Genomic DNA, 60,948 nt, shown 5'->3' with positions numbered 1-60,948 from the left:
GAATTTAGGCTTGAAATTAACGCTACAGTTTAATGATATTTTTTTATTGTGTGAGACTAAACCCAATCCCTACTCTTTCTCTGCAATCTCACAACGACATAGTTTCCAATCCACCTTAATCTTTTAAAATATTAATTAAATACTCTGAATTTGTTAAAAAAAAAAAAATACTAAAAATCCCTCTAAGATGACAAAAATACCAATTTTGAAGCTCTTGAATTTGCAAAAAGAAGCTAAAACCTCGTAAGATAACAGAAATACCGATTTTGATCGGCAATGGGTTTGGTCGAGAAGGACAATATTGTAAAAGAGCAGAAGCAAAATTAGCGCATTGGATTGCTCGTTGATGAGGTCCGTGATATTTTCTTCCCTTCTCTGACTTTTTTCTCTGACTACAAATGATGAATCCCATATTCTACGAACCCTAGCTGCCAGTGCCAATTTCCTTCTCGCCCACACAGTCACATTTCTTCGTCGGCAGCACATTCGGGTCAATTCCGCCATGAAATGGAGCTCCTGAGATGGTGATATTTGCTGAGGATTAGGGCGGGAAGCTGGAGCTGAAATCGGAAGTGTTTGTGGACTAGGGATGCAAATTTTGGGGAGTGGTGTTACGCATGTTTCGGCATTTGGGGTGGCTTGTGGGTCTGAACAATAAATCACCATCGTCATCAGCAAAGAGGTTGCCAGATGCCAAGCCTCCCCCGGCTGAGATTAAGCCGGTGGCTATGTTGGACGCCGTTCAAGAGATTGCTGTTTACATTCACAGATTTCACAATCTCGACCTTTTCCAGCAAGGGTATGTTTGTTTCTATCTGTATTTTGTGAATTCAGGGTGCGTTTTGAACCCGGGACGCAATGGGTTTTGGAGGAAAGCGGTATCCCATTGGGTGCAATCCACCATTTGATGTTAATTGGTGTATTTTGACCTTGCTTGTGTTTGTTTTTGTTTAGTTGAATTTATGGGAATTTGTTAACTTTTCTGTATTTTGCTTGTTTAGATGGTACCAAATTAAGATTACAATGAGATGGGAGGACAGTGAATATACTTCTGTGGGGACTCCAGCAAGAGTTGTGCAATATGAAGGTAACTTACTTGATGGTATGAGAGCTTTTGCGAAGTTATTTATGGGTTAAGCCAAAATGTTGTAATGCAGCATGAAATTTACAAGTTTTACCTTGTTATATGTTGCAATGATGGTTTTAAGTAAAATTTGAAACCTGGTTCTTGAAATATCTTAAACTGCCCTAGAATTTTGATAATTCCCTTTTACATTGAAAGTGTATATTCAATGGTCAATGGATTTTCTCCTTTTCAATTTTCTCAATTTATCACAAGTTGGTTGCTGCTGTTTAAGAGCTAGGTTTTCATTGTTTGCTTTGTGTTGTTATGCTTTCTTTGGTTTATATTTCAAATGATAGATAGTGTAGAGTCAAAACATTACATGACCTACTCAGGTCCATCTATTTTTGCCAACATATCATTGGATATCCTCATGGTTTACATTTAACCCTTGAACAAAGTTAAAACGGTTAATAGAAAAGTAAAGAAGAATCCACCCACAGTTTCCTTCTTTGTTCCCTATATTGACCATTGGGTGTTGTTGTGGGAGAGCCTTCTAGTTTGCTCTCTTTGTTTTGGTTTCTCTGTTTTTGTAGTGGTCCCCTCGACTCTTGCATCTGTTGTGTAGTTTTATTCCATCTGTTTGCGAGCAAATGTCTCTTTCTGACAAATTACAAAAAATAAATAGTGGCCACTGGGTGGACCACTTTTTTAATATTTGCATGATTAAATATTTTTATACCATGTTATTAGGCACATAGATATGTTTTGCTTCATTAAATAAAAATTTCAATAAGCTTGTGGCATTTAAGTAATGCTCTGTTCATAAACTAAAGAGGCTAGAGCTTAGAGATAATTATTTTATTTTACTGGCAGCTCCTGATCTGGGTTCTGATGATGTATATGGAGTATGGAGGATTGATGATACAGACAACAGCTTCTCAACTCAGCCGTTTCGTATCAAATATGCCAGGCAGGACGTTTTTTTATCAATCATGATATCTTTCAATCTATCTCTTGCTGGACATGAGGTAGTATAATCTCTCTCCCACTCCCTCTCTGTGTGCATCTATGTGTGTTTGCATGCATTTGTGACATATAAGGATTTTATTGAAGATAGTAGCCCTCATAACATGTTTGGTATCTGGGTTGGCTACCTACATTCATTACAACATTGAAAACTAGCCTTAGCTTTTATTTGGCCTTATCTTATTTCCTCTGAATGCTGAAAGGTCCCATTTGCATTCTTACTATCTTAAAGGCAAGCAGGTCAAATTCTTAAAAATAACAAAAAAAAAAAAAATACTGTTTTGTGAAAGAATTAGGTTACTTTTCAAGAATCTTTGTTGGGAAAACATGTGTTGTAACTTGAGGATTATATATTTTATTTTGGCCAGTAGAATGTAGAAATGTTTATATAAAGTATTCATTTATAGTGTATACTTTTCAGGGTATATCATCATCTCCTATTATTTTGAAGTTTGAGCTTCTGCATGCCCCCATATTGGGAAATAGGTGAGTTGACATGGTTCATATTTTTTCTTTTCTTTTTCTTTTCTTACATGATTAAGTTTGCGATGGAAATTGGAGTTCGTGATTGTATTGTATAATTGCAGGTCTGACTTGCAGGCTTCTCTAGATGCTAGCCCTGCCGCTGTCCATGAATTTCGAATTCCTTCTAAAGCTCTTCTGGGTTTGCATTCATATTGTCCTGTTCATTTTGATGCATTCCATGCGGTGCTTGTTGATGTTAGTGTACACATCAGTCTACTGAAAGCTGTCTCTTATACACACCCATCGAAGGTACCCAGGTTTGTCACATATTCTAGTCTATCAAGTAGCTTGGCATTCATTTTGGGGATTAGTACTCTTGCGATATTGGAAACTAATTCTTGTGCACAATTTATTTGTAGCATTAACTCGATATTTGAATTATTTCAGTTATTCTTCCACTACTGAAGATGTTGGTGGAGAAGGTCTTTCTGGGTTAAATCAAGTACGTTGTCACCCATTAAATTCTACTAGATCCTTTTTCTGACCCTTGGGAAGCTTGGCAGTATTCACTCTTGAATTTTTTTTCTCTTTTAGAAGTGTGTTCTTATAGGCTGTTTGTCATCTTTCCTTCTCTCTTTCACGTACTTTGTATTGACAATATCAACAACATGTGCATACATATGCACTTCCCAAGGGCCTTCACACAATACCAGAACACAAACATCGTACGATTGGGCACATGTATGCACACGAAATTCTGCATGGTTGTGGGACCTATGGATATGCTTTTCTATACACATTGCAGTTTTTAGGAATTGACTTTATATTAGCATTAATTTTATATTTTCATATTAGAGAACTTTATGAGTCATTTCCTTAGTTACAACAATTTGAATTATTTTCACTGTTCATAATTTATTCAATATCCTTGGAGCTTTTTTCTTACAGATATCCTTAGCGTTTGCTTATTATATAAATTGTCATAAACATTCATTTGAAATAGCTTCGTTCTAGATCAGGATACCATTCAGTGGAAGTCCTTCACATTATATTAAGATCTACATCATATAATATGAATGTCAATTAATGACCTTTTGTTTGATGCAAAAAGACTAAACAAATTCACCGAGCAGACTTGACTAATGTACAGGCTATATCTACTTTTTTGGGATTGCATGATCTGAGAAGCACTAGTACATAATTACAAAATGGTTATGATATGGATTTATAAATAACCTGTCTTGGAAAGTAGAAAAGTGCACATCTATTGTCTGCAAAGTGATATTAATGTAGAAAATTAAAATCTAAACTTTGTTCAAGGTTGAGTAAAAGTTCTTGGCCTGCTGTTCTCACCAAATAGGTACTAAACAAGCCATGCATTTAGGAAAAGGGTGAATGAATAACAAAAACCTTCTGTGATACGCAAGATTTAGTAGTGCTTTCAAGGTTTTAAAGTTACGTGGAGAAGTACATTGAAAATAAATGGTGCTGCACACAATATAAATTATAGATGGGTGTTTGAAACAAAGTGCTTATGTACTTAACATGGGATATGAAAGGTTTTGAGTATTCCCAATCTGTTTTTTACTTTTTATTTGCTCTTTTCTTCAGAGGCTGTTTGATTATATACTTACAGTTTAAAATTTGTGACTGACTAGGCATCAACACAGGCGGCTGCTGCAGTTGTGAACGACGTTATTCGCGCTAAATCATTGTTAAATGCTCGTGACATACTGCTTGAAGAGCTCCAGAAACTTAGCAAGGCTATTGACCAAGCAATTGATTTGACTGATTTTATATCTAAAATTGATGACACAAAGTTTGATTTCCTGCAAGAAAATTTGGTTGCAGCAGATGACAAAGTTTCAGGACAAGGCAAGCCACAAAATGGTCTTCAGGTCCTTATTTATTTCATACAGCACAATGTTCTTATCCTTTTTTTGAGGAATTTCTATGCTTTAAGGTTTGTATTTTTCCTTACTTTTATCTGTTTTTGACAGAAAGTAAATGGCACATCAAAGTTTGGAAGTGGTGAATTGGTACACCCCTTATCGAGGGATGCCCTTCAGAATTCTTTTCATTCGTTGGGTGATCAAGTTTTATATTTATGGAACACTTTTTTGAAGTTCCACAGGTTCGCTTACTTTGACAATGTTATTATGGTTTTATGGGTTTTTTTTATTGTTTTTTAAGTTGAAACAATGCAATACTGGTTGACGGTCCCAATCATAGACGTGTACACTTGAATGTTTTTTTGTATAGATTTTCATATGTACATGATACACGTGTGTGTGTCTGTCCAAAATTTATAAATGGACCTGTGATTTGCTATAATTGCTAAATTAGTAATGTGGTTTCCATTTTGTAAATATGGCCTTTGTGGTTAATGTTTGTTGTCTTTAGTCAAAGTAAGGGTATTTAGTCTTTTCAATCCACCTGGAACACCAGCCCAGAACCCCCCATCCCATTTCCCCTGATCTATCTCGCCTGACCACACCCCAGCCACCACTCCTCCCACACACCTCCCAAATCAGTCTCACCCCAGCTCACGTTCCAGGTGTAAGGGTTTATGTGTTTATGTGAATTTGTTAGATTAGATGTTAGACTAGCCACCAATGGAGTTTGAACCCACGCCGCCATGTAAGGGCTCAACACCTTATGGCCTATTTTTATATTTAAATTTAAATTGTGTTGAAAATAAAATATTTAAATTTAGTTAAAGTAATTAGTGTTGTTGGAAATGATATGTTTAATACGTAGGACAGGAGAGATGGATGGAGTGATGTGCGCATTGATTTGTCGTAGTGTTTTAAAAAACTCGCCTTGGGGTGCGCCTAGGCGCCCTTGGAGGCGGGGCTTCACCATTTTCGCCTCTGTTTTGTGGGAGTGGGCGAAATACTCGCCTAGGCTCGTTGGGGTGCGTCTAGGCGCCTGAGGCGTCAACTGGGCGCCCCTTTTTCTTTTTTAGGTTGCAGAAATCTGGATTTCTTTTAGTTGTAGGGCTGTTTTTGAGTTGCAGACCAAGAAACTAGCGAAGGAGATGGAGATGGAGATGAAGACAGCGGCTAGGGTTTTTTAGGCTGAGTTTGTTTTTTAATTTTTGTCTTTAAATACCCTATAAATACTCCACTCAACTCTTTATTTTCGTCATTTATTTCATTTTAAATACCTTATAAATACTCCAGCCCATTTATTTCATTTTAAATACCCTATAAATACTCCACTCAACCCTTTATTTTCCTCAAATTCCCATAATTATTGCTTTATATCATTTTAAATACCCTGTAACTACTTCACTCAGCCTTTATTTCCTTTTAAATTACTTATAATTGCAACATTAAGCCTTTATTTTGCTTGAAATTTTCCTATAATTGTGACCGTTCATCCTTATTTTCCTTGAAGTTCTCTGTAATTGCTTACAATAAAATAAATAATTATAACATTTTGAGACTATATGACATAGTTTCCAAGTACAACTAGACTTAGTAATAAAGAAGATGGTATTTATCTTTGATTTAGTTATAGTTATATTTGTTTTTACAAAGTATTATATTGTTATAAATATACTTACATGTAATATATATTTAAATTTTAGGTTCCATGAGGCTTCGCCTCACGCCTCACGCCTAGGCCGGGCTTCCCCTCGGACGCCTCACCCACGCCTCACGCTTTTAATACATTGATTTGTCTGCACTATAATTCAAATCATAAATCCGTTAGGTGATATTGGCTTTTGTTTGAGTTTTAAATATGGCGTTATTTATTACTTTTCATTTATTTAATAAAGACTTAAAGTGCATTAGTTAGGATTTTAGTAGGGTTTTAATTAGATTTTTAGGAGGTTTGATTTTCTGGCCGTGGTTTTAGCTTTCATATAAGGAGAAATTTGAATTTGACTTTGACATATGTAGCAAACCACAGGGTACCATATGTATATATGTCATCTATGTATACCGAAACAGGCATACTCTCTAAGAGAAAGGGCCCCCATATGAGGGTCTAGAGTGTATGCCCCTTTATTTAATTGATGGACATGCAATACCAATAAGGTGTTATAGTCAATATAGCCTTGATTAATCTCCTATTCGTACCCACAATAAATAAAAGGAAGACTAGCTCCTCTTGATCTGATTTCCAGATCTTCTGTACTTGTTTGTATGGTGATATTTATTCATTGCAGGTTTAACAAAACAAAGATATTGGAATACTTGCGTGACACATGGGCTAAGGATAGAAAAGCTGAATGGTCAATATGGATGGTTTACTCTAAGGTTGAGATGCCTCATCATTTTCTAAATAGTAGTGGGGGTGAAGAGTCTTCCCACAATGGTGGCCATAAAAGGGTTTTAACTACGTGGAAATTAACTGATGATGTAAGTATTCCACATGATTTGTTAGTGATGAGTAAAAATTGTCCAACATGTTTTAAGAAATGTCAAGGGGGTGTTCAATCTTCCTTGTGCAGAGTTTAGTTATGAGCCAAATTTAGATTCCAATGCATCTTTTAGGGATCTAACTTTTGTTCTGTACAGCCTGCACAGACTGCTGCTACCCGTGCTGAGCTTCATCGGCGAAGTATTGCGCAAATGAAGGTGAGTCATTGCTTTCAGATGAAGTGACGTATTGTCTGTCCTCTTCGATTTTTTCTCTAAATCGGATTTTTCAATGCAGATTAACAATCGGTCAATTCAAGACATGCATATATTTGGAGATACATCACGCATTCCTATTGTTATTGTGGAGCGTGTGTTGAATGCACCTTGGCGTACAACTAGTGATAATTCGTACTTGAGAAACTTGGACGTGGTTAACTCTGCTGGCTTACTCAGTGGATCTGGATCTGACTCCATAAACAAGAAATCTGACCATATCTCACCAAAGAAAGGCCGTGTTTTAAAACTTGTCGTCTTTGTGCATGGGTTTCAGGCTAGTTTTTTTCTCTTATAGCTTCCTTTTTTTTTTCTTTTTTATATTTCATTGTTTTCTCTGTTCTTTTCTTGCTCCCCTCCAGTATTTTCATCGTGTGACAGACTTTTTTAGGTTTTTTTTTGAAGTAGAAATATTAACAATTTTGAACTAGTCAAGGTATCAATTTGAATTTAGGTTAAAACTTGCTAGCTATTTGTAATAACTTATGCTTATGGAGGTTCAAAATACTTTGTATACGTAGTGATCATAAAAGTTTTTGGTTGTGTTAGTCGGTGTATGTTTGGTTTTTAAAGGGAGTTAAACGTTAGTGATTTATGGGTTAAAATATTCATTTGTTGGTCATTCATGTTTTATGCTGCAAGTTTACAACTTCATAACAGTTTAGTTGATGGAACAGCTACATACTTATTTGTACTTTGTACTGCATTTTTATTAAAGATAGATAAGTGGATGCTTATTACAGTTCTCACACTACAGGGTCATCACCTGGATTTACGGCTTATTCGAAATCAATGGCTATTGATAGATCCCAAGGTAGAGTTTCTAATGTCACAGGCAAATGAAGACAAAACATCTGGTGACTTCAGAGAAATGGGACAAAGGTTGGCTCAGGAAGTAGTTTCTTTCCTCAAGAAGAAAATGGATAAAGTTTCGAGATCTGGAAACATAGCTGATATTAAGCTTAGCTTTGTGGGACATTCTATTGGGAATGTTATCATAAGAACGGCACTAACAGGTATCAAACTACTGACGTCATGTTTTCCCATTATATGCAGTCAGTGTAAGATATTGGCCATCATTTTTGCAGATAGCATTATGGAGCCATTCCTAAGATACCTGTACATATATCTTTCTATATCGGGCCCACACTTGGGGTATCTTTACAGTTCAAACTCTTTATTCAACTCCGGGCTGTGGCTCTTGAAGAAGCTCAAGAACACACAGTGCATTCATCAGCTTACCTTCACCGATGATCCAGATCTTCAAAATACGTTCTTTTACAAGCTGTGTAAGGTACTGAATTCCTGTATTTAATGCATTTAGCTCAGCCATCAGGTGTTTGCCTGATAGCTGCTCATCATCTTGGGAAATGTAATCAAGTCATGATATTAATAATGGCCTTTTGTTTCCTTTTAAAGTTTAATAATAGTATTGCATACTCAATACATTTTTCTGTAATTCAAAGTCAAGGCAAACATGACTTTTTTTGAATTTTTGAATTTTTATAATTATAAACTGGTTTTAAAAAAACGGTGACAAATGTGATGTGTTTGTTTGCTGATGTTCTAAAGGAATTCTTTTTGCAGAAGAAGACACTTGAGAATTTCAAGCACATAGTTCTGTTATCTTCACCACAGGTATCTTGATCTCTTCCCTGGGGCTTTCGTAACCTAGTTTACTTAATTGAAACACATTGTTTTGGTTGCTTCTCTCTGCTGTTTTCCATCAAGTTGACATGCAATTGGTCTATCCACGGACCATAAATTCTCTTGTGAGCTACTATGTTTGACAGTTTGAGCTCCGACGATCTCATGTGAGCTACTATGTTTGACAGTTTGAGCACCTGCGATCACTTGAGAATCAATTGCCATATGACTTGTTTATTATCCTGAGTTCCTGACCAAAAAGAAATGACTTGTGTGTCATCCATCCTCAACCTGTAGGCTTTTATCCCACTGCTGAACTAATTAAAAACTCAGTGTGCTCATTCAGTTGTCATTCATGTGAGCAGTACTCTATGGACCTTGGTGAACTAGGACCTTTAAAACCCTTGTTTTAGTTTGTTCTCTGGTTCCAAAACATGCTCATTATGCTAGATTTTGCATTAGTGAACTATATGTGCTTCAATAATGAGCAGGGTCTAAATTACTAGGACAACATGCATTATTTCTTTGCTTTTGCTCCATATACTGAAAGATTTAATGTTAGCTTGGGAGGAACTCTTAATACCACCTTCGTCTCTTTATCTATTTTGATGTGTCATAGAAACACTTGTATTGAAGTGTACCTTTCAGATTTACGAATGTCGATGTCTTAGAATTATGCAGCAATCTACTTGTGCGAAATTGGAAGAGCTAAAATCTCATGAAACTTCTTTGCTCTTCATATTCTAAATATGGTATTTTGAGGCAAAATTATTCTCATGATATCTATGTTATTCGAATGGAGAATGACTTTTTCTTGTAACAGAAAGAAAAAATCTTTAATAGTTTGTTGTATTTTCCTCTCATACCCATAAATTAATGTTATGGATCGTGTTTTGCAGGATGGTTATGTTCCCTACCATTCCGCTAGAATAGATACGTGCCAGGCTGCTTCATTGGATTTCTCAAGGAAGGGAAAAGTGTTTCAGGAAATGCTGAGTGATTGCTTGGAACAGATACGGGCCCCTCAGTCTGAGAATCGAGTGTTCATGCGCTGTGACATCAACTTTGATACCTCTTCTTATGGAAAGAACTTGAACACCTTCATAGGAAGGGCTGCTCATATTGAGTTTTTGGAGTCCGACATTTTTGCAAGATTCATCATGTGGTCTTTTCCAGACATATTTCGGTAATGGCTGTTGCTAGCAAATGCAGCTTCTCCTCTAGCCCATCTCTATCTGGTAATCTCCCTCCCTTCAATCAAAAGACCAAGTGAGGAAGTTTTCTTTTGGAGGTGGGGTGTTGAATGGTGGCTTCACGTCTTTCTCTGCATTGAGGGCGAGCAAATGCTTGAAGACATCGGCTGTTGTAAATTATCACCTTTAGAACTCATTTTACGGGTAGAAGTTGTGCCATTGTTTGGCTCAACCTCAACGTGAAGTTTCTAGGAATGCCACGAGCCCGTGGACCATTATATTCTAGGCTAGTTAGATTCTGTAACTTTTGATACAGTTCCTGTCGAATGGATCGTGTATTTAAGCAGGCAGTAGAGATTGGGAATGGAACTTGCAGAGTTTGATTAGGTGCGAAGTAATAAGATTTGGTACAGCTATTATCTTTTTTCCCTTCGTTCATTTCATTTGGAATTATGAATAGGTAGTAGTTATAATCCGTAGTTTCGGAAAACTAATACTTTTTGCAAGATTTTAGTCCCGATAGTTTGCGCAGACGCTTGATTTCATCGAATTTGGTTATTGTAGTTACGGATCTGTTCCAGTTCAAGAACATCTGTTCACTTTGGTTAATTTCAGCACCAAATGACACTACGGATGTCCTCAAATTGGAACAGATTGAAAACCACGCGGACCAAATTTGATGAAATAAAAGATATAGGGACGAGGAGGAAATTTTGTAATTTATATGCTTATTTTGTGCACGCAAAGAATTTTGCGAAAACCCTGTTACTGTTGTCAATGTAATTTTTTAGATCTCTTGAAGTTTTATGAAAGTATGAAAAAACTCAGGGGTCGTAAGAGTAATTAACCTACACAGATGGTCAAATGTAATTAGGATGTGCCCTGCATGTATGAATGCCAAAATATGTAGTCTCGTACATTGGCGGATCATCTCGAAATTTTTGCACTTCTTTGGTTGCTTGGCAGTCGTTATTGAACTTGTGAATGCATCGATAGTAGATCCTGTGTGGATATAACATGAAGTCAGAATTCTTGTGGTTAATAGTCGATCAAAGAAAGCTTATATACGTGACGGATGCGTGGTACCACTTTTTTTATACAATTTTTTACATAAATTTTTGTAGGGCCAACTTTATAATGTGTTTCAACGATCTAAACTATTTATCTTTTAGGTCTTCCCTTAAAGATCTTGTCAACCAAAAATCACCCTACTCTGAAACTATATAACCGTTTGATTAAAGGTTTAGGGTTTCTTTGTAGAACTGTATTTATCAATTTTCTTCACTACAAATAAATGTCTTGATAGTTTGGATTTGTCTAACTTTTTGCAAGAATGTGAGTGATGGTTTAAAAGAAAGACGGTTCGGATTGTTAAATACATTATAGAGTGGGCCTTACAAAAACGTGTGCCTTGGGTGATCAGAACCAGGGATCTCATCTTGTCCGCAATTCTTCCACGCATAGCCGTCGTCAATCAATGTAGGAGTCTCTCTGGTCATCGAGTACGAAGCCTTTCTGCAAGTGGTTTAATTAACCATTAGTTACAGCTTGATAATTTAAGTACAAAATCCAAACAAGAAGAAAAACGTACGCACATTTTTCTGGGGCCAAAGAGCACTTGCTGGTCTGCATTTACTTGGACTTCCTTCCGGCTGTTGAAGTCCGACGTAGAGATTAAATATTCCGGGCAGTAGTGTACATACAAATGCTCCATTGAAGGGCACTCGACATCAGTACTTGCACCGCTATAAAAGCTCTTGAACCGTGGAAGACACTGCAACGATAAGTAGTTTAGTTGTGGCAAAATGATCTTGTTGTTCAATGCTCCCTCGCTCGGTCCGATAATTGTCTCCAAGCAATCGCAGTCGGAAAGCCACAGCTCTTCCAGTTGTGAAAGACACCGAGACACATCCACCGTGAAGATGTTCTTCAGTTTCATACACCATGCAACTGTCAAAATTTTAAGATTATGGAACGTCGCGTGTTGCGCGGGGCCATTCCATATGTTTCTCAGTGCTGGTAGATCCTCCAGCTTCATCTCTCTGCATTTTCCCATGACAGTTTGCTCCGGTTTGAGTCCATCGGATTGAAACACGTATTCCAAACTTTTCATACCATCAACAATAAGTACTTCCAGACTCCCGAGTTTCTCTAACAAATTTGATTGGAGAAGTGCATTCGCAAAGGCATGACACTTTTTCACTTCCAATAACGTCAGATTGCCTAGAGATCCATCTGGTAAGTCGCCAACACATAACTCTTTTAACTCATTCATGTTACTCACACACAACTCTTCCAAGTTCTTGAACACGAGCTTATTCGGAACAAAATTTGTGGCCGCGTAGTTCATCAAACTATGCATCCGATGGCAACTTTCGACATGAAGAGACATCAATTCATGTAGTCTCTCAATGGCGTATTCCTCGATAATGTTAATCAAGCCCCTACATTCTTTGTAGACTATTTTCTTTGCCCTTTCGGTCACTGCACTGTTAAACCAACTAGGCAAGTTATTGATTGTGGTATCAAGAGCCAAGATTCTTGAACCATATGAACTACTAAAATCATAATACTCAACCTTATGTAGGGGTATTGTTTGACTCTTGATGAGTATGTAAAATTTTTCCCAATTTGGAGGGAAGCCAACACTTTCGGGAATGCATTCTGCAGAATGAATCTGAACAGTCAAATTACTTAAGGACGACAAGCAAGTTAGCTCATCGAATCCAACATTAGTTTCTTCTCCTGCCCCTTCAATTCTACTCCCAAAATTTCCAAAACTACCTTGCATGTATAGTTCCTCTAACCGAGACAGCCTAGATATCACATTGGATGGAACTCTCTGAATCCTTGTATTCCCAGCAAAATCCAACAACCTCAGATTGGCCAAGTTTCCTATTTCCCTTGGCAATTCCTCAAAACGTGAGTCTTTCAGACTAAGGATCTCAAGTTTGGTTAGTTCTCTTAGTACGGAGATATCCTTTAATGACCAACATGAATCTAGGTGCAATGTTTGAAGGTTGGTTAGGAGATTGAGCGAAGAGGGCAGTGACGAAATACAAGTGCTGCTAAGGTCTAAGACCCTTAATGCATTCAGACTTCGGAAAAAAGCTTCTGAGATCTTCTTTAGTTTAAGATTATCATCTACAAGTAAAATTCGGAGTCTTGGACATACCAATTCTTCCGGAAGCTTGCAAATGCAGTTGCTCTTTAGTGAGATTGCGGAGCAGCCTTCATCGACATCATTTGGCCAGTCCTCCAATTCCCAACCGGCTTTTACTAAAAACTCGTGGCCCTGTTCTGATAATGCAATTGATATGGCCATATCGCGTATGACATCATGCATCCTGACATATTCTTTCCTTTCGCCGTCCAAAAGCAAGCTAGAAGCTTTAAGGTACTTGATCACTGAATGTGCTCTAGCTCTGGCTTCTTCCAGTGTCTTGCCATCTCGAAATAATCCATTCCCAAACAAATAATTAAACAAGTCTTGTATTGGGATTTTACCATCTTCTGGGAATAGGGAGCAAAGCAAGAAGCATGACTTGGCATCCTCGCCTTTCAAGTAATCATAGCTTAACTTTATGCATCTGAGCACATCCCCCTCGTCTTCAAGGTTGGCAGGTCGGGACATCTCAAGTTGTCGAGCTGCTTCTTTCCATTCCTCAATGTCTTTATCTCCAAGTGCCCTTGCAACTGCTATCAATGCTATCGGAAGACCAGCACATTCTCTAGCTACCTTTCTTGCTATATTCCTGAAAGCAGCCGATTCAAAAGACTTTCCCGCTTTCTTGGCAAACAAGTTCCAAGAATCTCCTTCAGATAGGACGTTGAGAGGTATTTTGACGTGGCTTTCCATGGCATGACAGACATTTAATCTCCTTGTGGTGAGAAGGACTTTGGAATTGCATCCTTGAAGCTCCGTGTGGTTCGGAATCCCAATGCTGATCAAATCTAAGAATGTATTCCAAATGTCATCTAAAATTATGAGCGTCCTCTTCGCTCTTAGTATCCTATTCCTCAGTCTACATGCTCTTCCCAATTCTGTCTCCTCCTGCAATTTCAAGCCCAACATGTCTGAAAGCTGACCTTGAATTTTCATCAAGTTGGGGTTTTGGGTAAAGACAGCCATAATCACATGATCAAAGAGTCCATCTCTACAAGCTTGCACACCGACATTTTTCACCATGGTTGTCTTACCCACACCTCCCATTCCATAGACCCCAATGACGGTGACCTTATCATCTTTCAGCGCTTTCATGACTTGATCCATGGCTTGTCTTGTTGCTGCAAATGCTTCAAAACCATTCGTTGACATTGTGGACTCGATTTCAATTGGCCGCATAACTGGAACTGAAATAGTTTCAAACTTTCCCTCCTCTTGTAGCTTGTTTAAAGCTACTTTCTTCTTCATTACTTTCTTTCCTAAAGTGTAACGCCATCTCAAATTTCCGGTGATGCAATTTTTAGCTGCTTCCTCGGCTTCATTATTTAATTGTGTTGCATCTGCTATGGCCTTATTAGCATCTTGTAGCCATATTTGAATCTCAGGCTTGACATCTTCTCCATTCATTTGAACAGCACGGACGATTTCTTGATAACCATTTTTCATTGCCTCGAGCTTTTCCACTTGAAGTTTAAGAGACTGTATGTTTTTCTTATAGTGAATCATGTAACTCAACCCGCGCTTTACTGGAATCCATAACCACTCACCGAGCTGCACTATCGGACTCGCAAGTCCAGAAACAATCTCTGCCATCTATTAACTTCTACACAAACACAAAGAGAGAACAAAGATAAAATGAAAAGCGTGTTGGATATAAGAAAATGCTCACAGCGGAAACATGATGCGATGATCAATGACGAAAGTATTGCGTGTATAAAACACCAAAACTATGTAATTCGAATAACTTTGGAGATGTGAAGCTCAAAGGCTACACACACTGAGCTACGCATATTCACTTTATAATCAAGTATCGCGTGTATAAAACACCAAAACTACGTAATTCGAATAACTTTGGAGATGTGAAGCTCAAAGGCTACACACACAGAGCTACACGTGTTCACTTTATAATCAATACACTTGGATTACAAAGACTTGTATCTATAGTAGTTATATTTTCATGAACTCGATCGTGCTGAAGTCTCTAAATGTTAGACGCCATATCACTTACATTAACTCAAAGAGTTACAAGATTAACACCAAAAACTGGAAAACTGTAATCTAATTAGTTGACTAACCTCACGAGCAATGGAGCTTCCTTAGCTTCAGTTATTCCTGGACCGTTGGGCAGATCTCAGTCAACCTTTGTATAGGTTTAGGCTTTGGTTTGTCTACCAATATAAACGATGGTCTCATCCCAATTCACGGCAAAAGAAAATTGGGGAGAGATTGCCAATTTTGGTTGACCAAATGTTTGGTTCCACAAGAAAAAGAAAAGGTGTTTGATTTGGTTCTCAATGTCAAAGAGAGGGTGTGGTGGAAATGGCCCCGAAAATGGGAGGAGGGTTCTCTCCCCTCCTATTCCTATCTAGACCTGACAATTTCTTACACGATCCGATAATATGACACGTAAACAATACGAAAATAACGGATTTCGGGTCAACAAGATAACTAATCGGGTCATTATCGGGTCACACGATAATAACCCGTTAATAACGGGTCCTTAACAGGTTTACACGAGAGTGACATGCGGGTAACCTGTTTCGACATGATAAGAAAAAAGTTATTTTGATGATTTTAATTTTTTAAACTACTAAAAAAAACTTACTATATATATATATATATAATGAATATGTATATATTGTTTATTAATTATTATTCTATATAAATTTTAAAATTTAAGTTTTATTTATTTATTTATTTATTTATTTTTATAGTATATTATAGGCAAAGATTGAGATTAAAAATCATAAAATACATTAAAAATAAAAATATCAAGTAATTTAAAAATACCGAACACATTAAAAAAATTATAATAATTAATTGACATGTGCGAAAAAATATGAAAAAAATATGCAAACGCTTGTAGTCGTAGTCGCATCCTCCACGCTTTAAGAATGGGTATATGATCATTTGAATTTTTAAAACCATACAAATTCTCATGAATAGTATTTTTAAGGGAGTTCAAAATAAACAAAATTCATAAGCATTAATGTATAAGTTTGAAAGATGTGAAAGCATAATAAACGTTCATAATTGCATCCTCAACGCTTAGATGATGGTTATATAGTCGTTTAGATTTTTAAAACTCTCCAAATCTCACGAATAGTGTTTTTTATTTGAGTGCAAAATTAATAAAATTAATAATAATTATTGTAGAAGTGTGAAAAATGTAATCACTCATAATGAAAAGTCTTACAACTTTCATGAAGGGGTTAACTCCGAAATTTAGTATGTATATATTAATTTAGTATTATGTTTTACATTTTTTTTGGGTCAAATTATGTTTTTCATTTTCATTTTTATTGATTTAAAATATATTTTTCTTAACGGGTAACAGGTCGGGTCATATTACCTAATAATATTAACAGGTTGATTTTGGGTCGGGTCATATTACCCGTTTACTTTAACGGGTATTACACGACACGACCCGTCAAGTTATCGGGTATGACACGAAAACGACACGAACACGAGAAACACGACACGAATGCCATGTCCATCCCCTTCCCTCCCATCTTCTCACATATTATTTTTTGTCTTGTTGTCTCTATAAAAAAATCAATATAAGATGTTGACATGGTTAAACCGTAACCGTTCAAACAGGAGGGGAGAGAATCCTCCTCCCTTACATGAGGCCACTTGACAACCACACAGTGATGTCCTACATGAAGATTTTAAATTCAAGAAATGAAAGACCTTGGAAAAACAAACTATTGTCTTAGATTGCATATCAAGCTTTGTATTAGTGAAACTTTGGTCCGTCAATCAACTTACATTGAAAAAGTCTTAAAGCAATTCGGCATGGATAAAGCTTATCCACTCAGCACGTTGATGGTTGTCTGGTCTCTTGACATTAAGAAAGATTCATTTCACTCAAAAGAAGATGATGAAATGGTCACTGGTCCATAAGTATCATATCTCAGTGCAATATGTGCTTTATTGTATTTAGCACAACTACTAAACCAAATATAACTTTTTTAGTCAACCTGGCAAGATATAGCTATCATTTTTTCCCATTGATTTCTTTTACTTGTTCGATCCAATTATTAGAAATTAATAAGGGTAGGTAGGAGAAGAATAAGGGTGTTTAAATCACTTTGCTAATCTATTCAATCCAAATATCACAAATAGAGAACTTGTGTAGGGCGAGATAATGAGGGTGTGAAAACATTTCCTATGATTTTGTGTACAAAAATTGTAGCAAAGTTTACATGAGTTGGTTTATTAGTTCAACTGTAATGTTTAGACGGCAAAGTGTTGCACATGATAATTTAGGTGATTAATGCAGTCTCTAATAGAGGACTAAGGGCTAGTTTGGTATTGCTGTGCTTTGAAAAAAAAAAGTTGCTTCTGCTGTGATGTGAGAATAAGCTCATTTTTGCTGCTTTACGTTTTCAGCTTTTTTACCCAAAACTATGAAAATAAGCTGTTTTTAAGTGTTTACCAAACACCTTTTTAAGTTCAGCTTTTTCTGATACTCACTTTTTATAAAAGCACTCAAGTACCCAACAAGTACTAAATCTCAAACATGGCCCATTTTTCTCCAAAACCCATCTCCAATGGAGGGACAAAAAAATCAGGGGCCAATTTCTTGAGGGCTTGCTACATTTGGCCCATTTAGGAGAATGACCTACCACTGTTCATGCACCCCATGAAGTCTGGACAACACATGACACCAATCATGTGTTGCAGTTTGCATGTTTTATCTTGCACACACAACTTTTTCTTCACAAGATGACAAGATTGTTTAACCCAAAAACCCAGAATAATTTTTTTTTAAATGTAAAAAAAATAAATTCATTCAACGAAATTTATGAAATCTTGCTCAACGTTCTAAATCTTACACAGGTCATTTTCAAAATATTATCTCTAATGATAGATATCTAATGATAGATATTTTTGATATACATGTTCTTACAAAAACCAATGTTTTCGAAAAATTATATTTAAATAGATACGATAGTAGTTTAATTAGTTTAAACAGCTCATATTAGTTCATGTATGAGTGTTAGACCATAATATTTCTCAACATGCTAAAAATAAAAAAATATTGACAGGAATAAAATGTATCCCATGCAAATATTAAAGATGAAAAATTATAGTTCTGCACTATTCATTAATAAATTATATTTAAATGGATACAAATAGTAGTGTAATTAACTTAAATAACACATAGTAGTTAATGTGTGAGTGTTGTATCATAATATTTTCCAATATCATAAGAAATAATAAAATGTTGAATAAAATGAATTTTAATGAAAAACTCCCGATACTGTTCACTTTAACGAAAAATTATATTTTTACACTAAAAAGTCAATCTTATTACTATTCACTTTATCCTTTATTTTGTCATTTTTGTTAAAACTCAAAGTTTTCAAATCATTTTCATTAGTTTTTTCAAAAATAAAATGTAGCCCACACCACTAAAGATGGAAAATTATAGTAATAAATTATATATTTAGTGTGCTGTATCGATGGCTAAATATGGTCAGACCATTGGAGATGTCCTAAGCATTACAAGGCCCAAAGTTCATGGTGCAAAAGTTCTTCCTAAGAGATAAATTGTGTCCTTATATCACTATGCACAGCCACAACACTAGATAAAATTTAAAGGGTTAATTCTTATGATGCAAATATGAGTCTCACATCGAGACACATCATTCAATATTAATAATATGAATTCCACATCAGAAAAAGAATGGACATTACATATGCTTATAAAGAATTAAATTATTCTTCATATATATTATCAATTAATTTTATAATGAAACTTCGTCTTTATTTATTTTATACTTATCAAGCACTCAACTTTTTTTTTATTTTTTTATCTCTTGAGTGATTATGCTCACCACAAAATTGAAAGTGAAATACTTACCAAGCACTCAATTTTGCAACACAACAATAGCAAACTGGCCACAAACCATAATACTCCTAGTTGAATTCCAAAAGTATCTAAAAGCCTACATATTGAACACAACCATTTTTAAACTTGTGAATTTCCTATAAACTGAGATGAATCTCATATTGAACATTTTAGTCCAGGACACCTTTTAATAAAAAAAGGCATGGGTAACATCTAGTTTGAAAGTTGGTTGCGCAATGTAATTACGTCCTATTATAATATCTTACATTTATAATATCAATAATATCAATCCATATTGTAATGTAATCACGTTCGAGGGCATTGTTATAGTAACGTTAGTAGTGTTATGCAATTACGTCCAAGTATAATATCATATTGAATATAACCACCAACCTTGTATAGTAATAATAATAATGTCACACTGCGTTATTTAACTATAGTCATATTACATTGTAAAGGTAGGATATCATACTTGGACATGATTGTATTACACTACTAACGTTCAAATTGAATAGTACCGATACCCATTTGTATTAAAGTGTGCCATAGAATTTCTCTTTTCAAATCCAAATAGAGTATTCATTTATTTTACTTGGAAATGGATGTACTCCAAACTTTTTATACAAAAAAATTACTTTTATGCAGGATGTATGATTAGATTTTGAAGTGTCAATAATAGTTCATATATATTAACGCATATGAGCTTAAGAGCTACTCAGTTATTAACTTAATAAGACACTAATCACTCATTTAGCTCCACTCTACAATATTTTTCATAATTTGAATCAATCATTTTGTTGCTTATAGATCATTCATGCAAAAAATTAATGAAATTGGAAGTCGCTTAGTAATCTTGCTATGATCTGATAAATAAATGAATGCACTATTAACAATAAACAATGAAATATTCGCAAAAAATAATTAAAGTGCTAATCGGTTTTCGATTTGGGTAAATTTTTACAAGACTAATTTATAAATAATTATCAAGCAAATGAACGGTTCAGATTATGAATTTACGTTATAAGGTAGGCCTTAATACAAGTTTATATTTGATATTTTTTACAAAAATGTTATTTTTGTCATCTATTTGTATCAACTTTCTAATAGAAATGAGACAAATATGTGTCGATAGAGCCTACATCTGTTAAAAAGATGATACAAATGACGATATAAGCACACAGTCTATTTTTTAACGTTTTAATTTCAATTTTAATATCAAATTCAACGATCAGCGACCGTCGATAAAATCATGAGATAGGAGTAACCAATATCGTTCGATATACCTGGTTCTCCCTGTTTTTCCGTTGCAGAGTGAACCTTCCTACTCCAATTTTGCTTGGCCGGGATTTGTGTCAGCAACGCAATCCATTTGGTATATCAATTCCATCCCCTTTTTCATCCTTATCCAAAATCCACAATCTTTAATCCAATACATCGCCATATCTATCAACCAATTTCCGTTTCACTCGTCACCTTCCAGTTTTCGTGAACCTGAATTCAGAGCAGAATCCATCAGACTTTGTTTTGCTTGCTCCAATGGCAGATTACTCTCTCCCCAAGGACTCTTATTTTCTTGGATTTGACAGTTCTACGCAGTAAATTACCAATCCCTAACTTTTTCTCCCTGCAATTTCATATCTTTCTTTGATCACAAAATCCCAATTACCCACATCATAAATTCATGGTTTTGCTTGGTTATGGATGTGGGTTCCCATTGTTTTACTGCATTCCATGATCCATCCACAGTGAAGTTAATTAGTATTATCTGTAATCTGAATTGTGTAAAACTTGATTTGTACTTGTTAATGGTTGTGGGTTCTCATTGTTTCTGTGAAGTTAAAAGTTTCTTATGGGACTGTGATTCTCTGATTGCTCTGTAATCTGAATTGGTAAAACTTGATTTTACTTTTGTTAATTTATATTTGTTTCTACTTCAAGGTCTCTGAAGGCAACTGTGCTAGACGCCAATCTCAACATTGTGACTACTGAGCTTGTCCAATTTGACACTGATTTGCCCCATTACGAAACCAAAGATGGAGTTTACCGAGACCCTTCGGTTAATGGTAGAATTGTCTCACCCACCTTGATGTGGGTTGAAGCTCTAGATCTCGTACTTAGTAAACTTGCCAGTGCAAATTTGGATTTTGGGAAAATTGCTGCTGTTTCCGGCAGTGGACAGCAGCATGGCAGTGTCTATTGGAAGAATGGTAGTTCTTCGATATTGTCATCGTTGGACCCTAAGAAGCCATTGGTGGATCAGTTTAGTGGAGCCTTTTCGGTGAATGAATCCCCAGTATGGATGGACAGCAGCACCACAGCCCAGTGTAGAGAGTTAGAGAAGGCTGCTGGTGGAGCGTTAGAGTTATCCCAACTTACAGGTTCACGCGGTTATGAAAGATTCACAGGCCCACAGATTAAGAAGATATTCGAGACACATCCTGAAGCTTACAAAAACACTGAGAGGATCTCCCTTGTTAGTTCGTTTATGGCTTCTCTTCTGATAGGGAAATATGCTTGTATTGATGAATCTGACGGTGCAGGGATGAACTTGATGGATATAAAGAAAAGGGCTTGGTCTAATATACTTTTAGAGGTTCGTCATGTTTTAAGAGTAACTTTTCTTGGTTAATTATGTTTCTCTGATTCATGTTTAGTTCCTTTGCTGCTTCTTGGAGTGGTGTCCCGGTATCTCGTAATAAGTTTACTGTTTCCTTTTTGATTAATTTTCGTTGTGCTTCATGTTTTATGAAGGCCACTGCCCCTGGTCTGGAAGAAAAGCTTGGAAAGATGGCTCCTGCCCATTCTGTTGCTGGCCACATTGCTCCCTATTTTATTGACAGGTAAGTAGCAGTTAATTTCGACTTTATGTTTTGGTGGTTGGAGGGGCTAAATAGCGTTTGTGATTGTTTTTCAGAAGCATTGTTTTTCAATCTACTCATGTAGCCTTCTCTCGATATTTGATCGTCTTGTGCTGTCTTAGAATTTTTCATTCATTATTTATCGTAAGCATTTAGTTTACATGTGAACCAAATACCCTAGATGCACCTCAAGAAAAGAAATGGTAATATAATCCTGAATTAGGATGAACTAATTAAATAAAATTGCAAACCAAATGGACCAATGGGATAGTATTTTTGAGAATATAATGCACCCCTGAAACCCGGGCACAACATTTATTGATAAGCATTTCTTTACGGTTTAGGGCTTACGGATTTACATGGTACTTGAAAGGCTAAAAACCTGCATACTATAGTTTCTCCCTTTTCAAAATGAACTTAATCTATAATATCCCAGTTCTACTTATCAAAAAGGAAAAATGACTATGATGTCACAAAAGTGGTACAAAGATTTTAAATAAAGCAGGGAGTGCTAAAGTCGTGTGGTAGTTGTATCCTGTATAACTGTTCAAATAATAAGCCTGAAAATGTGGATGATTGTGGAAGTTTGACGTTATAAAACTTGTTCATATTAGTTTTATGTTATCAAACTTGTTCATATTGAATGGAGTTATACTAGCATGGCCGTGATTTTAGTTTGCGGCCACTTTAGTTTCATGTATATTTTCTGTCTGAAAATATTTCCGTAACAGAGAAGATATTTCAAATCTCTCTGCAGATTTCGCTTCAACAAGAATTGTTTGGTTATTCTGTGGTCAGGAGACAACCCCAACAGTGTGGCAGGTGCCTGATTTTGTAATTGTTTGGTTATTCTTGTGTTTCTAATATTTGTAAATTTCCGATGAACTGGTGAAATCTCTTTGACTCCTCATAGTTCTGCTGTTGGTTGTTATAGTTTAACCTTTCATATTCGGAATAGCCTGTCATATGATTTAGTTTTTACTTTTTTAACTTATCAAATGTAAGTGTTTTGGACGTGCAGGTTTAACACTAAGTACCCCAGGGGATCTAGCAATAAGTCTTGGCACAAGTGACACTGTAAGTTAAAATTAACTTCTTAGGATCTTTGGGATATGGTTATACCATTTCTATTTCCCACTATCTTTTCCAATTAACTGAATGGGGAGAGGAGAGAAATGAGAGTCAAGACATGTGAGAAAGAAAAGGAAAACAGATAGAGCTCAAAAAATAGAAAATGTTATTTGGGGCTCCTTTGTGTTACATTTCGAAATTAGCTTGTAATTTTCACTTTTTAGCTAAAGATGGAGAAGTATATGGGAGAAACGAGGGGAAAAGGAGGCAAAAGGAAAAACTAAATAAAATTTGAGAAAAACATATGGCAAGAAGAAGAGAGACAAAGGAAAATGTATGAAACAAAAAAAAAAAAAAAAAAAAAAAGGAACTGTTTGAATTGGCTTTTACTAAATCGTTTGCAGTTTTCATATTGTGTAGCATTTTAAAGCATTTTATTCTCCCTCTTACCATCATTCCCCATATACTGTGTCTGTCTTCTATCTCCATATTCCTTGAAAAATAAAATAGCTGGCCCTTAGTGAAACCAATTGAAATGCTAACAGAGGTATTGCAAATTATTTTAGTGTGGTGCAACTTGAAAAATAGACAGTTTGGATCGTTAAAGTTCGATGTAATGTGGACCCCACAACTAATCCTCATTTTTATAAAAAATGGGGATCCCTTCCCTTAAAGATTTGCTATTACAGTATTGAATGTTGCATGAGTCATTACCAGAATTTCAATGGTTTCTTCCACGTGATCTGCTATTGAACTTATCCTTTACTTGTATCTGTTGCTCAGCTCATTGGGATTACTGATGATCTTCAACCTAGCTTGGAAGGACATGTTTTCCCTAACCCTGTTGACACAAAAGGGTACATGGTAATGTTGTGTTACAAGAATGGATCACTAACTCGTGAAGGTACAACTGTGCGCTGACATATTTTTATGGGTTCTAATTGTGATATTTTCCTAGTTTCCTAGTTTGACCACAATCTTCATCTTAGATATTCGCAACCGCTACATGGAAAGCAGCTGGGATAGATTCACCCAAGAGCTTTTGAATACATTACCTCTAAATGGTTAGCATGTCTTGTCTGAACTACTTTCTTTTTGGAATTATTGTTGTCTTTTCTTTATTTCATATTCTGGTTTCTGCTGTAGGTGGAAACCTGGGTTTCTACTACAAGGAGCATGAAATTCTTCCCCCGCTTCCAGGTTAGACTTTTTCCTTAGTTAATTTCTCCATTTATACTCGTAATCTCTTTCTGACTGACTCTTTGAGGGTTGTCCATATTTAGTAGTTGCATTGCCTTCATTTCTGGGTTAACTGATCATTTTCCGGCCGAATGGTAATTGTAGAAAGCATAGTTTATCTTAATGGTTGTTTCTGCTCTATTTATTTGCTTTGGGAATAAAGGGTTTAGGGTTCTAATTTCTGCAGTGCCTGGATATCCAACTGCCTTTCAACTACGTAATTCTATAATTCAATCATAGAAGTAAGCAGCAAATGATAAACTCTTAACTTTTATGCTCTTAGTTGGTTTCCATCGCTACATTCTTGAAAATTTCAATGGTGAAACTTTGGAGGGCGTGAATGAACGTGAAGTAGAAAAGGAATTTGACGGTGCTTCTGAGGTTTGTACTTTTTAAATGGAAATTGTTCACATGGGTGGAGGATACCCTACATGAACTCTCCCTGAGAAAAGCGAATTTACAAATTTTGCAGGTTCGGGCTGTAATAGAGGGCCAGTTTGTGTCAATGCGAGGTCATGCAGAAAGATTTGGAATGCCTTCTCCTCCAAAACGATTAATAGCCACTGGGGGTGCGTCAGTAAATCGCCCGATCCTGGGCATTGCAGCTTGTGTTTTTGGGTGTGAGGTTTACACAGTCCAAAGGCCGGGTAAGCATTTCGCCAAATATATGCATTATGTGTACGATTATACAACTTTTGTCTCTCAAATCAAATAGGTGCTCCTTATCTATCTCCTTGTTTCACAAGTTTTAACGTTTGCTTGATCGAGAGACCGCAACTCATCATTTCTTTTCATTCTCTAACCTTTTTACAGATTCAGCTTCTCTAGGAGCTGCCTTGAGGGCTGCACATGGTTGGCTGTGCAACAACAAAGGCAGTTTTGTGCCCTTCAAATGCCTCTATGAGCACAAATCCGAGAACACATCCCTCAAGAGCAAACTTGCAGCGATTCCCGACATACATCTAGTTCCGAAGTATGGGTTGATCGCAAAGAAGAGACTCGAAATAGAGAACCGCCTAGTCCAAAAATTTGGACGTCTCTGAGATATCATCTGGCAGTGTTTTTAGTCCAATGCTGGGATGGAATGCTTCGAATTGCGTTATGTAAAGAACCGAAAATTCTAATCGTTTCATAATTTTGATGTTGGCGATTGAAACTCGGCCAAAACCTTTGCCCCGCAATGTGAATAAATATCCAGGTCTGGTTTGAGATCGATTTCGGTTTTTCATATGTGAATGATATTCTGAGTTAAGATTGTAAGAAAAATCCAGCAAGAAATATAAGATAGATTGCATACTGACTTAGAAATGTATGGTGTGCTATGAAGATGCATAGCTACACCACCCACAAACAACATTCAGTTCATAACATTCGAAACGGAACTTAGCAAATGCGAAAACACGTAAAAACCATGAGGTTGGGAATCAGTAGTCGTCTCCCTCATCACCATCATCTCCCTCGGCAGACTCAGCGCCAACCTCCTCGTAATCTTTCTCCAGAGCAGCAAGATCCTCACGAGCCTCGGAGAACTCTCCTTCCTCCATGCCCTCACCCACGTACCAATGCACGAAAGCGCGCTTGGCGTACATCAGATCAAACTTGTGATCAATGCGAGAGAACACCTCAGCAACACTGGTCGAGTTGGAGATCATGCAAACAGCCCTCTGCACCTTGGCAAGGTCACCGCCCGGAACAACAGTTGGTGGCTGGTAATTGATACCACACTTGAACCCAGTAGGGCACCAATCGACAAACTGGATTGTCCTCTTGGTCTTGATGGTGGCCACAGCGGCATTCACGTCCTTGGGAACGACATCACCTCGGTACATCAAGCAGCAGGCCATGTACTTTCCATGGCGGGGATCGCACTTGGCCATCATGGAAGCAGGCTCGAATGCACTGTTGGTGATCTCAGCCACCGAAAGCTGCTCATGGTACGCCTTCTCGGCGGAGATTACCGGAGCATAAGAGGAAAGCATGAAATGGATCCTGGGGTATGGAACCAAGTTAGTCTGGAACTCAGTCACATCCACATTCAGAGCTCCGTCGAACCTCAGCGAGGCTGTCAGCGAAGAAATGACCTGAAAACCCACAAAACAATCAACAGCTCATCAGCCATCAAATCGTAACCAATCAGAATCAGTGGTTATGCACATAAGGTGTTCGATGAAATACCTGAGAGACGAGGCGATTCAGATTGGTGTACGTGGGACGCTCGATATCGAGGGACCGACGGCAGATGTCGTAGATGGCTTCATTGTCAAGCAACACAGACACATCGGTGTGCTCCAGCAGAGAATGGGTTGAGAGAACACTGTTGTAAGGCTCCACGACAGATGTAGAAACCTGGGGAGAAGGATACACAGTGAATCCTAGCTTGGATTTCTTTCCGTAATCAACCGAAAGCCGCTCCAGAAGCAACGACCCGAGACCCGATCCGGTACCGCCACCGACGGCATTGAAGACCAAGAACCCTTGGAGCCCGGTGCAGTTGTCAGCGAGCTTCCTAATGCGGTCGAGGCAGAGATCTACGATCTCCTTGCCGATGGTGTAGTGACCACGGGCGAAGTTGTTGGCGGCGTCTTCCTTGCCGGAAATGAGCTGCTCAGGGTGGAAGAGCTGGCGGTAGGTGCCGGTGCGGACCTCGTCGATGACGGTGGGCTCCAGATCGACGAAGATGGCGCGAGGGACGTGCTTGCCGGCACCGGTCTCGGAGAAGAAGGTGTTGAAGGCGTCGTCGCCGCGGCCGACGGTCTTGTCGCTGGGCATCTGGCCATCGGGGCCAATGCCGTGCTCGAGGCAGTAGAGCTCCCAGCAGGCGTTGCCAACTTGGATTCCGGCTTGCCCGATGTGGATCGAAATGCACTCTCTCATTTTGGCGGGAGGTGAGGGAGAGGATTAGGGTTCCAACTGAAAGGAGACAGGAGAAGGAGGAGGAGGGAGGGGCGGCGTTTACCAAGACGCCTCAGACGAGTGGTGGTGGGATTGGTTTGGATTGAATTGGAAAAGCAGGGAGGTCTAGGTCTGGATTATAAAGGGGGGAAAATGTAACCGGGGTTAAACGTTGACCGCGGAGTCGGGTTAAAATGAGAGTTTGCCAGCTCTGAGAGGAGGAGGTGAACCGTTGGACCGTTTAAATTTTCAGATTTAGATATTTTCACCAATAAAATTTCAAATTTAGATCTGGCCAAAAAAAGAAAAAGGTATTTGAAAACAAGGGGGCCGGGTAAAGGAAATAGATTCCTCCCAGTAAAATAGTGGTGGGCAAGTGGGGTTGTGTCAGTTTAGATTGTTTTTTGGGGAATTGGATCCTCTTAAATCCTTAGGATCCTTCTTACCAAAGTTAGTGGATCATTGAATTTTTATTCAACAGTTACAATTATTATAATTTTTAGAAGATCCTCTTCTTTGTAGCCGTTGGATAAAAATCCAACGACCCACTAACACCGGTCAGGAGGATTCCGAGGTGTTGCCTCGGAGAGGATCCAATTCCCTTTTTTGGTTACATCGTGATGCATTGGACCCAATAAAAAATAATCCGTTTATTTTTGCAACGCTCTAGAGAATTTCAATTTAGTTTTATTTTGTCCTAAAAAATTTAACAATTAGTACTTCAATCTAGTGATATTTCTTTTTAGTTGTAAGTAATAGGTCTTATGTTCGATTCTCGCTAAAGGCGAATTTGAATTACATTATTGTTAGTCCATTGTGAAGTTAATCTCACTTCCTCTCCATAGATGATATCGTTTGTTCCAAAAAAAAAAAAAAAAAAAAAAAAACCTCTAATCCAAGGAGGGCTTAGGAGCCTCATAATTAACTAGTAATAATGTGGTTTAAATTCGCTTTTGGCAAGAATCGAATCTAAGATCTCTCACTTATATGTGGCGTCATTTTTTGTAAGTTATGTTAATGAATTTGTTAAAACATTTTTTTTTTTTTGGACAAAAAAGTTAGGATTCATTACAACTTAAAACAAATTATAAAGCCAACCAACTGCCATGCCCCGACTAGCGAATAAGGACTATTCACGAGTTAGGGTGTGAAACATATCTTAGTTATAGAAATAAATTATAAAACCAAGATATGGTGGAAAATAAAATAAAAATATAATGATTACACATAGATTACATAACAAAATCTTACATAGAATTTATCGAATACATATCGAAATAAAATAATGTAAAAATTAATTCACAACAAGAGCTACCAATTAAAAAATGACTAAAAATTGTAACAATTCTTGCAAATACATAAAATATATGCAATGGGATGGATGAATGTACTCACTCCCTTCTAATCCCACTAACACATACCTAAGATACTCAAGCATGCACGTCTCATACCATGCTTATACCACTTGGCTTCGAATACTTTAGAATATGAGTTAACTCTTGTTCATCCCTTAAACCCAATTTTTGTAATTAAATTCTCAGTTTTTACTTTAGCATATAAGCACTTCCCCCAATGCCTAGATGTATATTCAAGCCCTTCTCCCGACGCTTGACATATACAAGATTTCATTAATTATATTCAAGGCAAACTTCATCCCTTAAATATCTTCACAACTTAAACACTTTACACAAGTGAGCACTTGACACAACACAACTCTTTTTCTTGCTTTGCAAGAATGCTTATGTATATGCCTTGTAACAAGGATATCAATAATCACATGCTTTATAACATCTGCAACACTAATCAAACTATTAGTAGCCAAAATTGTATTATATTTGCAACACTAATCAAATTGTTAGTAGCCCAAATTGAATTATATTATCAATAATATATAGTATGGCTAACACACAACAATCTAATTGAGAAATATTACTTTACCATTTTACTCCATCTCTCTCTAGGTGATATTGATGCATAACCCCATTTGAGTTCCATAGAGCAATTTTGTTGGGTAAGCTCTCATGCATTTTTTTGGGATTTGTCTCTATTACAACATTCTCATGGGAAGTAAATGGAGATTTTCGATGGTTTAGTGGGAGTGCTTCTCATGGCAATGATCTCAAAATGTAAATGCATAAACAACACAAAATTTAAGTGGTTCCCCAAATCGCCTATATCCACTAGGGTTTGCTTTCATTGTATTTCACTATATATAAGAGACTTACAAATACAATGAAAGATGGCTTAAAGCCTTAACAATATGTAAAAGAAAGGTAAGAGTAAGATGAAAGGGAGAATGGCTTTTTGTTGGAGTTGTTCTTTTTCTTTTTTCTTCTTCTTCCTATCTCTTCTCTCCATGTCCCTTCCATTGGTTCTTGCTCCTTCATTTATAGAGATTGCATGACATCTTCCTCTCCAAAAAAAATCTCCCGTGTGTGCCAATAGAAAGAAACCAAGTATTGTGCTAATCATCACCATAAAATGTGTTCCAATAACAAGGCAATGAGTGTTGTCCTAATCATTAAGAATGTAATGTGGTCCAATAGAAAAACAACAAATGTTAAGCTAATCATTAGTCCTAATATGTGTTCCAATAGAAACACACCAAATGTGAAGTTAATCATTGACAATGGTATGTGTTGATATGGCAAAGCAACATGTGTTAAGTTAGTCAAAAACAAAAATTATCATGCAAGGTGAACAAATACCCAAAGGCCACATCCATACTCTATAAGATATAGAATCCCATCTCAACCTATCTAGAGTAGTGACTAACCCCTCCTTTTTATTCTCTAATGGTTGCTAAAAAGCCACTTAGCCTTTGTGAGAAAAATCAAGCTAAACTCATCATAATAATCTCTAATTACATACGAACATGAAATAATACTAGTTCGTTTTTAAAATAATCTTGTAGCAAAATGAACTTACGTTGACACTAGTTTATGTATCAAAAGTATAAGTTCTTGTACACATAGCGTATAAAAAGAAACCCAATAAAATCATAACTTCGCACATACACACACACACCCCTCCTCTTTATTCTCTAATGGTTGCCAAAAAGCCACTTAGCCTTTGTGAGAAAAATCAAGGTAAACTCATCATAATAATCTCTAATTACATACGAACATGAAATAATACTACTTCGTTTTTAAAATAATCTTGTAGCAAAATGAACTTACGTTGACACTAGTTTATGTATCAAAAGTATAAGTTCTTGTACACATAGCGTATAAAAAAAAACCCAATAAAATCATAACTTCGCGCGTGCGCGCGCACACACACCTATATATAATCATTTTTTTAATACGGGGTATTGCACCAACGGCCCAAGTTATGGTAATGAATTTGTTAAAACGTTGACGTGGCGTAAGTAGGATCCACTTAATTGATGAGAGGGCTGCCACTACACTACGTCAAAGTTTTAACAGATTTATTGACGGAAAATTGCAAATTGAAACCAAAAGTGAGTTCCTATGAGACAAAATTGCAATTTGAGTTTTTAGAGTAAAGTAAAATGAAATTGAAATTCAAGAGGGTGTCGCAAAAAAAATAATTTTATATTTGAAGTGCTTTGATGTAGCGGGATTGACTCAAATAGCAAATACCTTATAATTTTATAACAAATCCTACTATATTAAATTAGTATATTTCTTTGGGACAATATAATCAATCGTGTATTTTGTTGAATAATGTATCTGAAATTTGTACCAGGTGGAATACCCTACAATAAAAACTTAAAAGCAACTATACTAACTAGCCAAACGTAATAGTCTTAGTACAGATTGTTAGAATCCCACAAGCATATAAATCAAACAAACTTAAAAGGTCAAAACTTAACGATGTGAACTTCAGTTAAGTTTTGGTCTTAGCACTTGAGCTAAGTTCACTTGGTTAATAAAGTGTCAATATTAGCAAACCCTACAATGTTTAATTCCAACAAACTTATAAATAAGGCTTTGTAAAGTATTGAACACAATGAAGTTTTTGGCCGGAAAAACCCACATATGGATTAAAAAACTAGGGACTCTCCACTGAGTCCAATCCACTAGTGTAAACAAAGGTTCATACAAAGACCACACAAGCTTCATTCCTAGATCCCTATCTATGGAGCAGTTTTACCTTTGTGCAACCTTACCTTACACGAGACCAACTCCTTTGGTCTTCACGAAGTGGCAGCTTCTCTTAAGCTCATCACCTTGTGGCACTGAGATCAACACAATCAATGATGTGATATGATTTTATGATATGCACATGACATTTGGATTCAACTAATCAGTCAGGTTCTTCAGTCAAACAGTTAAAGAAAACCCTAACATGAATCCGAGAGATTGGTTTACCAAAAGCTTAATGCAAAACCATTTAAAATAATGCAACCCTAATATGCAATGATTGGATGTTTGTGCATGAGATGGTTTTGTGGCTAGGGTTTCGATTTAAAAGCTCAAAAGGTAGCTCCTAACCAAGAAACAAATGAAACCTTGAAATCTTTTAATGGAATAACTGGATGTTTCAGACTAGATGAACAAGGAGACATGTGTCACAAGCCAAAGAGACCTTTCCAGATCAAGGGTGAAAGATCCACGCACGGGAAAAGGTGTCAGATGGTCCATGTGGGCTGTCTTATTTTGCGTGCCTAGACAACTGGAAAATAGACAAAAATTCGGACTAGACAACTACACTAGATAAAAGAAATCTAGAAAAATAAGCTTGACATGCATATGCAAATATATGATTCAAACATTTTGTAGTGAAGATGGCTGATGCTTTGACAAATTCAATCCCCAGTAGTAATTCCAGATTAGCATGGCACCCTAACTCTAAACTATGAGCATGTGTGGTAGCAAATACAAGATTTGACAAGAGAAGCCTAAACAATAAAACTAGTTTTTAACAGTATCCATCGTAATAATTTTCTAATTAAAATGTAATTCTTATATAAATAGATTCCTCCTTCCAAGGTTTACTACATCTTTTAAAGAATTAATATATTTTTGACCTAACACATTTATAATTGATTCTGTTAAATTGGTCATGCTATGCAAGTTCATATCAAATTATTTAATTGGTTGTCACCCTAACTGGCTTATTTAGTTCAAAGATCAAAGTTCCAATTGTATCAAAATTCATGAATTATTGCTCTAATCTTCTCAAAAAGAACAATAAAAAAAAAGAGAGAAAAAGAAAAGAAAAGGCACGTAATTGGGCCTCTTTGAAGTTGGGAATTTGAAAAATTACAAAATAGTTTCGTAACCTGGCCATAAGCAGCGGGAAAGACCTTACCTACCAACGCGCCAACAAGCAGTATGAAGTACGTATTGTATCAAAGTGTTAATTCAACTAGTTAAGTATTGATGTAACTATTTTAGTAGTTGCTTTAATTAGTGTTGATGCAATTAGTGTTGATTCAAACATGTAAGGATACACACATGTTTGAAACAAATATGTTAAAGGTTTGGGTGTGTCTTAGAAAGTTGTCTAGAACTTGTATGCCATGGACTTTAGAATTTTATCCTTGGATAGGATAGTTTTTTCTTTTTAACATAATATACTTATAAATAAAGAGGAATATCAAAATATCGGTCCATCTAGTTGTAATTATTGTGTAGACTTGGGTCGAGTTTGCGTATGGGCCTATGACATCCATTGATTGGACTGGATTGCTTTAGGTAGGAGTTGGCTTTGGATAATTTTAAAGGTTGTAGGCCTAATGATAGAAACAGAGGAGCTACTCTCTGTTTGTGCCCCAACTGCAGACCTACCTAAATAACGTTTTACCCTACAAATCACTTTAAATTACTAAGCTTAAAAGTTAGGTTGGCTCTAACCTTCCACATATTCATTGTTAATTTTTGCCAATTGATATTCTTCAATTCATTCAAGTCGATAACCAAAAATTGAAAAAAATATGTGAAAGGTAAAAAGAAGTGTATAGATAGCACCATCCAAAAATTCTTATGCTTCCAAAGAAAAGAAAACGAGAGAAAGTTTCTTTTGTTGTCTAAAATAACAATGACAAGACAAATTTTGTTTGTTTGATCATGTAATGAAAAAGACAAGACATAGAAATAAATAATAGGTTAAATTGGATTAATGGTCCATGTGGTGATAGGATAATTGGAAGATAGCCCACGTGGTGAAAAAATTCGGATTTAAACCCTTGTGGTAAAGTCCGTTAGGATTCAAACCCAAAATTAACATTTCCATCAACTCTCTGTTAACCTATTCTTCCTTCATAACCAAAAGAGAAAAAAAATAAAAAAATCTGTTCAGTCAAGGATATGAATCCTTTGCTCCATGCTTCGATTTCATTCAAAACTCTTTTGTCCACCAAAGAGACTAGATTTTTTTTTTTTAAATTTTATGCAGCACTAGCCAATCCAAGTAAAATTGAAAACTTTAGTTATCCTTACTTATGTGGATTGCTTGTTTGTTATTTTCATAGGAATCTGGATTATGTCGAGTAACGAAACATGTTATGCTCATAGGAATCTTGATAGTGCTGCATAGCCACCAGATGTAGAAAGTACTGCTTAATAGTGCCAAGTCAACTTGCTCAATGACCCACTGACCCTCAAACATCTAACAAATGACAGTAATTCATCATCCAAAACAGGACCAACCAAAACTCAGTAATCCTTTTCTTTGGAATCACCTGTCAAGTTGTCCCTGCTCAGGCTCGGAACCTGCAGTTGTTTCAACTTTCAACGGCCCAATCTCAGGAGGGATTTGACTTGAAATCTTATTGCCGCTCATTCGCATCAGAGGAATTGTTCATCAACAATGGCATGAACGACGAAGGGTAGATGAAGAGCTAGAGAGATAGAAAGAAAAAGAGAGAGAAGAGGCAAGTCGAATGTCTCTTTGTGGGGGGAATGTTAATAGAGAGTTGACAGAAACGTTAATTTTGGACTTGAATTCTAACGGTTTTTACCATATGGGTTTAAATCCAAATTTTTATTACCCTATTACCACGGGGACTATTAATCCAATTTCGCCTAAATAATAAGTGCGGTTATACTATAGAATCTCTACCAACAAGAAGGTTCTTTTCAGTCTCATCAGATCCACAAAATGCTCAAGCTGAATACAAAGTTGAGTTTTTAATCCCTCTAAAAATTCACAAATCGCATATTAAAGTTACAAAAAGAAGTTTCGAATTATGGGTCCCAGTTTAAGGGTACAAGAGCAGCTTCGCGTGAAAAGGGAACAAATAAAACAAAAAAAGGATTAGGGAGAATATTTACAAACGATAATGTTAGGGAATCAAAGTTTTAAATTAAATTTACAAATTAAATGATGTGTCACAAATAAAAAATAAACACATTAATCAACGCTTAAGTAATAATTCAGTCATCAATTACATCATTTAGTTTGTAAATTTGGTATAAAATTTAGTCTCCTAAACATTATCCTTTATAAAATGGATAATGCTAGGAAAGCCAAAATTTGAAACTAAATTTGCAAACTAATTGATGTGTCACTAATAGGAAATATGCACGTCAATTAACACTTTATAATAATCAAATTATCAACATCCACATCATTTGGTTTACAAATCTCATGCATTACCCTTACAAAATTGGAACTTATTAAGAAGAAATGATGCTACTCCAACTCTTTGTTATATTGACAAGGAGATTAGATTGAGGTGGGTGAATTTCGTTCCAACCATATAAATAAGGTCAAATCGGATTAACGGTCCCTGTGATGATAGGGTATTCGAATGATAATCTTTGTGGTAAAAAAATTAGAATTTAAACCCTGGTGGTGAAGATTATTAACAAATTCAACCCAAAAGGGAAATTTCTGTTAAATCTCAATTAAATGAAGTGATAAAAATGTCCAACCACACTTTCATTTCTGTTAGCCTTCTTCTCTCTTCCTCTCTCTCTCTCTCTAATTGTACCACCTCAACTCTCTCTCTCGTTCCACCTTAACAGAAACTGCTTGATCGCATGAGATATAAGTTCTTCTTGCATACAGAAATACTCGAAAGAATGAAAGCCAATTAAGCATTCAAACGAGGAATGTACCAAAATTTTCAATTAAGTATTCAAACGAAGAATTTGAGACTTCAAGCGTTAAAGTTTTAAGTAACTCTAACAAAGCGATAACAGCGGAGATTAAAGGCCAATTAAGCAAAAGCTTACCTGCAAATCCAATGGTTTCAACAATTTACACGTATCAGCAAGCCAAATTTGACCGATGCTGGAGAGTCATAGGAGCACCAGATTAACCTCAACTTTTCGAGCTTGGGGAATCTGTCGTCGATAACAATCATAGCAGCGTCCGATAAGATGTTCAAATCAAGCACGTTGTAACAGAGCCATTGGCAAAGTGCAGCCTCACCGACGAAATGTTGAGGCGCTCGTCAATGTGAATGCTGCAGACGTTCCGGAATTGGCGGGCGAGGAGGTCGACAACAAGGTCAGGTCCGCCGGAAGACCTGACGACCAACCCGCCGGGAAGAAGGCTAACAGAAAGAAAGAGTGTGGTTGGACATTTTTATCCCCACATTTAATTGAGATTTAACATAAATATCTTTCTTGGGTTAAATTTACTAATAATTTTTATCACAAGGGTTTAAATCCTAATTTTTTGACCACAAGGGAAAATTTTCAAACATCCTATTACCACGTGGACCATTAATCCAATTTAGCCTATAAATAAAGGCAATGTTACTATGTTTGCCCAAATTAAGACAACAATTGGACCAACATTACAGGTGTTAGCTTTTCTAAATCATGCGCGCGATCTAGTTGAGCGATGTGGATGACACGATGACGAAATAGTAACCAAATATCAACTTCATCTTAACAATGTAAGTGCCAAATATCTATGCTATGCCAACATTATCGACATCATATCAACAATATCTATATAATTTTGATATGGAAAGTAATCAAATTACTTATAAGCAAATGCAAGACCTTTTTTTTTTTCTTTCCGACTTGGGATTCAAGCCTAGCACATGAACAACACAAATAGTGTGTCGTGGAGCACGTGTGATCATTGAGCTTCATGCGCGAACAACCTGCACTGATACAACGAAGAGATTTGGAGTTCTACCATAAAACTAATTAGCAATATGAAGAATATCCCATTTACTTATAAACATATGCAAGATCTTTCTTTCTCCTGATCTAAGATATTTATACTCCCAACCTTATCACAATTCAAGTATGCGCAGTCGATTTCTTCTTCTTCTTTAGCATTGGTAATTGTACTTAATTTGCTTAACTATAATATGAATATTTATCATTTCTAGCTGTTAAGGTAAAGTACTGACTAATTCGATCTCACTTTCTTTTGTGTTCTAGTATTGTCAAAAGGGGGAGATGATAAGTTTGATAATCGCAGATTATTTTTCTCCTTCTCCACATTCTTTTATATTCTTTGTCATCAAATTAAATAAATCAAACATAAACAACGATCATAATTAAACAGGTGATGAGAAAAAACAAAGTATGTTGTCATAGTTCTCCTTGTTAAAATCATCCCACTACATGCAGGACAAATAACGGTAACTCGACCAAAAACACAATTAAGGTTGATGCCTCATACAATGTAAGGGGCAACTCTTTCTTAAAATAATACAAACACACCTGCAAAATTGAAAAAATTTGCTGGTCTTAATGTAGATTAACACTCATTGCATTCAATTATGCAATGATGCTCATCTCTTTTTTCTTCCCATTGATTGTTGCTTTTACCTAATAAGAAATGGCAAAGCAAACAAAACAAAAGAATGGGGTGGCAGATCGCTCTCTTTGCCGGGTTGTATGTCTTAATACTTAATTAATTCCATTTAGGTAACCCTCGAGCCGTTGGAGTTTCTAAAAATGATGTCTCTCTTTGGTGAGATTTAGATTAATGCATAGCCATAAGATAGATGGGTTTTGGGACTCTTGGGGCTTCTTTCTCATTGGTTTCAATTCTCAACACCAACGTGTCGGTTTAGTGAAAAACGAACAAAAGTTTAGAATCATTAATTCGAGTTTAAGTTTCTATGAATGCATTCTTTAGAGCCATCAACTCTATTTTGGAATATTGTTTGATTCATAATTTAAAAAAAAAAAATATATATATATATATATATATATATATATATATATATATATATATGATACTCTCATATAGTACTGAAGCTGCATGGAAAGGAGAATTAGTTTATTATCAATACGTGGTGGAAAAGGGATACCTTCCATGTTCAATAAAAAAAAAAAAAAAACCACAAGTTTAAGAAAATCTTACTTAGAATGTGTTCACCGTCATATATTTTTCGATGAATAATGCAGTAGACCGACATACCACAATGGTAATGAATTCATTAATGTAAGTTGTCGTGTTGACGTTAGGGCACAACAAACTTGATCAACTTTTATAATTTCTTAAAAGAAAAACTAATAAAAAAAAACTTGAAAATTTTGAGTTTTAATGATAAGGACAAAATAAAGAGTAAAGTAAATAGTATAAGGTTTAACTTTTTAGTGTAAAAATATGATTTTTCGTTAAAGTGAACAATATCGTAGGCTTTTCGTTAAAACTCCCTTTCTTAAATGATCCCGTTGCCAATCTGCCATGCAATGCAAAGTACTCTGGAGGGCGGTGGCCTATGTTATTACTAACATTTATAAACAATGATTAATTACACCCATCTCCTTTTGCATCTGACATCCTTATATGAAATACCTATATTTGAAACTAACAGGTCAATCAGAAACGTGGAAAAGTAAAAACAGATCAAATGGGATGTTTTCGGACAACAATTCTGTGGGGCTTCTTCTAACTTCTGACGTGTGTTTGGGTTGGCCCACGAGTTTTGCGGGTTTGTGGAAATGATAAATTAAAAAGGAAAACTAAAAAAAAAAAAAAGAAAACTTCATTTTTAATAAAAAGTTATTTTTAAAGGTATAATAAATAGTATTAGGGAAATATATAAATGTAGTTTTTCGTTAAAAGTGAACAGTACCATGAGTGTTTTGTTAAATCTCCCAAATTAAAAATGCCATAAAAGTTAGAAAAGATGGTGGTGTTCATAAGTTTTCATGTAAAGAAGTAAGCGGTGAATTATTCTAGTAGTTAAAATAATTCATAAATACGGGTTTTGCTGTCCAAATTACACTATAAAGAATTCGAAAAAATATTGGGAAGTAATCCAATTACTTATAAGCATATACAAGGTTTTTTTTTTTTTTTTTTTTCTGATTTGAAATTTAATCCTAGCACATGGACAACACAAATCAGGTGTTGTGGAGCACGTGTAGATGTTGAGCTTTACATGCGAGACAACCTCCACTGATACCATGAAGAGATTTGGAGTTCCACCATATAACTAATTAACAATATGGAGAGTAACCTAATTACTCATAAGTACATGCAAGCTCTTTTCTTTTTTCATGATATGAAATTCATACTCTCAACACTATCACAATTCAAGTCAATGCGGTTGATTTCTTCTTCTTCTTTGGCATTGGTAATTGTATTTAATTTGCTTAGCTATAATATATGATTTCTAACTATTTCGAGTTGTTAGGGTAAAGTAATGACTAATTCAATCTTGCTAACTTTCTTCTGTCTTCTACTATTGTCAAAAGGGAGATGGTAAGTTTGAACCGCACACTATTTTTCTCCTTCTCACTTATCCACATATCTCTATACTTTTTGTCATTGAATTATAAATCAAATATAAACAACGATCATAATTAAACAAGCGATGAGAAGAAAAACTATATTGTTATCATTCTCCTTGTCAAAATCATCCCACTGCATATGGAACAAATAACGTTAACTCAATCAAAAACACAATGTTGATGCCTTATACAAATTAAGGGGAACTCTTTCTTAAAATAAAACATACACACTTGTAAAATTGAAAAAAAATAAAAATTGCGTGCCTTAATGTGGATTAGTACTCATTGCATTCAAGTTATGCAGTGATGCTCATCTCTTTTTTTCTTCCCATTCATCATTGTTTTTACCGAATAAGAAATGGCAAAGCAAATAAAACAAAGAATGGGGTGGCAGATCACTCTCTGTCGGGTTGTATATCTTAATACTTTAATTAATACCATTTAGGTATAATCCTCGAGCTGGAGTTTCTAAAAATGATGTCTCTTTTTGGTGAGATTTGGATAAAATGAAAACTAATGAAAATAGTTTAAAAACTTTGAGTGTTAATCAAAAGGACAAAAATGTATTGTAAGTGAATAGTACCATGAGTAATTTTTTAGAGTAAAAATATATTTTTCGTTAAAAGTAAACAGTACCGAAAGTATTTCGTTAAAACTTACATGGATAAATGGGTTTTGGGACTCATGGGGTTCTTGTTGTTGGGGCTTCTTGCTCATTGGTTTTAATTTCAACACGAGCGTGTGGGTCTAGTTGGAAGCCAACAGAAGTATTTAATTTTTAATTAGAGTTCGAATTTCCACAAATGTATTTTTTGGAGTCATCAACTCTATTCTGAAATGTTGTTTTATTTGGAGTTAAAAAGTACGCTAATAAGAATTGGTCTATCATCAACTCTATTTTTTGGAGTCATATGATATCAGAACTGCATGAAAATGAGAATTGGTCTATCATCAATGTAGCAGGATACCTCCTATATTAAAATAAAAAATACAAGTTCTAAAAAGCTTTACGTAGAATGAGTTCATCATTATATATTGTTTTCGACCAATATGCATTGGATAAATATACCACAATGGTGGTGAACCCATTTATGTAAGTTGCCCTGGCGACGTTAGGGCACAAGTACAACAAACTGGTGACGTTAGGGCTTAACAAACTTGATCAACTTTTATAATTTGTTAACTGATCCCGCTGCCAAACTGCCATGCAATTAGAAATGACTCTGGAGGGTTATTGCTACCATTTATTAACAATTAAACACAGGATTATTTACACCCATATGCCACCTTTTGCATTTGACATCCTTATAATATTTTTGTTTATCGGTCTACTGGTATTTTTTTTCACTTGTAAGTGATAGGTCTTATATCTGATTTTCGCTGAAGGTAGGGCCGGCCCTGAGAATTTGGGGGCCCTAGGCGAGCCTTCGAAGTGGGGCCCTAAAATTCTCTGATCTCCGGTTCTTTGTATATTGATTTGTATAAAAAAAGAATTCACTAAATACATAAAAAAGTTCTATTTTCACATCAAATATCATTAAAAATTAATATCAAAAGAAGATAAATATATAAACATTATTTAAACATTACACGATTCACATTACACACAAATGTACTAAATGTTTGCAGTCAAGAGTTTAAGATTGAGAGTGAAGAAGAATAAAACTAGATGATCAAGAGAGTAAATAACAATAAAACTTGATTGATGAGTATAATAAATTCAACGCCAATTGTTTCTCTTGTGTTTTTTTTTTCTTCTAAATCCAACATCACACTAACGAATTGAATATTAAAATAATCCATTGAATTGAAAAGAAAAATATAAAATTCAAAGTTTTGATTACCTTAAAGTACAATATTTAAGACCATATGATAGTTGGTTTAAACATTCAGTAGAAATGGAGAGAATGAGAAGTTGGTTTGAACATTCGATAGAAATGGAGAGAATGAGAAGTTGAAAAAAAAAATTGCAAAGAGACTTGAGTTTTATAACTTTATATGCATTTGGACGGATGAATTAGGAGTTGGATAGATAGATTGGCAGTAAATATGAAAAACAAGAAAAATTAAGAAAAATCTAGTGACTAAAAAGGCAGTTTCGAACTCAACACTTCAAAGAAAAATGATGCCAACATTTCCATTGCACTAATAAATAAATTATGATATTTCTTACTTTTTTTTGTATTTATATGTTAATTAATTATCGGATATAAAATTTTTTTGGGGGCCCTTTTGAAGTGGGGGTGAGCGCCTATTTGGGCTACCCTCAGGGCCGGCCTTGGCTGAAGGCGAATTTAAATTGCATTACTGCTAGAATATTGTGTAACTTAGCTCAGTCTTACACTCTTTAGTGTAAAAAATATCATTTATTAAAAAAAAAAAAATCAATCAGAAACGTAAAATGTAAAAGCAGATCAAATGGGGATGTTTTCGGACAACAATTCTGTGGGGCTTCTTCTAACTTCTGACTTGTGTTTGGGTTGGCCCACGGGTTTTGTTGGTCTCAGATGTGGAGAGGATTATTAAAAATGCCACAACAATTAGAAAAGATGGCGGTGTTCATGGGTTTTCATAAACATATAAAGTAGTAAGCGGTGAACTATTTTAGTGGATAAAACATTTCATAAATACAAGTTTTGCTGTCCAAACAACACTATAAAGAATTCTATTGGTCTTTATGAGGTACTTTCATAAATTGAATAAAATAGGTATAAAGTATAAAGTACAAAGATAAAGACTTTAATGATGAACCATCACGGGTGGTTCAGCGATAGGGACGAATTCAAGACCATATGTCACACGGTACGTTTTGAATTCGATTTGTGGCGCTGATGAATCGTACAATGGTGGCCAGGAATGCCTCTGTGAGTCTTCTTGGCCATTAAAATGATGGACGTTATGGCGAAGTCACTAACTAGTATCTTATTTTTGTTTTTTAAATAAAGACTTTACATGATGAATAAGAGATTAAGTATTTGAATGGAAAAAAACATTGGATGGCTACCGGAAACCGGATCTGAATGTCGCCCTCCGCCATCGAGAAATTTGTCGGCCGTTTCAAGACGTCATCGTTCTTCATCCTTTCAGATGTCGGTTGGGGCCTACCTTTAGCCATGTGGTCTTAATCAATGGCGAAGCCAGAAATTGACGGGTGAAGGGGCGGAATTTTACAGGACAAAAAGCCCCAAAAAATATAGACAATCAAATTATTTTAGATAGTAGACAATATTAATGTCTGTTATAACTCATACCCAAACGGCACCGTGTGGAAATATCAAAGACCTTCATCTTCTTCGCGTGTTGCAGCTATGTTCTGCAATTACACTTTTCAAATTCCGTTCTAAACATAAACCAAGTTATTGCCGCCTAACTCCGTCTAGCTTTGACTAATCTCGCCTAGATCCGACCGACCAGAGGGGCGACTAGTCGTTCTTGGCCTACTTTTCCGACGACAAGGTGTATTTAAAACGGTTGGATCGTATTAAATGCCAATCTGTAAACAACTTTTGGGTACATCGAATTAGACATTCTGCTTCACTGAAAAAGTCAGAAAGTCACGATTTGGACATCGATGCGTCTTCTGTAAGAACGTCTCTTTCGATCTGAAACAAACATATGAAATTTATTCCTTCGTTTGAAAAACTTAGGGTTGGATGAAAATATTCATGCTCTCTCAGCCGAGTAATGGCACGCTAGCAACTATACTCCAGAAAGAAGGTTTACTTGTAAACTTAAAGGGTTATTACTACTGAAAATATCTCGTGCATCACGGGAGTGGACGTACGCATGCATGTTAAGTTGAAGCACTATATTGTCTTTGTGTTTTTGGGTGTGCGTGCATGCGTTTGCAGGGTGTGCGTGGTGATTTTGCTCTCTCGTTGCGGTTTTGTTGATAGTGTGTGTTGTTGAAGTTCGTCGATAAGGAGATTTATTAGGACGTTTGTACAACATGTTGAGAGTATTATGGTGTATTCAATTGAAAATTTGAGAGATTTTAAGGGATTTATAAATCCATAGATTTTTATGAAGTTTAATTGATTTGTAGAGATTCTATGTAAAATTTTGATTCAATTCCCTCGAAATCTCTTGTGGAGAGGTGAAATTTGTGAATACTTAAAATACATTACGAAATCTCTCTAATTCCCTCGAATTCCTCAACTTTTTTCAAGTTCTTCAAAATCAATTTCTAATTGAATGCAACTTTTTTACAATCCTAATTGAATACATCTAGATTTATAAAGATTTTAACAAACTATCTTAAAATCCTGATTGAATACACCTTGAATTTTAGAGAATCACTTAAAATCTTAATTGAACACCCCTAAATTCATTAAAAGAATTAAAATCCCTTAAAATCCCCATTGAATTCACCCCCTTAATCTCATGTCCAAAAAAGGAGAGATATTGCAAGTATTGGACTACTCCCCATATTACATATTGATTTTATTGTGGAATCTCAACTTCTTCGCAACAAACTAGTATTAGGTTAGCCACAATGGACTAGCAATAAAAACTACGCATAACTCATACTATATTGAGGGATGAGCAATAAAATAAGTGATTGGGGTACTAAAAACTATGCATAACTCATACTACGTCATCGCAAGGGACTTTTTTTTTTTTTTTTGAACAAACGATAATATCTATACTAAGAGGGTGGAGAAGTGAGCTAAGTCTCACAATGGACTAGCCGACTAGCCATAATAGTGTGGTTCAAATTCGCTTGGTAAAAATCAACCTTAAAATCTTTCATTTACAAGTAAAGTGGTTTGATTCTCGCAAAAGGATGAGACTTAGGAACAATGAAAGGGATATGCTCCTCCCCTCTGGAGGGCTGGGTTTTTTTTTTCTCTCCTAGTAATTAATAGTCAATTGATTTCTGAATTGAATATTTGTTGTGTTGTCATACACTATTTATTGTATCAACAAATTTATCATCTATGGATTCACGTTAACTAATACTCAATTCTTTTTCCTGTTTCCTTTTTGAAATCAATAATTGTCGTAAGGGATTTTATTTTTTTATTTTTTGAACAAATTATATTATCTACTCTAAGGGAGACAAGATGGATTTAGTTTCACAATGAGTTAGTAATAATGTGGTTCAAATTTTTCTTCAGCAAGAATCAAACCTAAGACCTCTCATTTACAAGTGAAGAAACATATCACTAGACTGTAGAACTAAACGGCGTAATGAATTTAAATTTAGGACTTTCTCCAAAAAAAAAAGAGAATAGGTACCAATTGAGTCACGATGGTCATTCATTAATAGCCGATCTCTCTTTCAACTATAATATTTGGATTCTTGTTATAAACTAATCTTCTTGTATATTAATGGATCGTTCGATAATCATTTTATTTTTTAAGTTTTAGTTTTTACTTTTTTGGAAGATTGAAAACATGTTTGATCATTGTTTTAAGGTTTCACTTAAAAAAAGGAAACTGAAGTCCAAAACTAAGCTACATTTCAAAACTTAACTTGTACTTTTGAATTTATAGTTACCATACAAGTTTTTAAATGCAAGCTGAACTTAAAAATTAAAATTGAAAATCCAAAGGTTTACACAATTTTGTTCGTAGAAATTGTACCCTAATTCAGCCTCTGGTATGCTCGACTTTAGGCGAGGAAGAGGGGGAAATGCAGTGTCCGAGACCACTGATAATTTTAGATGCAGAATATTTGAACTCAAAAATTTTGTGATATTACCGTACAATATTTATTACTAGGACGAACATGTTTATCATATTTGGATTTGTTTTAATTAAACTTCTTTTTGGTTATTAAATCCATTATTTCGTTTGAAAAATTATCTTATCACATCATAAAGAAAAAGAAGAAAAAAAGAAGAAAAGAAGACAAAAGGGCGAGTGTTTGTAAGGAGAAAAGAAACGAAGAGAAAGTTGAAAATGGCACTTCACCGGCCTCCCCAATTCCAAAAAGCGTCATGCCGTTTCCTGCCAAAACATAAAAACTATCTCCCCCCCAACCAATCAAATTTGCCATTATACACCACCAACAAGAACCCACCCTCAACCCCACTCTCTCTCTCTCTCTCTCTCCCAAAACCCCACAACAAAAACCAGAGGAAAATAGCTTATATAAACGACTGAGAGAGTAGGAGAGAGAGACAGAGAGAGAGTTGTCTGTGCTCGCTTGGCTTGCAATGGCTGTGAAAGATAGGCCGTCGTCCTTCTCCTTTTCTCCCACTGTGTGCAGTGACCCAGTTGACCCTGAGGTTGAGGTACCTTCTCACCATGCTTTTCTATTTCGAGGGACATTTTCGTGCATTCACAGACTCAGAGCACTTCAAAGTAGCTCTTTCTCTCTGTGAAATGACAAAAAATCCAACCTTTATTGGATGGGAAAAGGCAAACAGGATGGAGCCAGGCATATTTCACACATATTTTCTTAAAAAAAAAAAGATGAAAAAGTTAACAAATTTCATACCCTCTTATTTATTTTATGTTTTTCCCTTGTGGGGTTTTTTTATTTTTTTGGGAAGTGAACGGTCCTTGAAATTTTAGAGGCGGTAGAGGAGCATACTGTTCGTCATCTTTCATGGGGACTGAAATGTCAAGAACAAGACTCCGTTAATGTGATGATGGTGATGTTGATGATGTTGATGTATGTGTAATTTCCCCCAAATTTTCCATACATTGAGTTAATCTTATGAAATATAGTTTCATTTTATTTGCTCAGTAATTTAATAAAAATGGCGATCCCAAGCGAACAATGCTTCTGGTTTTGCGAGGGTATCCATACTTTGAAAAGAGACTGTTTTCACTACTCGAACCGTGACCTTTCGGTCACAAAGGTTGCTCAGCAATTTAATCATATGAAAGTTATTTGGATGTCTGTGCGTTGCTCGTTGAAGTGAATAAGGGCTTTAATGATCGACAGCAGCGTGCTTGATTAAGAAATTACTGACTGTCTGTCTGTCTTCATGGTCCATTTGATTTGAATCGGTTCGCTTTCTTTTTCACTGGTCTATACAGATGTGTGGAAGTTGGTAAAGTAGTACACTTCTTCAATGCGTAGCGTAGATGCATTTCTTCTGTTACTGTCTGTAGTTTTCTTAAGCTACTAATTAGTTGATGGACGTATGTGTTTTAAGTTGTGAATACACAATTGCTCCACGAGAAGGATCGATGAAGCAGGTCCGGGATAAATTGTAACTTGTGTTGTTGATATGAATTGGTGATTTCTTGTGAATGCCTCTCGTGAATGTGTCTTTGCTGTCTGAAATCATTAATTGTGAAGGGCATGCTAGGATTTTGGCACCTCAACATTTTTATTCTTTTGTTCTTCTCTAATCGGTCGAGGTTGTCCACCCCGGAGGATCTAGTTTTAGATGTCGGTAGAAGTTCGAAATACGTGGTTGAAACTTGCTAACGAGCGGAAGGGTTTTAGGAAGTCGTGTTGAAATGACAATCAAAATTTGGTTTGTCATTCTCTGTTACAGTTTCTATGCATTCTGTGTTTTGAATTTTGCTTCAGATTGTCAATTTTGCAAACTGTTTGTTGGTATAAGTACTGTCTTTTGTCTTAGATTGTGCAAACTTCTCCATCCTCATGTCAAACCATCAGACAAAGCAACTTCCAGACTTCGTCCTAACAGTTCTCGAACCAATTTCTACCCATGGCAGGGCCGAAACTTTATCAGAGTCATACTTAAGCTGTTTTCTTGTCTGACATGCCGTCTGCTTAGTCTTCTGCACATATTTAGTATGATCTCTGGTACTCGACAGATAACTCTAATTTCGCCTTAGTTTACAGTAGTGTCTTTGCTTACAAAGATTATGTCTTGTACTCGTGTCTCCGAAGCAGTTCTTGTCAAGTATTTATGACACAATTATCTTTGCTAATCCGATGGGGCTCTAGCGCTGCTTGTCGAATATTTGAATGATTGGATAAAGTTTACGTACATAGGTGATAGGACTTAAATGTTCAACAGAGAAGACAAGATGGCAGACCTTGGCCTGCTTAGAAGTTGAGATTCTACAGCAGGCTTTGATCAGCAAGGTCTTTGATTTAGTACACTACATTGCCACATTTTTGGGCATTATTTCTGACTTTAGCTGCAGAGGTCAATGGATCTGTGTTTATGTAGTTTGTGTTTGTTTGTTTGCTTGTTTGCTTGTGCTTCGCCTTCGTCTTCATTTTCGGGTTTCCATTTGAGCACATTTTACACCTCTTTGTGTTTTGATGTTCCGGTTCGTAATCTTTGAAAGTGAAACGAATTCTATTTTAATTTTTCTGGAATTGAGGTGCTGCAACTTGTGGATGAATCATGTGTATGTTATGAAACGTTGAAAGCTTAAATTAAGGGTGATGGTTTTGACACTCCCGATTTATCAATTTGCATTTTCTAAGAGGAGAACTAAAGAACATACACTCAAGGACGAATTCCAATGGACGAAACACGAAGGATAATGTGCCAAAGCTAAACCCTTATCACCTAAAAAGTTTTATAGGTCTTGTCGAGCTTTGCTTACCCACACATTTGTTTTATTGATTTATGAATGACTGAGATTTAATTTTATCTCAATTAATTAAATCTCAAGCGTTCACTCGTGAAGAAGTGCAGGAGAGCAATGTGCGGGTTAACAAACTCTTTATTACATTACCACGATTTATTATTATTGGGTGTATCTAATACATCGTCCTGATATTATTGCAAGTTAAGTTGCATGCTTAACTAATTAATTGATTCCTTGTCGTACGAATTCGAAGTTGCACCATCTTATTCACCAACCCATCTATCTCTTGATCATCTCCTTTTCCGATGTTGTCTCTCAATTCCATTGCCTTTCTTCTCACAACCTCCCCAATATTGTTTTCCACCACATCCTTGATCGCCTTTGCGACCTCCTTCTCGTCGCATACTTCCTCCTGTTTTCATAACCTCCACACCAATGCCGAGCTCCTCTACTAATCGAGCGTTGAATGGCTTGTCAAGATGTATAGGCATTGCTATAATTGGAACACCAAAATTCATGCCCTCCAACACTGAGCTCCATCCACAGTGGCTCACTAATCTGCCGACGCTAGTGAAAGAACTTAAGCTAGGGTTTTCAATACTGATTGCATAAGCTCAACTCAGTTAATTATGAGTGAGTTCTTTACTTCATTATATAGACCTTACAAGATCAGGTAGTTATAGTGTATATATTATCATAGATTACAAGGGAATTCAAATTACAAAAACATGAACTGAAGCTAAGGTATATACGGTGAGGATAAAGTCATGGTGAAGAAGGATTTGTGACTCTTCTCAATCTATTGAAGACTTCGTGTGTTATCCAAACTCTGACTTTGAGTTGATGAGCGGGAACCATGTAATTCAAACTGCACGAACTTGAATTGATGAGTTGACGAGGATTGCTAATCTGGATGACATGTAGGATTATTAGGTTTATCACTCCCCCGCAAGCTAAGCAGTCATTGACGAACGGGAAGCTTGGAAAAAAGATAACTAAATTGAGTGGGAGATAATCCTTTTGTGAGCAGATCAACAATTTGGTCAGTAGTAGCAACGTAGCCAACAACTAGCTCTTCATGCACCACTTTCTCTTGAACAAAGTGGTAGTCAACTTCAACATGTTGCATCCGAGCCTAATAAACAGGATTAGAAGCAACGGCAAGGGCACTGGTATTGTCACACCATAACCGTGGTGGTTTAAGAGGAAGATGAAGATCTCGAAACATGTGACGAAACCAAGATAATGTTGTTGCCGTATAAGCCATTTGTCGGTATTCGACCTCAATGCTTAATCGAGATACACCGCGTTGTTTCTATGAACTCCAAGATACTAAGTTATCTCCAAGAGAGATACAATAGCCACCTGTGGATTTACGGTCATTAGGATCTCTTGCATAGTCTGCATTGGCAAAAGTAATGAGAGTTGAAGAGAAAGTTACTCAAGTAACTCAACATAATAGTAATAACAAACAGTCAAAAGTCAGTTAAGAAAATTACCACTTGTAATTTCCTTAAGTATGTTGGTTTGTTATTTTTAGCTTTCCTATAAATACTCTTGTAACTTATCATTTTGAGATAATGAAAATCATTTCTCAATATGGTATCACTCGCTTGCAATCTACCGACTAAGATCCTTCGTCCTCACGCTTCCCCTTTTTCTCAGTAACCAAACAAGTCTCATTCTTGTCATTTTCTCTCTGAAATCAAAGATCTATGGTGGAAAATTCTTCAAACTCTTTTTCTCCAGTGATCGCACACCACTATTTTCCTTTTGTGCTTGCTGATCCTCATTCTTCTTCTTCTTCAAATCCTAATCCTTATGTTCCGATGAACACAAACCCTAATTCTTCAATTCAGGCCTCGATTAACTCGATTACGATCCACAACATATGGAGCATGATTTAGACTAAACTCAAGCTCCATAACTATCTTGTTTGGCGATCTCTCTTCGAGTCGATTTTCTGCCACTACAAACTTACTGGCATTGTTGACGGTTCTGAACCTCCATCGCCTCAGTTTCTTCCTGATGTTTCTGGTCGATTCACCTTTGCTCCAAATCCAGACTATGAATTGTGGTATGAGAAGGATCGGAACATCATTATTTGGATTAATTCCACCTTTTCAGAAGATCTTATTTCTTTCACCGTTGATGTTCAATCTGCGCGAGAACTTTGGCAAAATCTTAAAGGATGATTTGGTGGTGTCTCTCGTTCTCACATTCATCAACTTTGTTCAACCTTGCAATCTACAAAGAAAGGTTCATCTTCTATCTCGGAGTATCTCCAACGCATCAAAGAGGTTATAGATGCTCTTGCAGCTGCTAGTGTTCCTGTGAATGATCATGATCTTCTTTTCATCATTCTTAATGGCTTACCTGATGAGTATGATTCATTTGTGGATTCTGTTCAGTATTGCCTAGCTGATACTATTGTTGATGATCTTTTCAGATTCTTGCTAAGTAAGGAATTGGCACTTGCTTGCAAGAAACAAACTCAAGGAACAAACTCAACTACTCTTCCACTACTTCCTACACCTCAGGCTTACATTGCTCAGCCACCTCATTTATCTAATTTCAACAGAAGCAATTTTCAGCGAAATAATTCTCAATCGAATTACAATAATCGCAACCAATACAATCGCACCAACAAGAATTCTTTTAATCATGAAGGAAATCGATGTGGCTCTCGGTTCTTCAACAACAATTCCAGAAATGTTCCTTGTCAAATCTATGAAGACACTGGTCATCAGGCGATTGACTGCTCAAATCGCATGAATCCCAATTTTCAAGGTCGTATTCCACCAGCCAAACTTGCTATGTATGCCAGCTCAAATGCATCTTCTCCTCCTTCGTGGTTGCTTGACTTTGGAGCAAGCTCTCATATGACCAACAACATCAATAATCTTCAAAATCCACAGCCTTAAAGTGGCCCTGATAAAGTCTATATTGGAGACGGCCAAGGTTTGCCGACTCTTCACTCTGGTTCATCTTTACTTCATACATCTTCTGCTACTTTTCAATTAAAGAATGTGTTGCATGTTCCACAATTGAAGCATGATCCAAATATGTTTCTTAGAGACAATTGGTGCTCTTTAACTCTAAATCCTTTTGACTTTAATGTCAAGGATCTTACTACGGGGATGATGCTTTTTAAAGCTCATGTTCGTTGTGGTCTATATCCATTTTATGCATCTTCTCAGTCTTCACCAAAACATCATGGTCTTATTGCAATCAAGGCATCACAACATACTTGGCATCAACGTTTGGGGCATCCAACGTTCAAGATTTTGCAATCTATGATATCAAAGTCTTCATTGCCTGTCTCTACTACTGTAAAACAATCTTTCTGTTCGAATTGTGTTTTAGGCAAATGTGCCAAGTTACCTTTTCAAGATTCTATCTTTAATACTTCTAGATCTCTAGAATTGGTCCATGCGGATGTTTGGGGTCTAGCTCAATTGTCTTCTGTAAGTGGGTATCGATTTTATGTCATCTTTGTTGATGACTTTACTAAGTACACTTGGATGTATCCTTTCAAACATAAATCAGAAGTCTTTCAAGTTTTTGTTCAGTTTCAAGCTCTTGTTGAAAATCTGTATGGTAACAAAATTGGAACATTGAGATGTGACTCAGGGGGTGAGTTCATTAGTACTCAGTTCAAGAAACATTTATCTATCCATGGCATCCAACAACACTTAAGTTGTCCATATACTTCTCAACAGAACGGTTGTGCAGAACGGAAACACCGACACATTGTAGAAACAGTCAAGACGCTACTTATTGCATCTCAAGTTCCTCATCAATTTTGGGTAGAAGCATTTCTCACTGCTATTTATCTCATTAATAAACTTCCTTTTACTACTAAATCTTCACCCTGGGAGCAATTTTTCAAGAAGAAACCAGATTATACTCAACTGAGAATCTTTGGTTGCAGCTATTATTCCTAGCTCAAGCCATACACTCAGTCCAAACTCGAACCCAAGAGCAAGTTGTGTGTTTTTATTGGCTACAATTTGGTTCACAAGGGTTACAGATGCTTAGATCCATTTACTAACGGGGTGCATGTATCTAGGCATGTCTATTTTGATGAAACCACATTCCCATTTCATAATCCTTCTCTTGTTTCAAAATTACCCACTTGTATCATCAACCAACCCTTCACCATTCTCTCTTACATTTCTAAACCTTTATTCTTCATCCAACCTTAACTCTACCATTCCACATTCACCATCACCTACATCTCCACTTGTTTTTCAACCTACACAATTTGCAAGTACTATTGAATCTGCAGCTGAATCAATTTCTGCACCTACACTTGCATCAATTCCTGTAACTGCACCTGTCTGAGTTCTTGATATTGTTCCTGTCCATATATCTCCACCTCCAACCCTTCCTGTCTCTACTCATCCTATGCAAACCAGGTCAAAATCTGGAATTTTTAAGCCCAAGGCATTCACTGCTACTAAACATCCTATTCCTTCCAACTTAAACATTGAATTTGTTCCAACTACATATATTCAAGTATCCAAATATTCACATTGGAGAGCTGCAATGCAGGATGAGTTTAATGCTCTGTAAAATACAAGAACATGGACATTGGTTCCCCCTGATCCTTCTTACAATCTCGTTGGGTACAAATAGGTCTTCCAGATTAAAAGGAACTCTGATGGATCTGTGGACCATTATAAAGCCCGGTTAGTAGCTAAGAGATACAATCAGCAGGGGGTATTGATAACAGTGATACCTTTAGCCCAGTGGCTAAACCAGTTACCATTTGACTTTTTTTCACGCTTGCAGTTCAATCTAACTGGTTTCTGCATCAATTAGATGCCAGTAATGCATTCTTACATAGATGTTTAAAGGAAAATGTATGTATGTCTTAGCCTCTATGGCTTGAAACAAGCTTCTCGGGCTTGGTTTGAAAAACTGTAATCTGCTCTATTCTCTATGGGATTTAAGGCTTCACAATCTGATCACAACTTGTTTGTGTTGCAACAACCTATCTTGGTGATTGTTTTGGTCTATGTCGATGACATTATTGTCACTGGACCTTCTTCCACTGCCTGCACCAATGTTATCACTCAACTTAGTGTTCAATTTCGAATTAAGGATTCGGGTGATTTGCATTTTTTTTCCTTGGTTTAGAAGTTACTCGAGCTTTTACATGGATATTTATTCATCAATCCAAGTATATCTTGGATCTTCTCAAACAAACTAAAATGGATAGAGCAAAGCCCTGCACAACTCCTCTTGGTTCTACTAAGCTTGATCTCACTGGTTCTCTATTGGATAATCCAGAGGAATATAGGTCTATTGTTGGGGCCTTTTAGTATCTTACATGGACTTGTCTAGATCTCTTCTTTACAGTTAACTTGGTCTGCCAATTTATACATACTCCCAAAGAACCCCACTTTCAAGCAGTAAAGAGAATACTTGTTATCTTAAAGGTACACTTGGCTATGGCTTATGGTTTCCTAAAACCTCGACTCCTCTCACTCTCAAAGCATATTCTGATGTTGATTAGGCAGGGTGCTCATGGGATAGACGCTCGACTGGGGGTTTTTGTATCTTTCTTGGACCATCCAACATTAGTTGGAGTGCCAAGAAGCAACACACTGTTGCTCGTTCATCCACCAAAGCTAAATATCGGTCCTTGGCATATACTGCTGCTGAATTGACATGGATCTGCAAACTATTCACATATATTGGTTTCAAGCTGCCTTCTCTTCCTCAAATTTGGTGTAATAATGTTTCAGTGATTGCCCTTGCTTCCAACCCTGTTTTCCATTCTCGCACCAAGTATGTGGAAATCAATTACCATTACATAAGGGAGCTTGTTCTTGCCAAGCTACTGATTGTCCAATTTGTATGCAATCAGGATCAACTTGCTGACATTCATACCCAATCACTTCCAAGGCAAAGATTTCTTCTTCTCAGATCCAAGCTATCACTTCAACCTTCTCCGTTTAGCTTAAGGGGGTGTGAAGAGAAAGTTACTCAAGTAACTCAACATAATAGTAATAACAAACAGTCAAAAGTCAGTTAGGAAAATTACCACTTGTAATTTCCTTAAGTCTGTTAGTTTGTTACTTTTAGCTTCCCTATAAATACTCTTGTAATTTATCATTTTGAGATAATGAAAATCATTTCTCAATAAGAGTAAGGGAACTGGGTTTGTACACAATGTCATGATCATGTGTAGCCTTTAAATAACGTAAAATACGTTTGATAGCAACCCTGTGACTAGTGGTGGGTGAATGCATATATTGGCAAACCTGATTGACTGCAAAAACAATGTCAGGTCGTGTAAAAAGAAGATATTGTAGTGCGCCAACTACGCTTCGAAAATCTGTGCCATTCAACAATGGTTCGCCCTTATATAAAATCAATTTCCTTCCAGTTGCAGCAGGAGTGGTGAATAGTTTTGCATCAGCCATTTGAGTCTTCTTTAGTAAGTCCATAATGTATTTTGACTGAGAGAGATACATGGCAGTGGGAGTTCTCTTGATTTCCATTCCCAAAAAATAATGTAACAGGCCAAGATCCTTCATTGAAAACATTTGGCCAAGTTGAGTAATAAGTCGTGAGATATGACTTGAATCGTTGCCCATAACTAGCATATCATAGACATAGATTAATAGATAGATAATTGTGTTGCCATTGAAGAAAGTAAACAGTGAGGAATCTGCCATGGAAGCCTAAAATCTCAAGTCCTCAAGATGGTGAGCAAAACATTGAAACCATGCACCCATATAAAGATTATGTAATTGACAAACTGTGAGGGAAACTGAAGGTCAACAAAACATGAGGCCTGTCTTATATAAACTTCTTCTGCCAAAGAGCCATGTACAAATGCATTTTGGACGTCGAGTTGACGAATGGGCCAATTGTAGTGTAGAGCAATGGATAGAAGAAATACGATCATGGCATGAGTGACAATGGGACTGAAGGTCTCACTGTAGTCAATCCTTGCTTGTTGGTGAAAACCATTTGCCATAAGATGAGCTTTGAATCTTTGTATGGAACCATCAAAATGCCTCTTAATTTTGTACACCCATATATTTGGGAGAACGTTCAAAGATGGATGAAATGGCACCAAGGACCACGTACCAGTACGTTGGAGGGCATTAAACTCATCTGCCATAGCCTGTCTCCATTTTGAGGATTTATTTGCCTGTGTGAAATAAGTAGGCTTAACCACATCATTAGTTACATTTAAAACAAAAGCATATTTGAGATTGGGTTTGTGAATCTCTTCATTTGCACGAGTGACCATGGAATGTGTAGAAGGAATTGTCCTTTGAGATGAAGAGGCTAATGTTGATGTACTTGCATTCGCTGGTTGATTAAATCCTATGGGATCTATAGGTAGATTAGTGGTAGGATTGGATAAGGATAAGGTACTGAGGGTTGGAGTAGGAGATGGTAAGGGTGCATGACTAGGGTCGGTAGAATGGGTAGGGTTGGTTGGTGTATGTGTGTCAACGGGAGGGATAGGTTGAGGTAGTGATGGAGTGGGATTGAAAAATTGCTAGAAAAGTGACGTGATGGGATCTATATCTATGATGGTGTTAGGTGAGGAAGTAGATAAGGTGAAGGACTGAGTAGAGATGGATTCTTTATATGGAAATATTGTTTCCTCGAATACAACATGACGGGACAAAAAAACTCGACTTGTAGACAAATGTAAACACCTATAACCTTGTTGATTTAATGAATAACCAAGAAAAAACATAACGTTTTGGTCTAAACTGCAGTTTATTAGAGTTGTATGGCTTAAGATATGGAAAACATGCAAAACCAAAAATTTTAAGAATATCATATTAAGGAGATTTGAGAAAAAGTTTTTGAAAAGGTGACTCATCATTCAAGACCTTAGTTGGCAAACGATTAATTAGATAATTAGCCGTGTAAAATTCTTCATCCCAAAATGAAAGCGATGAATGAAGTGAAAGTCCAGTTTCAACAATATGATGGTGCTTTCGTTCTAAAACCTCATTTTGTTTGGGATGATGTGGGCATGCAAAACGATGATGTATACCATGATGAATCAATAAATTTTTGAAATTGGTATTAATGTATTCTCTTCTACCATCTGTTTGAAAGGATTTGATAGTGGTGCTAAACATGTTTTCAACCAACTTTTTAAAATTAATAGAAGTAGAAAAGACATCGGATTTTAATTTTAATGGATACGGCCAGGAGTATCATGAAAAATCATCAATAAAGACTACATAATATTTAAATCCATTGATAGAGACAGAAGGTGAAGTCCATACATCCAAATGAATCAATTGTAAAGGAAAATTTGACCTAGAACTAGACAAACTAAAAGGTAACTTATGACTCTTGTCCATCAGACATGAGTGACAAAAATCACTAGTTACAATGCCATTAACAAGCAATTTATTTCTAGAAATTAAACAATTTAAAACATGGGATGATGGATGACCTAATCTAGAGTGCCAAATAGAATTGGACACCCTAGCACCTACGAATGTACAGACTCCTTTATTGCATGATGAAGCACTGGAAAGAGGATAGAATCCATTCCTATTCGGGCTTCGAAAAAGCATTTTCCTCGTGTTAAGATCCTGAACACCATAGGAGTTGGGATATAAGGTTAGGGAACAGTTGTTATCATTGGTAAATTTATAAATGGAAGTAACTTTTGTGGATGCATTAGGGCAAATAAGCATGTTAGATAATTTAAAAGTGGCTTGGGGTGTGCAAATGCAAGAATTACCAATGTGAGAGATTTGCAAACCTGTTCCACTGTCTACACCATTCACTTGATCAGTACTGTTGTAAGGATGAGGGTTTATAACTTGAGTGGGATCATTAGTGATGTGTGTATTTGTGCCAGAATCGAAGAGCTAATTCTGAATGGCTGGAGCACTAGGAGAAATAGGAGGGCCGGCAGCAGCAAAAGCTTGAAGTCTGGGTGCAGGAACTTTCCATTCGCAGGACATGTTGAGACAATTGTAGCAATTAATTGCAGAATGTCCATGCCTGTTGCAAATTCGACATTGAATTCTACCATTACAGTGAGAAGGAGAATGCCCATTATTAGGGTGAGACTGAGATCCACGAGGAGGATTGACTGGATTGCGGGAACGGGATGCAGAGGGACCTCGACCACCATCGGGACTACTACGTCCCCTAAAACTTGAGGAGGAACCACGTCCACGAAAGCCACCAGGTGCACGACTACCATTGCGAACAGCAGCAAAGGCAGTGGGTGCGTTGTCATTACCAAATCCAGAGTGCATCTTCTGTCTCATTTCTGCACCAAGAAGAAGTGCCTCCAAAGCACTGTAGGAAATTGCCTCGTCTTGAGCTTGGGCTGGGGCTACGTTACTCTTATAAGCAGGGCTGACGTTTTTCAAAACAATTACAACAATGTCAGAGTCTGTAACTGGAGAACCAGAGAGAAAGAGTATCTGCAAGACAATTAATTCTATCCAAAAATTCAGAAATTGAGGAATCACTTATGTGAGTATTCATTAACTCACTATATAGCTAGAAAAGTCCGCCTATAGACCGAAAGGCATATCTTTCACGCAAAGTTGACCATGTGGAATCATACTAGTTTTCCCAATCAAAGCAACAAATACAGTGAGGTGGACCAAGGAGTTGACCCAAGACATGACCATAGTATCCTGCTGGATCCATGCTTCGAAGTCAGGGTTGACATCATCAGTGAGATTACCATCAGCATCTTTGAGAAATGCTCGAGGGCACTTGCTTGTTCCTTCTACAAATGAAACAAGATTACGACTCCTGAGTAAAGGAAGAATCTGGGCTTGCCAGAGGGGACAGTTGGTACGATCAAGTTTGATCGTAATGAAATAGGAGGCATTAGGTAGGACGGGAAGGGGAATGGGAGAGGAGTTGGAAGACATTTTGAGAGAGGAAAAAAAATATTGGGTTGTTTTGTTGTTAGACTTTAGCTCGAAGATACCATAAAAGAACTTAAGCTAGGGTTTTTAATACTGATTACATAAGCTCAACTCAGTTAATGATGAGTGAGTTCTTTACTTCATTATATAGACCTTACAAGATCATGTAGTTACAGTTATATATTATCACAGATTACAAGGGAATTCAAATTACAAAAACATAAACTGAAGTTAAGGTATATATGGTGAGGATAGAGGCATGGGTGAGTTCAAAGTCCTAGTGGGAATAGGGTCGTTCGAAGCAGAGTCGGAATGAAACAAGAACTCCCAATCTGGGTAGGAGGTTAAGTCGATCTCAAGGAGTTGGTGCTATAAATACAAGAAATCATGCAACAAAGAAGGACCTTCAATTGAACATACAATTGCCCTACGCAAAACCTCTTAAGCATCTTGAGATTTTTCTTTTGCTTTTTTCCGCCGACACACCTTTATTTTGGATAAACAGCACTATGGAGGCAACCAGCAAACACCTTCAGTTTGGATAAACAGCACTGTTGTTGTAGAATCAGCCGACCAAGGAGCACCTTCAGTTTGGATAAACAGCACTGCGTCGAGGCTGACTGGTTACCTATCCAAGTCTCGACCGAGAAGGGTTTTCGAATCCTTATTGGTAGGGGTCATCTTATTAGCCTTCGCGGCGAAATAAGGTGTTACGAGTTATGACATTCGGCGTGTTGAGCGCCGAGTGATTTTATGATTGGATACTCACAAGTGAGTTTTAGAGTTCGGCATTCTGACGGCCGAACCACGTTTACCATCAAGACATACATCACCTTTGAATACTTGTGTCCGTACAGTCTGGTGTCGATTCGACGTGCTTATACTCTCACAAATATAATCACTGTGTCCGAATCCGGCGCTGACGATTTGTGAACTTCGCAGAACTAGCAGCCTTATCTTCAGGCTCTAGAACCCAGAGACCGAGAGTGTTCCTTCCTCGGTAGCAATCGCAAGATAGAGAAGTCAGCAATGTGCTCAACGCAACGTCAACAAATTTTACTCCTCGGCCGAGCTTGGCCGACGAGTTGGCACGCCCCGCATTCAACCGAAGGACTTAGTTACTTTATTAGTTATTCAGCCTGCGCGCCGCGTAGGCTTTGTAATTTTTAGGGTCAACAATATGTTTCGGGAAGTTTTGGCTTGACGGAGTTGAGAATTATAGGCATGGAACAAAAAAAGACGTGAAAATTTCTCTCGGAAGAGCTTCTGGGCAAGCTTTAGGAAGGAAGATATGTGTTTGTGATCTAGCCATGGAAGCACAACAACACTACTTATGATATTGTTTCCATGCCAACTATCCATTTGGAACTCGACTTGTATCTTCAAGTTGTTAATTGGTGGTATATATAGTATAAACTTTCTATCACAATTTCGAATTTCATAATGCGTCATTGTTAATGAAAATTAAAAAGTTTTTGAACAATTGAGTTTTAATGTGTGTTTTGTGTTGCACATTTTGACGTAATAAGTTTGGTGCTTAAACTCATACAAATAGGATGACTGAATTTATTGCCACTTAATCATTGGTATTTTTTCTATTCGTAAGTAGGAGGTCTAAATCTTGTGCATGGTGATTTTGATGTCAATTTGTTAGTTGACTCATTATTTGACTTAATCCAAGTTCTTTACCTTTAGTGTATAATATTGTCATATAAAAAAAAGGCTTATTTTTACCTACAACCCTTGGAAATCAATTTTGATCCCACTTTGCTCTGTAACTCAAAAGTTGCCACTTTATTCTCTAAAACTCAAAAGTCGCTCCACTTTACCATGTTACCGTTTCTTATGTCAGTTACCTGTTAAAGTTGCTAAAGTGGATGGGTAAAATTGTAATATCATAGGATTCTTTTTAGTTACCCCTTTGGAACTCGACTTTCATCCCACTTTGCCCCTAAAACTCAAAAGTCATCATTTTACTCCATAAAACTCAAAGTTCGCTCCATATTACCTTAATTCTGCCAATTATGTTCAAAATCCATCAAATATGTTGACGTGGACTAAAAAATGCGTATGTGAAAGAAGAGGAACATGTATTAAGGTGATCTAAAACCCTAAAAGAAGAGAACGACTTCTTGGCGTCGTTTACCCCACCACTACTGACCCCATCTCGCCGGTGAGAACTCCCTCTTCTCTTCCTCATTATCAAGTTATCAAACCAATCTCCCCCTCTCTCTCTCTTTCTCTAAGATTGATTTACTATCCGTGTAATTGGGGCAAAACACTTTTTTCTTCCGTTATGTCAGTTTGATTTGGGTGCACGAGACTAATCAATTTCTTTTTCATTTTTTTTCTAGATCTTTGAAACTCAGGCACAACACACCAAAAAAATTCCAATCCTTATATGATTGCTGAATGTTAATGCATAGTGGAGATTTATAATCAAATTTATTAGTACATGCGACATAGTCATACTTGGTGTTGAGTCCCACATATGTCCCAAGGGGTGACTTTTGAGTTTTAGGGAGAAGAGATAGACAGAGAATCTACAAGTCAAAATGGAGCGAATTTGGAATTTCATGTAGTAAAGTGGCGACTTTTGAGTTTCAAGGGGTAAAGCGGGATCAAAATTGAGTTTCAGGGAGCATATCTAAAAATAAGTCTATAATATTACAATTTTACCATCCACGTCAGCGACTTTAAAAGGCATTTAATAGACAAAATGAAAACATGGTAAAGTATAGCAAATTTTGAATTTCAAGAGTAAAGTGGCGGGAGTTACAGGAGTAAAGTAGGGTCAAAATCGAGTTTCAATGACCGTAACAAAAAATAAGCCAAAAATAGTAAGGCCCAAGCCAGTCCATGATCACTTTAAAAAGGCCCAATGCTATGCTGAGCTAGTCCATTTACTAACTTTTAACTTATTGAGTTAATTGCATAATTGATCCCCCTTAGAGTTAATTACAAAATTAACCCCTTAAATGCATTGGTGATTTCACTTTGGTTTTAAAAAAAATTATTGTCTCAACTTGGTCCTTAATCTTTTAAATAATGTTAAATGAACACGACAATGAAAACATTTTGGACAAACACCAAATCAATGTAACATAATTATTTAGATTCAGAAGCGTAACAATGAAAAAAACCGCTTACTTTTAGTACATGATTTGCTACCATAGTAAAAAACTAGTTTTACTATGAGGTGTTTTCACTTTAGTCCTTCAACTTTTTTATTTCGTCCTACATTAGTCGGTTGCTTGCAAAGAACTCTTCAATGCTCAAGTAAGTCATTGTAATAAACTCAAAACATTGCGCTAGAGTTTTTGTGCCACATGTTGCGAGTTATATATTAATATATTGGTTAAAGTGTAAATAGTAGTCTGTTGTCTCACATTAACAAAGTGCATATGTAATATCAATTGTAACTCCTATATATATATATATATATATATATATATATATATATATATATATATATTTCACTTTGAAGATTATTGAATATACAAGAAAATCTCAAATATTGTCGTATATATTTTTGGTATTTTACAATGTTTAATTCAACATGGCATCAGAGCAGTTTGCTCTTGGTGACCTATGTACTTTAATTTTGTGCTCATTTTTCTTAGTATTGTGCCAAAAAAAAAAAAAAAAAAAAAAAAGGAATAGTGCCGTGCTACAATACCAAGAATAGTCCGCAACAGTGATTTTGTTACAGTGTTTTGGTAAATTGTCTTAATTCCTCCGCGTATCTTTTGTGCCCTTATTGTTCGTATTTTAGCTAAATGGCTCAATATAATCATAGT

The 60,948-nt window shown here is 36.4% G+C and overlaps 5 protein-coding genes and 1 pseudogene across 7 annotated transcripts; 3 read left to right on the top strand and 3 right to left on the bottom strand.

Moving 5' to 3' along the window:
- The first annotated feature begins 291 nt into the window (after window positions 1–291).
- On the top strand, window positions 292–10,470 carry LOC137709474 (uncharacterized). Its single transcript, XM_068448570.1, has 15 exons — window positions 292–799; window positions 1,002–1,087; window positions 1,940–2,094; window positions 2,514–2,578; window positions 2,680–2,874; window positions 3,005–3,059; window positions 4,216–4,455; window positions 4,558–4,691; window positions 6,738–6,930; window positions 7,090–7,149; window positions 7,229–7,483; window positions 7,964–8,222; window positions 8,295–8,500; window positions 8,794–8,844; window positions 9,753–10,470. Exons 1-15 carry the CDS (start codon window positions 618–620, stop codon window positions 10,041–10,043), a joined length of 2,427 nt encoding a protein of 808 aa, XP_068304671.1. The 5' UTR covers window positions 292–617; the 3' UTR covers window positions 10,044–10,470.
- A 144-nt stretch (window positions 10,471–10,614) lies between these two features.
- LOC137709458 (probable disease resistance protein At4g27220) lies at window positions 10,615–15,488 on the bottom strand. Of its 2 annotated transcripts, none has more exons than XM_068448549.1 (4): window positions 15,288–15,488; window positions 11,642–14,815; window positions 11,445–11,561; window positions 10,615–11,048 (listed from the first exon to the last, which is right to left on the bottom strand). In XM_068448549.1, exons 2-4 carry the CDS (start codon window positions 14,803–14,805, stop codon window positions 10,907–10,909), a joined length of 3,423 nt encoding a protein of 1,140 aa, XP_068304650.1. In that variant the 5' UTR covers window positions 14,806–14,815; window positions 15,288–15,488; the 3' UTR covers window positions 10,615–10,906. The 2 variants fall into 2 exon arrangements, with proteins under 2 accessions (XP_068304650.1, XP_068304659.1); XM_068448558.1 differs by having other exon boundaries at window positions 11,457–11,561.
- A 4,828-nt stretch (window positions 15,489–20,316) lies between these two features.
- LOC137709422 (xylulose kinase 2-like) lies at window positions 20,317–25,451 on the top strand. The gene is made up of 11 exons (XM_068448515.1): window positions 20,317–20,667; window positions 21,011–21,665; window positions 21,824–21,912; window positions 22,688–22,752; window positions 22,952–23,007; window positions 23,785–23,905; window positions 23,991–24,065; window positions 24,148–24,201; window positions 24,524–24,621; window positions 24,713–24,887; window positions 25,054–25,451. Exons 1-11 carry the CDS (start codon window positions 20,609–20,611, stop codon window positions 25,281–25,283), a joined length of 1,677 nt encoding a protein of 558 aa, XP_068304616.1. The 5' UTR covers window positions 20,317–20,608; the 3' UTR covers window positions 25,284–25,451.
- Window positions 25,452–25,510: 59 nt separating this feature from the next.
- On the bottom strand, window positions 25,511–27,230 carry LOC137709432 (tubulin alpha chain-like). 2 transcript variants are annotated; one of them, XM_068448531.1, is made up of 3 exons: window positions 26,416–27,230; window positions 25,861–26,321; window positions 25,511–25,778 (listed from the first exon to the last, which is right to left on the bottom strand). In XM_068448531.1, exons 1-3 carry the CDS (start codon window positions 27,112–27,114, stop codon window positions 25,598–25,600), a joined length of 1,341 nt encoding a protein of 446 aa, XP_068304632.1. In that variant the 5' UTR covers window positions 27,115–27,230; the 3' UTR covers window positions 25,511–25,597. The 2 variants fall into 2 exon arrangements, with proteins under 2 accessions (XP_068304632.1, XP_068304625.1); XM_068448524.1 differs by having other exon boundaries at window positions 25,511–26,321.
- A 28,892-nt stretch (window positions 27,231–56,122) lies between these two features.
- Window positions 56,123–57,151, bottom strand: LOC137727600 (uncharacterized). Its single transcript, XM_068466432.1, has 2 exons — window positions 56,864–57,151; window positions 56,123–56,689 (listed from the first exon to the last, which is right to left on the bottom strand). The coding sequence occupies exons 1-2, from the start codon at window positions 57,149–57,151 to the stop codon at window positions 56,123–56,125; spliced, it is 855 nt and encodes a 284-aa protein (XP_068322533.1).
- A 3,776-nt stretch (window positions 57,152–60,927) lies between these two features.
- The window catches only part of LOC137727590 (uncharacterized), a 3,351-nt pseudogene continuing 3,330 nt past the window's right edge, over window positions 60,928–60,948 (top strand).

The sequence above is a fragment of the Pyrus communis genome, chromosome 1, assembly GCF_963583255.1.
Source record: "Pyrus communis chromosome 1, drPyrComm1.1, whole genome shotgun sequence".
Lineage (NCBI taxonomy): Eukaryota > Viridiplantae > Streptophyta > Magnoliopsida > Rosales > Rosaceae > Pyrus > Pyrus communis.
This window is presented reverse-complemented; position numbering and strand designations above follow the sequence as displayed.

Excerpts from the sequence above, each read along its gene's own strand:
- LOC137709474 (XM_068448570.1), top strand. The coding sequence starts at position 618 with ATGTTTCGGCATTTGGGGTGGCTTGTGGGTCTGAACAATAAATCACCA. Across the intron at positions 800-1,001 it reads CTCGACCTTTTCCAGCAAGG|ATGGTACCAAATTAAGATTA; the intron begins GTATGTTTGTTT and ends TTGCTTGTTTAG. Across the intron at positions 8,223-8,294 it reads CATAAGAACGGCACTAACAG|ATAGCATTATGGAGCCATTC; the intron begins GTATCAAACTAC and ends TCATTTTTGCAG.
- LOC137709458 (XM_068448549.1), bottom strand. The coding sequence starts at position 14,805 with ATGGCAGAGATTGTTTCTGGACTTGCGAGTCCGATAGTGCAGCTCGGT. Across the intron at positions 11,562-11,641 it reads CTCTTTGGCCCCAGAAAAAT|AAAGGCTTCGTACTCGATGA; the intron begins GTGCGTACGTTT and ends AACCACTTGCAG. Across the intron at positions 11,049-11,444 it reads CACCCAAGGCACACGTTTTT|GATCTACTATCGATGCATTC; the intron begins GTAAGGCCCACT and ends ATATCCACACAG.
- LOC137709422 (XM_068448515.1), top strand. The coding sequence starts at position 20,609 with ATGGCAGATTACTCTCTCCCCAAGGACTCTTATTTTCTTGGATTTGAC. Across the intron at positions 23,008-23,784 it reads GTCTTGGCACAAGTGACACT|CTCATTGGGATTACTGATGA; the intron begins GTAAGTTAAAAT and ends TCTGTTGCTCAG. Across the intron at positions 24,888-25,053 it reads TTACACAGTCCAAAGGCCGG|ATTCAGCTTCTCTAGGAGCT; the intron begins GTAAGCATTTCG and ends ACCTTTTTACAG.
- LOC137709432 (XM_068448524.1), bottom strand. The coding sequence starts at position 27,114 with ATGAGAGAGTGCATTTCGATCCACATCGGGCAAGCCGGAATCCAAGTT. Across the intron at positions 26,322-26,415 it reads TGAATCGCCTCGTCTCTCAG|GTCATTTCTTCGCTGACAGC; the intron begins GTATTTCATCGA and ends GTGGGTTTTCAG.
- LOC137727600 (XM_068466432.1), bottom strand. The coding sequence starts at position 57,151 with ATGTCTTCCAACTCCTCTCCCATTCCCCTTCCCGTCCTACCTAATGCC. Across the intron at positions 56,690-56,863 it reads ACTCCTTGGTCCACCTCACT|ATACTCTTTCTCTCTGGTTC; the intron begins GTATTTGTTGCT and ends ATTGTCTTGCAG.